The sequence below is a fragment of the Oryza glaberrima genome, chromosome 11 (genome assembly GCF_000147395.1).
Source record: "Oryza glaberrima chromosome 11, OglaRS2, whole genome shotgun sequence".
Taxonomy (NCBI): Eukaryota; Viridiplantae; Streptophyta; class Magnoliopsida; order Poales; family Poaceae; genus Oryza; species Oryza glaberrima.
The window spans coordinates 20,635,006-20,703,452 of record NC_068336.1 but is presented as its reverse complement, the minus strand read 5'-3'; the positions used below and the strand labels follow the sequence as shown (position 1 = coordinate 20,703,452).

The 68,447-nt window shown below is 42.5% G+C and overlaps 10 protein-coding genes and 1 long non-coding RNA gene across 17 annotated transcripts; 5 read left to right on the top strand and 6 right to left on the bottom strand.

The window, feature by feature from the left end:
* Positions 1 to 2,068: 2,068 nt before the first annotated feature.
* Positions 2,069 to 3,887, bottom strand: LOC127755524 (uncharacterized). Its single transcript, XM_052281204.1, has one exon. The coding sequence runs from the start codon at positions 3,426 to 3,428 to the stop codon at positions 2,232 to 2,234; it is 1,197 nt and encodes a 398-aa protein (XP_052137164.1). The 5' UTR covers positions 3,429 to 3,887; the 3' UTR covers positions 2,069 to 2,231.
* A 180-nt stretch (positions 3,888 to 4,067) lies between these two features.
* On the bottom strand, positions 4,068 to 8,668 carry LOC127753961 (pentatricopeptide repeat-containing protein At4g14850). 5 transcript variants are annotated; one of them, XM_052279409.1, is made up of 4 exons: positions 7,050 to 8,668; positions 5,474 to 6,014; positions 4,583 to 4,926; positions 4,069 to 4,482 (listed from the first exon to the last, which is right to left on the bottom strand). In XM_052279409.1, the coding sequence occupies exons 1-2, from the start codon at positions 8,666 to 8,668 to the stop codon at positions 5,549 to 5,551; spliced, it is 2,085 nt and encodes a 694-aa protein (XP_052135369.1). In that variant the 3' UTR covers positions 4,069 to 4,482; positions 4,583 to 4,926; positions 5,474 to 5,548. The 5 variants fall into 5 exon arrangements, with proteins under 5 accessions (XP_052135368.1, XP_052135369.1, XP_052135370.1 ...); XM_052279410.1 differs by having other exon boundaries at positions 4,605 to 4,926; XM_052279411.1 differs by having other exon boundaries at positions 4,654 to 4,926.
* Positions 8,669 to 10,055: 1,387 nt separating this feature from the next.
* On the top strand, positions 10,056 to 10,900 carry LOC127755795 (non-specific lipid transfer protein GPI-anchored 19-like). Its single transcript, XM_052281439.1, has 2 exons — positions 10,056 to 10,416; positions 10,535 to 10,900. Exons 1-2 carry the CDS (start codon positions 10,056 to 10,058, stop codon positions 10,819 to 10,821), a joined length of 648 nt encoding a protein of 215 aa, XP_052137399.1. The 3' UTR covers positions 10,822 to 10,900.
* A 5,990-nt stretch (positions 10,901 to 16,890) lies between these two features.
* On the top strand, positions 16,891 to 18,887 carry LOC127755002 (uncharacterized). The gene is made up of 3 exons (XR_008012934.1): positions 16,891 to 17,141; positions 18,303 to 18,443; positions 18,532 to 18,887. It is a non-coding gene; the product is annotated as an uncharacterized LOC127755002 (long non-coding RNA).
* Positions 18,888 to 19,060: 173 nt separating this feature from the next.
* On the bottom strand, positions 19,061 to 23,096 carry LOC127755000 (uncharacterized). Of its 3 annotated transcripts, none has more exons than XM_052280625.1 (5): positions 22,783 to 23,096; positions 20,666 to 22,660; positions 20,453 to 20,579; positions 20,280 to 20,353; positions 19,061 to 19,913 (listed from the first exon to the last, which is right to left on the bottom strand). In XM_052280625.1, the coding sequence occupies exon 2, from the start codon at positions 22,588 to 22,590 to the stop codon at positions 21,112 to 21,114; it is 1,479 nt and encodes a 492-aa protein (XP_052136585.1). In that variant the 5' UTR covers positions 22,591 to 22,660; positions 22,783 to 23,096; the 3' UTR covers positions 19,061 to 19,913; positions 20,280 to 20,353; positions 20,453 to 20,579; positions 20,666 to 21,111. The 3 variants fall into 3 exon arrangements, with proteins under 3 accessions (XP_052136585.1, XP_052136583.1, XP_052136584.1); XM_052280623.1 differs by having other exon boundaries at positions 20,453 to 20,566; XM_052280624.1 differs by lacking the exon at positions 20,280 to 20,353 and having other exon boundaries at positions 20,453 to 20,566.
* Positions 23,097 to 27,581: 4,485 nt separating this feature from the next.
* Positions 27,582 to 29,126, bottom strand: LOC127754259 (non-specific lipid-transfer protein C6). Its single transcript, XM_052279741.1, has 3 exons — positions 28,693 to 29,126; positions 28,050 to 28,094; positions 27,582 to 27,893 (listed from the first exon to the last, which is right to left on the bottom strand). The coding sequence occupies exons 1-2, from the start codon at positions 29,045 to 29,047 to the stop codon at positions 28,051 to 28,053; spliced, it is 399 nt and encodes a 132-aa protein (XP_052135701.1). The 5' UTR covers positions 29,048 to 29,126; the 3' UTR covers positions 27,582 to 27,893; position 28,050.
* A 3,261-nt stretch (positions 29,127 to 32,387) lies between these two features.
* Positions 32,388 to 33,575, top strand: LOC127753636 (antimicrobial peptides-like). Its single transcript, XM_052279047.1, has one exon. It carries the CDS (start codon positions 32,388 to 32,390, stop codon positions 33,573 to 33,575), a length of 1,188 nt encoding a protein of 395 aa, XP_052135007.1.
* A 1,896-nt stretch (positions 33,576 to 35,471) lies between these two features.
* LOC127755405 (protein ROOT HAIR DEFECTIVE 3 homolog 2) lies at positions 35,472 to 42,628 on the bottom strand. The gene is made up of 22 exons (XM_052281080.1): positions 42,312 to 42,628; positions 41,927 to 41,993; positions 41,679 to 41,781; positions 40,954 to 41,024; positions 40,771 to 40,834; positions 40,621 to 40,686; positions 40,463 to 40,510; positions 40,320 to 40,382; positions 40,190 to 40,246; positions 39,884 to 40,042; positions 39,682 to 39,750; positions 39,512 to 39,603; positions 39,066 to 39,144; positions 38,528 to 38,693; positions 37,976 to 38,100; positions 37,575 to 37,837; positions 37,358 to 37,454; positions 37,107 to 37,268; positions 36,920 to 37,024; positions 36,506 to 36,600; positions 36,284 to 36,380; positions 35,472 to 35,994 (listed from the first exon to the last, which is right to left on the bottom strand). Exons 1-22 carry the CDS (start codon positions 42,487 to 42,489, stop codon positions 35,749 to 35,751), a joined length of 2,472 nt encoding a protein of 823 aa, XP_052137040.1. The 5' UTR covers positions 42,490 to 42,628; the 3' UTR covers positions 35,472 to 35,748.
* An 8,885-nt stretch (positions 42,629 to 51,513) lies between these two features.
* On the top strand, positions 51,514 to 53,812 carry LOC127753661 (probable E3 ubiquitin-protein ligase RHY1A). The gene is made up of 2 exons (XM_052279076.1): positions 51,514 to 51,911; positions 53,320 to 53,812. The coding sequence occupies exons 1-2, from the start codon at positions 51,655 to 51,657 to the stop codon at positions 53,678 to 53,680; spliced, it is 618 nt and encodes a 205-aa protein (XP_052135036.1). The 5' UTR covers positions 51,514 to 51,654; the 3' UTR covers positions 53,681 to 53,812.
* Positions 53,813 to 55,126: 1,314 nt separating this feature from the next.
* LOC127755907 (uncharacterized) lies at positions 55,127 to 59,441 on the top strand. Its single transcript, XM_052281518.1, has 5 exons — positions 55,127 to 55,445; positions 55,580 to 55,741; positions 58,157 to 58,270; positions 58,414 to 58,542; positions 58,903 to 59,441. The coding sequence occupies exons 1-5, from the start codon at positions 55,358 to 55,360 to the stop codon at positions 59,094 to 59,096; spliced, it is 687 nt and encodes a 228-aa protein (XP_052137478.1). The 5' UTR covers positions 55,127 to 55,357; the 3' UTR covers positions 59,097 to 59,441.
* Positions 59,442 to 59,560: 119 nt separating this feature from the next.
* On the bottom strand, positions 59,561 to 63,575 carry LOC127755906 (protein LIFEGUARD 1-like). Its single transcript, XM_052281517.1, has 4 exons — positions 63,181 to 63,575; positions 62,960 to 63,073; positions 60,119 to 60,276; positions 59,561 to 60,026 (listed from the first exon to the last, which is right to left on the bottom strand). The coding sequence occupies exons 1-4, from the start codon at positions 63,488 to 63,490 to the stop codon at positions 59,832 to 59,834; spliced, it is 777 nt and encodes a 258-aa protein (XP_052137477.1). The 5' UTR covers positions 63,491 to 63,575; the 3' UTR covers positions 59,561 to 59,831.
* Positions 63,576 to 68,447: the final 4,872 nt, after the last annotated feature.

Here is a 68,447-nt window from a genome sequence, read left to right as displayed (position 1 = left end):
CGATTTCAAGAAAAATCGGGCGCTGACGTCATGCTGACATCAGCGCCCGATTTACATGCAAAACTATTTTAAACTGATTTTTCTCCTAAATTACCCATCCAAATCATTATCCGATTGCACCATTAAATTCGTTACAATTAAATCTTCAAAACAAGACCACACATGAATAAATTCGGACGAAAAAAATAGCTTATTATTTAATTATTTTTAAATGTTGCACGATGTTCCACCAGGCATATCGGAATTGTTTTACTAAGTAGATCGAAAATGTTTTACTCGTTTAAATTGGGTGTTGTTTCACCTTATATAAAAATAATGTTTCAACAAATAGCGAAAGAATGTTTCAGTTCACTACAACATTAGATCTATACATAGTGAAACATTGTGAGTACACTAGGTGAAACATTTTTTGGTGGAAAAAAAATAAACCAAATTCCCTTAATAGGGGGTTTCCAAAATATGTGGGTTTTTTGTTGCAATGGAATGTTTCGTTCACTGCAACATTAGATCTATGCATAGTGAAACATTGTGAGTACACTAGGTGAAACATTTTTCGGTGAAACAAAAAATAAACCAAATTCCCTTAATAGGGGGTTTCCAAAATATGTGGGTTTTTTGTTACAATAGATTATTTCAGTTCACTGCAACATTAGATCTATACATAGTGAAACATTACAAGTACACTTGGTGAAACATCTTTTGTGGAAAAGGAGAGGGATAAGTGGGTGGACCCATATGGGGAGAGGGGAGCGCGCGCATCGGGGGAGGGGAAGCGACCGATTTTTCCCACCTCCCCCCGGTCGCTCGATTATAATCAATTTCCGGCACATTCGGGTGGAGTTGCTTCCCTTGGGCAATGATTTTGCAGCAGCTGGCTAGCGGAGGAAGAGAATAGGAGTAAGTTGGCCAGCGTAACAGGGTGCCGACCGGCTGTACATTTAAAAGTTAACCCAGAGGTGCCTTGCTGCGCACAAACATATACTCTCTTCGTAAAAAGAATAAATCAAACTTTAGCTATGAATCCGACATGTGCTTATTCAGATTCATTTCTATAGTTTGATTTTTTTTTAAGACTGAGAGTGTAGATGTGGATGCTTCCACCATTGATGGGGAAGTGTGGAATCAGGAAACCAATTTAGCACATCTCTCGTTTTTCGCGTGCACGCTTTTCAAATTGCTAAACAGTGTGTTTTTTTACAAAAAGTTTCTATACAAAGGTTGCTTAAAAAAAATCATATTGATCTATTTTTGAAAAAAAAAAGCAAATACTTAATTAATCATGCGCTAATGTGGACCGCTTTGTTTTCCGTGCGAACAGCTTGGGTTGGGAACCCTGTGTTCTGAACACAGCCTTGTATTTGGTTCAATCTGACAAACAATACTTTCCAACGACTCTAGGAGGGTTGGAAAAAAAGGGGGCCTCTCATACTTGCTCGGATTTTGCCTAGTCCACCCACTCTTAGTATTCCCACTTAGGCTTATCGTGAGGTTGGTACCTAATCTCTCGTGAACGTAAAACAAAGTGACTTATTAGCACATGATTAATTAAGTATTAGCTTTTTTTTTCAAAAATGGATTAATATGATTTTAAGCAACTTTTCCATAGAAAACTTTTACAAAAAGAAAAACATACCGTTAAGCACTTTAAAAGCATGTGCGCGAAAAACGATAGAGATAAGTTAGGAAAGTTGGCTGCCGAACAAAGCCTTAGAATTGATTGATCAATTTAAGATATGTTTGATCATTCGTATTATTAATAAATTATATAATTATTATTTATTTTATTGCGACTTGATTTATCGTCAAATATTCTTTAAGCATGATTTTAATTTTTTATATTTACAAAACAAATTTAAATAAGACGAATGATCAAAATATTGTAAAAAAAAAAGTCAACGGCGTAGCATTATAAAAAATGGAGGTAGAATATTGTATCTTCGAGAGTATGCTTTAGGCAGCGAGGAAATGAAAAACGAAAAAGAAATAGGTAGATGAGTTGATACAATCACATAGTGAAGTGATCATGAGCAGTCAATTCTTTTCCTGGTTAAAACTGCCCAACTAGACACAGAGGTTACAAAATAGGCCATCGCTACTTAACTCTTTTTATGGCTTAAACTAACCACTGAAACCAGAGCAAACAATACTGTTCCTGGGCTTCCAAACTGAAAGAAATCACTAACGTCAAATCCACAACAAAGCTAACAGCAGCAGCAGCAGCGCGAGTGAGTTCATGGCAATGGATCAAAGTTGATACCACCGCGAGGAGTGTAGAAGCTCGTGTAAGGGAAGATGGTGTGGATGTCTTCCCTCCTGTACACCTTCTTGCCTCGTCGAGAGCTCACCTCAATGGTGAAGACGTCGCCATCGATCTCGGCGAAGATGACGCCGACGCCGTCGGCGAAGCCGACCAGATTAGGCGTGACGGAGTGGTGCTCACGTGGTCTCCGGATCAGCACGGTGAGCAGCGGCTCCAGGTTGATGCCTCGGAGCGGCGACCATGCCATGGCGCCGTCGCCGGTGGGCTCCCTCGACCAGAGGTGGAGCATGGACCGCCGCGCGAAAGCGAACCCCAGCCCGCCGCCGCCGCCGCTCTCCGCCGTCATGAGGAGGCCGTTGTCCGGCCATCCCCGGCCGGCCGCCGGCGAGTCGAACATCGCCAGCGTGTGGCCGCTCATGTCGCACTCGAGGATTTGGGCGCTCCGGACGCAGGGGAAGTAGATCGCGTTCCCCACTTGGACGCCGGGCTTCCCGACCTTGACGGCATCATCGGGATCGGGGTGCTCGCGCTCGAGCGCGATCGCGTCGCCCCAGGCGCCGGTCTCCGAGGAGTAGATGGCCGCGGAGGTGTTGCAGTAGCGGCCGGTGGACACGACCGCGACGAGGAAGGGGGCGCCGTGGCAGTGGCGGTGGTCGCAGCCGTCGGCGGCGCAGAGCACCGACGCGGACCAGTTGAAGTCCTCGAGGTAGCCCGGGAAGTCGAGCCGCCACCGGCGCCCCGTCATGGGGTCCCAGACGACGAGCTCGTGCTCCGCCGCGTCGCGCGAGAGCATGGTGCTGAAGAGGACGAGGCCGTGGCGGGCGTCGAGCGCGTACCAGTCGCAGTGGTGGGGGTGGGGGAGGCGGCGGAGGGACGAGGTGGGGGCGAACCAGGCGACGCCGGGATCTTCCCCGAGCTGGTTGAAGAGGAAGCCGAGGAGGGGGCGAGGCGTCCGGCGGCGGAGGTGGAACTCGCGGTGGCGGCGGAGGAAGACGGGGTCGGAGGAGAGGAGCCGCCGCCATGGCTTGCAGACGAGGGAGCAGCGGACGAGCAGCGCGGGGTCGCCAGGTGGGAGGCGGAGGAGGATCTCGCCGATGACGTCGTCGTTCAGCTCCGGCGGCAGCGAACAGCAGCGGCGGCGGCGCTTCGCCGCCGGCGGAGTCGTCATGCCGACGAGACGCGAGCGAGATGAGGACGAACGAGACGTGACCAATTTAATTTGAGTCTTGAGATGGCTCACTGACGTGTGGGCCCCGGTCCAGTGGGGTATGAAGATTCGAATTCAACCTGTATAAGATTTCCGTTAGTACAGCGTCTTTCTATCTGAATAATCCGAATGAACAAGCTCAGATCATATACCTCTGCAACTAAACAAGTTGATGCATCGCTCTTACAATCTTTTGAACAAGTATACAAATCTACTGAAGGACTTCATGTGGTACGAGACAAATCTTTTTAATCCTCGATGCAGATCACAATCACAAGTCACTATTGACTGCATTTTCCTCCGTAGTTTTTACTCGAGCCTTGTTTGAAGTTATATTCATTTAACTCGCTGTATGATCAATCTAAGCCTACAAGGAAAATAAACTGAACAGAGAATGGAATCATTTCATTTCCATGTATATGCCTGAAAATTCTGAAGCAACCTTGCTCAAAGACTGAAAACTGAAACTGAAAGTGTGTTTAATGTTTTAACTAAGATAAGCTTAGAAGAAAAAATGAAACATATGGTTCGGAAAATTATGATCACAAACAAATGGATGGGAAGAGCCCCAGTTGGAAAGGCTATTTTACTCTTTTGCTAACTAAAGTGCCCAACAGAAACAAAACACCGGTTTTCTTTGTAATACGCGTGAACTATATTCTGTAGTATATATAATAAATCATCTCTTCATTTACAGTAACACCTAAAAATCAAAGCAGGAAATGGCACCAAGTAATTAAGGTCAGCTAGCAAACAAAAAGGAAAACCAAAATGAGAACTGGATTATACCACGTCTAATCTACCAAACCCATGACAAGTATCCTCTCAACGTATAAGAATAACCAAAACCTACTTAACCAAATGGCAAAATTGGGATGCATCGCTTCCGTGCAGATTTCTGCATTCGTCGCTTTAAGTAATTCACCAACACCTCCAAGCTGAATACGAGACACTTCAGGCCTGCAAACATTAGCGCTTCAGGGTAGAAACAGTAATAGGCTCAATCTAGCATGACCTGAAAATCAAGATATAGAAAAAGTTAAAATCGTTTTACTGCTTAATATTTACCACGATTTTGAGACAGTGGAATTGTCCCTACTACCAAGAAATAGTACCAATAAGAAATATTATTCACACCCCCAAAAAAGGATAGCAGGAATTTAGATCCTTGAGCCAGCATCACAACCTACGTGCACGGTGCACCCAGCAATCATATATTGATATCCCTGAGCTTCTCTTGAATAGTACATATTCTGCCCTTGATGCCCCTAAATCCAGGCTATGTGCAACCTGAGCTAACATGGGTGGCACATCAAACAGGCAGTGTATGCTTCTGCTCATCAACCCCAAATTTTGTTCCAGCTGGTCTCTTCTTTTGATTTATCAGTATGCCTTCTTCAGTAATGGAGCAAGGTAATTAGGTAAACCAGGACATATGTTCCATGTTTAATGCCAAATCCTGTACAGACAGAAGCCAAAATAAATAAAAGGAAAGTAAAGGTGTAAAACATTAGGAAAGATATCCTTACAAACAACTGTCAGAAAAAAATATATTTGTGTCTAAACAAAAGAAATAATGATTTCCAACACACTCATTTCCCATTTAGCCATTTCTGTAACTGTTACCATTATGAGGGAGCTTGTTCTGACCCACCATGAATTCAATCCCTAGGATGACATAGTGTGTCTCATTTGTTTAGAATATGCACATGCATGTGTGTTCAACGGACAAGTTGGACCTTGGTTTCTTGGATGTCTGAGTTTCTCTGGAGTTTGTAGTAAAAGATGCATGTGTGTGCTGTGAGTGGGTGCGTGATTTGGTAGCTTCTAATTTCTACTGTAGAAATCAGATAACACAGTTATCATATTACTAACAAGACTTATACTCATTTGGAAGCTTATCAAAAGTTTCAAACTTTCAAGTTTCAACTAATACAGCAACTAAAGAAATCACATAAGAGAAAATATGCTGATATAACTATTGCACAGGAACAAAAATTGCATACCTTTTCCTTTTGGCTTTGAAGAAGTGTTTTTTTTTTCTTTTAGATAATATTCATCAATAGGCACATGGATAGAAGTCACCAATAATCTCCACATGAGCATTGGTATTGTTTGAAGTGATGAAACCTATTATTGTCCCTCACAATTATCTCTCTACCAACGATACCAGATATGAACTTGAATGCGCGATGACAATCCACACATATTCTCAGGTTCTTCATGATTCTTATAGGTACACCAGGTGGTATGCAAATAAGTCCAAAGGCCAGAGCAAGCTTCTCACTGTGTTGGAACACCTCTGATTCTTTCTCTTCTTCCTCAAGATCATAAAGGGAATATTGTGTGTCTGGCATGTATCCAGCAGCTTGCATTTGCTTTCTGAGCTTGCTTAGTAACGCCTGGATCTCATTATACATTTCATGTTTGGTGTCCTTTGCTCGGAAAACATGAACAACATTTTTCCAGGTAACCCAGCTGCAACCCGGGTCCTTCTTTATTCCAACATTCTTCATCTCCTTCCTTATATCTGTTGCTTCTGCCCACCTGGACAAGTTTGAAAGATACATTAAGTAAATAACAAAAGAGTAAAGTGTACGGGTGGTCCATAAACTTGTATTGGTGTGTCACCTAGGTCCCTGAACTATCAAAATGCATTTTTGGGTCCCTCAACTTGTCTCGGGTGTCATATAAGTCCAAACGGGCTCTAAACCGCTCCGTGTACTAACGTGGCATGCCATGGTGGTGCCTACGTGTCAGTAGAACCCATATGTCAGTCACATATAGAAAAAAATTAAGAACATATTTTTTTCTCCTCTCCTTTTTATTTATTTTTCAAAATTAAAAACTTCCTTTTCTCCTCAATCTCCCTTCTTTTTAAATTTTATTTTTTCAATGTGAGTGACATGTGGATCCCACGGACACATAAGCATTAGCGTGGCATGCCACGTCATCTCACAAAGCGGGTTAGAACTCGTTTGGACCTATATGACACCCGAGACAAGTTGAGGGACCTAAAAATGCAATTTGAGAGTTCAGGGACTTAAGTGACACACTTGCACAAGTTTAGGGACCGCCGGTGCACTTCACTCATAACAAAAATTATGAGCAACAAGTTTCAGGAATCAGCATTAGTCTACTTCAAGTTCTCAACAAGCACCTTCGAGATTATATTTTCACAGCTGATTGGAAGTATATGGATTATGGCATACAAATGCTCATCTAATCTGCATTGAATTCTGGCAGATATGCTGACAAATGTACCTTACAATTCTGCAATATAGTGCTTCAACTTAGCCTTTTATATTAGTTTACCGCTTGTCCATCAATGATGGAGATTATTTATAATCATTAAAAACTCAGGGACATTCCACATTCAGAAGAAGCCAAGAGACATCAAAATATACTTCGCTATGTCCTAGAGCTAAGTTCAATCAAATGACATCAGGAGTATGAAATTTACTGAGAAATCACCGGGAGTGGCTTTTTGTTTGTTTGTGTGTGTGTATCTGTGTTTGGACCTGAGATAGCCTGGAACCTGGAACTTTAACGTAAACATCAAAGTGAATAAGGTAATTTTACCTGCCAGCTGAAGCAAACATATTTGAGAGCAGTACATGATTGCCAGAGTCCTGGGGGTCAAGTTCAAACAACTTCTCAGCTGCAATCCTTCCCAATTCTGTCTTCCCATGCATTTTGCACGCCCCAAGTAGAGCTCCCCATACAGAAATGGAAGGTCTCATAGGCATCCCCTGTATGACCTCGTAAGCCTGTTCTTCCATTCCTGCACGACCAAGCAAGTCAACCACACAAGCATAATGCTCAGTCCGTGGCTCTATCCCGAACCTCTCCCTCATTGTCTCAAACAATTCATAGCCGTCCTTTGTTAAACCTCCTCTGCTGCATGAAGTGATCACATTGACAAGGGTGATGTAATTAGGTGCTGTCTCCCCACTCCTTATCATATCATCAAATACCAGAAGTGCATTCTGAGCATCACCAATGTGAGCATAACCACCGATCATTGCATTCCAAGTGACAAGATTCCTCTGTGGTGTCTCATAAAAAATCTGTTCGGCATCTTCAACACAGCCACACTTCCCATACATGTCAACCAATGCACTCGCAACAAAAATGTTTGCATCAATACAAGAACGGACAGCAACCGCATGCAGAGCGCGTCCAAGGTGAAGGCCTAGCAGCCCTGCACATGTAGTGAGCGCACTGGAAACCATGAAATCCGTTGGCTCTTCCCCAGAACGCCTTGCACCCAGGTATGCTGCAAAAGCCTCCTCTTCTGCGCCGTTCTGAGCATATGCAGCAACCATTGAACACCAGGACACGCTATTCCTAACTCCCATGCCATCAAATACCGCCCTTGCCTTCCCTGCACATCGGCACTTCCCATAGAAATCAACCATTGAATTCAACACAGAGACATCCATCTCAAACCCACACTTCACAACGAAGCCATGGAACTGCTCCCCGAGTGACAAGTACATCGCCCCAGCACACGCGTTGAAGAATGCACAGACCGAGACCACATTCGGAAGCCCACCAGCCTCCCGGAGCCCAAAATAAGCCTCAATTGTCTCCAGGGGCCTCCCGTCGAGCACAGCATTCGTCATGACAGCGTTCCACGCAACCACGTTCCTGTTCGGCATTTCACCAAACAGGTGGCGGGCCAGCTTGAGGCGTCCGGTCTTGAAGTACATGTCCAGCGCCGCGCAGGACACGAAGGGGTCGACGGGGAGGTAACCAAACCTGATGGCGAGGGAGTGTACCTGGGGCCCGATGGTGGAGCGCAGAGGCGCGGAAGCGGCGGCCTTGAAGGCCGACGGGAAGGTGAAGTCGTTGGGGCGCAGGCCGAGGCGGAGCATGCCGGCGAACGCGGAGAGCGCCGGGAGAGGGCGGCCGTGCTGCGCCGCGCCGGATATGAAAGCGGTGTACGAAACCACGGTGGGGTGTGGGTCGGAGGCGAGAGCCGCCGCCGCCGCCGCGGGGAGGTCGAGCTTGGAGTAGAGGTTGACGAGGTGCGCGCAGATGAAGGGCGGGAGTGCCGGGGCGATCAGCCTCAGCGCTCGCGCGTGCGCGGCCCGGCCGAGGCGCGGCGAGCGCGACGCGATGGCCGACTCGAACGCCGCCGCCAGCAGCTGCGGGTCGGCGGGCGCCACCGCCGCGGCGGCGGCGGCTCGGCGCATTTGGGGTTTGCAAATTCTTTTTGGCGCGTACTCCTATAGGCCTACTGGGCCCAAAGCCTCATATATTTTTAGAGACACGGACCAAATTAGTTGGCCACGTGTTCCGGTTTTCTTTTTCGCTTCACTGAAATTCTCCCAAATGTAGCAATGTTTTCATTTGTTTTGTCAATAGGACAATTTGGTTACATAATAAAAACTTGTGTAATAAAGTTTGTTCGCTACGTATTCCAGTCTTTTTTTTTTCTCTTCACTGAAAATTTCTCCCAAATGTTCCACTATTTTCATTTGTTTTGTCAATAGGACAATTTGGTTACACCAAAACTGTGTAATGAAGTTAGTTGGCCACGTGTTTATTCTCTTCAATGAAATTTTCTCCCAAATGTTGCAGTATTTTAACTTTTTTTTGTCAATAGGATAATTTGGAAACAGAAAAAACTTGTGTGATCAAGTACAAGTTCTGGGACCAATATTTTTTCTTTTAAAAAAAGAAACTAAATAAAACTCATACAGATACAGGAGTGGATGACAAAATTATTACATCGTTCTACGACCTGGTTATCTTCTAACGTGTCAACTTGTAACTTTCTCCCATTAAGATTCTTTAGCTGGATAACAATTCAAAGCATTGGGAGAATAGCTACTTTAGTCACTAAACTTTCTCTGTAGGATCAGTTTAGTCCCTAACATTTTAAATGGTCCAAAGAAATCCTTAACCTTTGTCATAAGGCCTAGAATAGTCCTTGGGTCCACCAAAATCATCCTATGGATATGCCATGTCATCATTCATGCAAAATCTATGATGAATTGTCCAATTTAGCCTTACGTATATCATAGAAAAATAAATATAAAGATGAATTAGACATAACCATAGGAAAAAAGTACTTCTTTTTTCACCCTTTTGAGGTATATTTTTGCTCTTACATATACCATATATTTTTTTTAACTTTTTTCTTTTATTTTTTATTTTCCTATGCATAAGGGTAAATTGGACAAATCATAAAGATTTTGCATAGGAATGTGACATGGCATGTCCATGTGGCGATTTTGGTGGGACCAAGGACTATATTAGCCTACATGACAAATTTAAAGGACTTGTTTGGACAATATGAAAGATTAAGGACTAAAATGACTCAGGAGCGAAACTTTAGGGACCATATTAGCTATTCTCCCCAAAGCGCTTAAGCTATGCGTTTTTGTGCCGCGTGGACTTCGATCAGTATTTGAGTTCGGATAAAATTCCTCCAAAAAGATGAGAAAACCTCTCATGCACGATCCAATGTCGCGTTCTCTTAAATTTCTCAAACTCTGGCGCTATAAATACACGTCGCGGACCATGCAAAAATCCAATCCAATTAATCAATCGATCGATCCCAGTATATATCCCACCATGGCGCGTTCCAAGCTTCCTCTCCTCCTCGTCCTCGCCGTGGTCACCGCGGCGGTGTCGTCGGCGTGGCTCCCGTCGCGGGCCTCGGCGGCCAGCGATGCCGCCGCCGGCGGCGAGTACTGCCGCGACTCCCTGAGCGGGCTGCTCGCGTGCAGGGACTTCATGTTCGGCGGCGCGGCGGTCGCGTCGCCGGCGTGCTGCGCGGCGTACAGCGCGGCGTTCGACGCCGACCCGTTCTGCCTCTGCTACATCGCCGACGGCGTCTACGGCCGCTCCACCGGCTACGACGTCAACGTCACCCACGCCCTCGAGATCCCCGTCAGCTGCGGCCTCGCCACGCCGCCCATCGAGCTCTGCAACAGTAAGCATACACCTCACCTCGCCGCCGGCGACCGGCGTGCCGGCGCCGGCGCGTCGCCGGATCGTGTCACTGACACTGACTGACTCTGCCGTTTAATTTAATTTCTTGGATCTTGCAGTGCAAGGTCTGGTGCTTCCTCCCTACGAGCCGTCGTCGCCGCAGCAGCCTCCATCAGCGGGGAAGCTAGCAGAGTCTCCGGCGGCCACGCCGGCGCAATCTCCAACGGCGGCGCCTTCGCTGCCACAGGCGCCCAAGCCGTCGTCCCCGCCGCCGTTCACTTCGCCGTCGCCACTGCCGCCACCGCCGCCGCCACCGACCTCTCATGGAGCGCGTGGTGCGACAATGGGGATCGGTACGGTGGCTGCTGCGGTGGCCATGACGACCTTGCTGGCCTTACTATCTTAGGAGATGTTTACTAATAGTAGTAGTATAAATTAGAGTGGTAGATGTTTACTAATAGTAATAGTAAACTACTACCTCCGTTTTTTAAGAGATGACACCGTTGACTTTTTCTCACATGTTTGACCATTCGTCTTATTCAAAAATTTTATGTAAATATATAAGATATAAATCACACTTAAAGTACTATGAGTGATAAAACAACTCATAACAAAATAAATTATAATTACGTAAATTTTTTGAATAAGACGAATGGTCAAACATGTGAGAAAAAGTTAACGGCGTCATCTATTAAAAAACGGAGGGAGTATAAATTAGAGTGGTAGATTAGTATGATCAATGTCGGTGAATTTTTAGTTAAATTAGACTATCAATGGGATATTAACAGATTGATTGTATATAATTAATCTAGTCAGATTTTATTAATGCAACTATGTTATTCCACCTTAATTTTCCATCCATTTTTTACGCATATATATGCAATTATGTTCTTATTTATTTATACCTTAATTTTTCATGTTTATATATACGGAGTATTGAGGGTTCTGGATTTTTCCATTGTCCTCCGCCAAATCAGCGTTAGAGCAAATCTTATCTTCCATGACATCGGCCGATGCTGCCGTTGCCCCCCCCCCCCCCCCCTCCAAACATTTTTTATCATAGACTCCTTCTGTTCCATTTTAAATACAGCCATGATTTTCTGTGTACAAATTTAACTGTCTGTCTTATTTAAAAAAATTAAAAAATATAAGTCACATATAAAGTACTATTTATAATTTATCATCTCATAACAATAAAAATTAAAAAATTTTCAAATAAGATGAACGATTAAAGTTGGACACCGAAACTTCCGGTTACGCTTAAAATGGGATGGAGGGAGTATCTTGAAAATCTACATGTACTAACTCATGCCAAAACCACTCAAAAACTATAATGGACGAGGGTTGTTTGTCTAGTGTGAAAAATTAAGGATGCCAAATGTTTAGAATTGTAGTTCATGACAGTAATTTGGACTGCACCAATAGTTTAGGGGTAGTTTAGAGGGAAAGTACAGAGGGTGGAGGTATATAGATAAAATAAATATAACTCTCTATTGTGTTAAAACAATAGAAAAAATCACTAAACTTGAAAGATTTTAGTAAACCATTTGACAAAGTAAAAAAAGATCATGAATATAAATATAACTTTGTATTGAGTTGAAAGGCATATTCAATTTCAAAAATATAAATATATACATATAAATGCAACTCTCTATTGAGTTCAAAAAAAATTCAAAATACTCTAGACCTGAGAGAATTGAGTGGAAAAGAAATACATGAATACGAGAAAGGGCTTAGAGCAGATACAATAGCGCTATTAAGCCTGCTCCAAAACTTGTTAATCAACTTAATCTGAGATTAAGGAAAGAAAATTATAGAGAAAGAAAAAGAAACAAGCGGGCGATTGTTTTGACGCCAGCGCTTGCACAGCTCCCAAACCGTAAGGCCTGCGTGCAGCCAGAAGAGGCGATAAAAATACGTTTATGTGGGTCTCACACAGAACCCTCTCCGATGTATCCATACAAGTATTTAATGATTTAATGTATGTATGCTTTAACCAAGATAGCTTATAGCTAACTTGTAGTTAGCTTATTATATGAGTTGACTTTTAAGTTACCACTACTTGACATGATAAAATTTTGGAACTTGCTGTTAGCTGCACTATTGGCCTTGCTATTAGGACCAGAAGGTTCGGTACTACGGCGTAGGCTCAGATATATGTAGCTTGATGTATTGATTCACACTGTAATAATGTTGACGAAGAGAGTTTTGCAGTATAAAATACTGTGGGAAGTTGATCGAGTAAAAATATACCCCCTCTATTTCATAATACAAGGTACAACTAATTTTCTTAAATGTTCCATAATATAAGGCATGCATGCAAGCATGTAATTAACTATGACATCTTCTCCATTAAATTATTATTATTTTAAATTCTCCACTCATGTTATCTAATCCTATTGGATGCATGCATTATCTTTATTAGGATGATCCAAACTACAAGATGATAATAATTATTTCTTAGTCTTTGAGTTAAAGGTGGTTGTGCCTTATAATATTTTGGAATGGAGGGAGTACTATTTTTTAATCAGTTGGCGTATAAATTTTAGTCGGTAGTCTATAATTAATTCATACCTAGAATTAATAATGAGTAAAGTGCACGGGCGGTCCTTAAACTTGTAGAGGTGTGCCATATATGTCCTTAATCTCTCAAAATACATATCCAGATCCCAAAACTTGTCATAGTGTGCCATCTATATCCCAAATCGCCACAACCCCTTTAGGATCCTACGTGGCGCTGATGTGGCATGTGACACAGATATAACATGGCGTAATTTTAACTGACAAATGGGACCCATTTAAAAATATTCTTTTTTCCTTCTATTGTATTTTCCTTTCTTCTCCTTGAGAAGAAAATGGAAAAGAAAAAGAAAAGAAAAAAAAAGACACGTCACGTCCATGTGGCAGGTTACATCAGCGCCACGTAGAATCTAAGTGGGGATGTGTTGATTTGGGATCTAGATGATACACTTTGACAAGTCCTGGGACCTAGATATGCATTTTGAGAGTTTGGGGACCTATATGACACACCGCTACAAGTTTAAGGACCACCCGTGCACTTTACTCATTAATAATTATCATTGAAATTCATTCGATAATTACGTACATTTCTTTATAATATATTGTTTTCTTAATAGGTTGACATCTAAATTTTAATTGGCCTGCATGAATAACAAATAAATCAATGTAACATTGTAGACCAGAAAAGTGATGTGTATAATTTTACCGGTCTATATTAAACAAGCTAGCTAATGGTTACAAGAGTCTCAGTAGCATCTTAGGTCCTGGGTTCGACTCTCCATGGGAGCGTATTTTTCAGGATTTAACGGCTTTTTACTTTCAGTGATAGGCGACGTATCCGTGGACAGCGAAGCGCCTATGGTGACTTCGTCAATCTCCAAGATGGATTTGCCGGCCCAGTTTTTAAAGATGCTCGTAGGGGTAGGGTTTGCGTACGTGCATTATGAGTGTCTACGTTGTACTGTGTAATTCTAAAAAAACATTGTAGAAAAAATAAAAAGAATGGGAGAGAGAGAACACACACTAAACAATAATAAGTGTAATTCTAAAAAAAAACATTGTAGAAAAAAAAGTCATGGGTTTGACTTTCTATGGGAGTGTATCTTGCGTATTTTTCAGGATTTACAGCTTTGTACTTTCAGTGGTAGGCGACGTATCCGTTGACAGTGAAGCGCCTGTGATGACTTCGTCAATCTCCAAGATGGATTTGCTGGTCCAGTCCTTGAAGATGCTCATAGGGGTAGGGTTTGCGTGCGTGCGTTATGAGTATCTGCGTTGTACTATGTAATTAAAAAAACATTGTAAAAAAATAAAAAAGAATGTGAGAAAGAGAACACACACTAAACAATAATAAGTGTAATTCTGAAAAAAAAATTGTAGAAAAAAAATAAAAAAGAATGGGAGAGAGAGAACTGTAGAAAAAATAAAAAAGAATGTGAGAGAGAGAACACACACTAAACAATAATAAGTGTAATTCTTAAAAAAAACATTGTAGAATAAAAATAAAAAAAGAATGGGAGAAGAATGTGAGAGAGAGAACACACACTAAACAATAATAAGTGTAATTCTTAAAAAAAGTATTGTAGAATAAAAATAAAAAAAGAATGGGAGAGAGAGAACACAGAGTGAACAAAAATAAGTCTTTAGACCAATGAAACTTCAATACTCAAATGCCTGATATCACTTGCAAACAAAAAACACGGTTCAATTTATAAGCAGTGCTGCTGTGGTTTGGTTAGCGAGGTGGGATTAAACACCGCACTCTTTGGGCCTTGAAAGTTGAAATGCAAGTGATAGGCCCACGTCTCATACATGCGCCCACAGCCCATCTGCTTCTGCTAAGATGTCACCGGCGCCGTGAGCTGCCATGGCGCTCGTGCACGCCGGCGGCGATACGCTCGCCAAGCCGGTGCGAGCCACGCTCGCCACCAAAACGGAGCCACCGGAGAAGAAGTATTGCGTTCCAGCCGCAAGAACGCTTCGAGAAGCTTCGAGCTTGCAGAGCTCGCCATCGAACACATGACGGCGCCGGAGAAGACGATGGCCTTCCGGGATGGTCGGTGGAAGGATCGAGACGATTCTTCCTCGATAAATACCACAACATTTCCTTCTCCATCTCCCCTCTCTCCCCATTCCCTCTTAAACAACCAAGAAATCGCCGTCATAATCATCTTCTTGCTCCACCTTCTCGCCAAGAATTCCCCAAATCACGCCCCCTCGTCGCCGCCAAGAACTCGCCGTCAAAATCATCTTCTCCCTCCACCACCATCTCGCCAGTAACTCCCGCAATTCCGCTCTCTTCTTGCCACCAAAAACTCGCGCTTCCATCTTCTTCCTCCACCAAGAACTCGCCAAGAACTCCGCCGCCAACACAGGAACCCGCCGCGGCGCCTCCGCTGTTTCTGCCTCGACGCGGCAAGAAGCAAGAAACGCCCGTGGGTTCCTCTCGCGGCTCGGCTGGTTCCTGCGCCGGCGACCGCGGGTCCACGCGCGCCCACCTTTCCCGCGGGCGACACGTGCGACGCCCGGAGCTCGGCTGAGCCAAGAACCGTCGGGGAAGACGACGCCGCCTCTGCCACCGGGAGCTCCCCTGGCCAAGAACCCGCCGGCGATCGCGGGTGCGCGCGTGCGCGCCAGCGCCAACCATCCCCGCGGGCTGACACCTCCGCCGCCGGGGCCCAGGAGCTTCGCCGGGAACGACACCGCTTCTGCCGCACCAAGAACTGTCGCGCCGGGCGACAAGCCCACCGGCGGACGCAGGTCCACGCGTGCCACCATCCCAGCGAGCGACACCTGCCGACCTGCGTCGCCGGGAGCTCCGCCGGGGACGACACCGCCTCTGCCGCCGGGAATTCCGCCACGCTCCGCCGCCGACCACCACCACCCGTGTTTCCCTTGTCGGCGAGGCAAGAACGCGTGCGCTGGGCGACGAGCCAAGAAATCGCTCCGCCCACCGCCGTCGTCAGCTCGCCGACCGGAGAGGAACCATGGGCAGAAGGAGGCGGCAGCGCGCGAGCCCGGACCAGCGCCGCGAGCGCTCGCCGGAGACCACCCAAGCAGCCCATGGCGAGGTCGCAGGCAAGGGCGCCAGAACTGGTCGAACATGCAACCAAGCCTGGATGCTCCAATCTGTTTGACGAAAGAAGGATGCCACTGCGTCTTCCACGTCTTCTGCGTCTTCTGCGATGCGTACACCAACATCCGGTGAACATAACACCAGTTCGCCTCAACCTCGCCGGCGAGCAGTGGTACATACAACACCCTCACCTCTTCTTCTTTCCCTTAACGGAATTGCTAAAAAAACTTTCTTTTATCCTTGAATTGTCTCTTGGGGCCGTTTTGGATTAAAGGCAAAACGTGCCATACCAAAATTTTGGTAGCTTAAATAGAAAATGTGCTAGTTTAGGTTGATGCCAAATAATTGGTAGTGTACATGTTCAATTTGGCTATATTCTAGAATCTTCTTCACCATCCTACTAAAATTTGGCTTTACATTGGTACCAAACCAAACATAGCTAGCTAACTTTGCTCTACCAAAAAAATTGGTAGTACCAAAATTTACTTAGATTTTAGCACTACCAATTAATTGGTAGGGTAGAGAATTAAATAGGCCCTTGATTCTTTTTTCCATTGCCAAGGAGTCGAACTCCTGATCATACAGTAAAAAGCTCAAAGCATTTAAATTTAGGGACAATTGCGTTCTTACCCTCACTTTCAATTCTAATTGTGATTTTACCTCTATTTTTGAGGGTTTGTGATTTTACCCTAGCTTTTTTAAACAAATCAGCCGTTTGCCCCTACTTTGGATGGCAGTTAGGTGGCCCATAATTATTGAGTAAAAATATAGAAAAGAGAGCAGAAAAAATTATTTATGAAATATGAAATGTCCTTCCTACCCCTGAGAAGTAATCATCTGGAGTCTGGCTAGCCGTCCGGCCCGTCCCAACTATTCCCCATCCCCAAACCTACGGGAGGCGAGCAGGCGGCGGCGGCGGCTGCCTGTAGCGACCGGAGGCGACGACGCTTATTGCGAGCGGAAGAGGTGCGACGCGAGCAGGCGACGACGACGCAGTGAGCTGGGAGGCAGCGACAAGCCGACGACTGCAGCAGGCGGAGGCGTCGGAGGCTCGGAGCGTCACGGTGATGCAAGCAGCCGGTGGCGGCTGAAGCGAGCGAAGGCGGCGTGGCCGCTTCAACGAGCAGCTGGTAACTGTGGTGTCCCCTGCCATGATTACTTCGTTAAACCAGTGGCAAATTTCCTCGTATAAATAAGTTCAGAGCAGATTATTCCCCCCCCCCCCCCCCCCCCCCCCGCTTCCTGTACACGGGGTCTTTTTGGTGAGTATTTTATCAATTGTGCATGTGAGCTTGGGTCCAAATGTCTAATGTAATTCCGTCAGTTTCGAGGATGATGTGATAGCGTTATTTCTTTGCTCCAATGATAAACAAATGTAGAGTTTCAGAAGCACAATTCTATATCGTGATTCGTAAAGATATCCAGATTTCCTTTGCAATGGTGATTGTTTGTGATGTTTGCTACAAATTATTGTTGAAATTTTGTCGAAATCCTGTCAATTTTTTTTTCTGAAATTCTATCGGAATTCTGTAAAAGTCATGGCTGAAGTCATGTCATATTTGTCAAACTTTCTGAAAGTTCGTAAAAAATTTAGGACGGATTTGAAATAAGCAAAATTCCATTTTGAAACATGTCCAGAGTCTATGCAAGCATGGCCCGTGTCGTAAAAGTAGTAGGCGCATATATGCAAGGGTATACTTGTCTTCTTATCACATATTTAACACCGTTAACCGAAGCTAACAGAACAGGGGCAATCGATTGGTTCATTTCAAAAAAGTAGGGGTAAAATCGCAAACCCTAAAAAATAAGGGTAAAATCACTATTAGAACTGAAAGTAGGGGTAAGAATGCAATTGCCCCTTAAATTTATGACCGTTGGATTGCATCAAGATTCGTATGAGGAGAGGGAAAAAAACTCAAAATTTTTAAATTTGTGACCCTTGGATTGCATCCAGATTCGTGTGAGGAAAATTTTTTTTGCACAGAGATGCACTAGTGGGGAATAGAACTCCCGATCACGTAGTCAAAAGCTAATGATGCTAGTCAATTAAACACAAATATATTTTTACACAATTGTATATGGGTAGTAGTTACAATATAATTACACTCCTTTTTTTTTTCGGGGACAATGTAATTACACTCCAACTATTATTGTAGTCACATTTGAAAGTTTCTCGCCCAAAAAACTTGTGGCAATTTTTAGGTAGTCCCATTTCTTAAACAGCATGCTCACTTTTCATTTGCACAATATATCATTGCATGAGATTCTAATCTAAATTACATGCATTTTAGATGGTTGGAGGTGAGCTGGTTTCTGCATTCTTAGTCGATCTGCACGCGGACTACTGCGAGAAATCAAGTTTGAGTGGCCAATTAGTTTGCCACTACTGCTACTTTCAAAATTATGTCACAAAAAATCTGTCTGCTAGAGAGGTATGGTGGTGCTTAAATTTTCCTTTAACATTACATTGCCGCATTTGTTTTCGGAAGAACTAATTATGCTTGCTGATTTGCATTTCAGATGTTGCTCCACTGGCATAGGAAGCACCCTAAAGCAGATCGGATCCCATGTAATCAGAGGAATTGCGGGGTGATAGTAAGCTCTCCCCGTGAGTTAGAGCTACACGTCCACTTCTCCCACGTCCAGCCTGCGGGTTGGTGGGTATTGTGATCAACTGAAAGTTCGGCATGTTTTTGGATTGGTTCCTTGCTAACTATTGGATTAGTTCCTTGCTTACTATTCTTATGTTAACACCGATATCTGTAACCCCTTAATCATAATATCATAATTTGATTTGATTGCGTACTCTAAATGTGTTGAATGACATGCGCGTGTGACTAAAGTGATTACTGATTAGTATCTCAGCATAAATATGTTTGCACATTCCAGTAGTAGCCTTAATATCTGTATGGGAATGGGATCCTCTGTCGTGAAGTCAGAGGACGTGGCGACTGACATGTGGGCCCCACTGCTCACAGGCCCACCTGTCAGTGACCGCGTCACGTGGCAGTTCACGTTTGAGGAACCGCCTCCATCTGTATGAGAAATAAAGCACCAACTAAGCATCATTTGGCAACAACCAAGATTGTAGCAACATGGCTGAATGGAAGTCACAGAACAGAATATAGAATATACACAATGTGTATATTACACACCATCAGAATTTATTTGAGTTTGAGTACCCCCGCCACGCCCTGCTTGTTCTGCTTGTTCAGAATTTTGGAGTTGGAGATGATAGGGCACACCCGCCCAGCTTGTTCTGTTCTGCCCTGGCACACAAGATCTTTTTTCTTTTGGACGACCATCGCATCAAATGCACGCAAGTAGCACTCGTCATGAATCGACTGTGTTGATCATTTTTCAGCATGGTGGGTTTCAATTGGCAAGGCAATTAACCTGTATTTTGTACAAATTCCATAGACTTCACGGAAGAATCTCAGCCCTCAAACACCCTTCTAGTCTTTGCAGTTGAAGCAAAACTTTCTCAACTGACCAGTCTAAATGAAAGGGGCAAGCTTCCCAATGAACAGCAGACGCCAGACAGCTTCTCTGATATTTTCCTTACACAAAACAAATCAGCCGAAGCATTGGTAACCTTAGGAGCATAGTCAAACACCTTTATTTTTGCAATTATCTCATCAAGCTTCAGAAGGATGCTATCATTTCCTGAATGTTTTCCACCTCCAGCTGCAAAATGGTGAACACTGCCATTCAGCTCCATCCAACTGCATCCTTTCTCCTTCAACGTCCCCTGGACTTACATTACTCTCCTCACCTCCTTAAGACCTTAACATAATTCTAGTTGCCATATTTGATAAGAGCACATGCGCTCTGCCACGATGAAACAAGAGCAAAATCATGCTTGATGAAACAAGCTAAGATGGTCCATCCTTAACTCCTTTCTGCAAAAAAGGACTTTCGCTCAGAGAACAGGAGAATAATCTGGGATGTGTTATTTAAACTGATAAACATGGAACAATGGGTGCACAATAACTGAAGTTATAAGCTGTTGCTGGTTCAATTTTAGCCAATACAGTGTAATGTGCATAAAACTTGTTTAGAAGTTTAGAAAATTACCTATGAAAACTGAAGCTTGAGCATAAGGTTTAGCCAATGGATAATATCTTATGCAGGCCCTAATTCTCAGTTAAGGAATGGGTCCATCTACAGTTAGCAAGGGCACACACTAGCACAAGCAGATATGATGCGTAGCACTAAACTAATACATCGATTGCATATGTGTACATGAGATGAGTTAGTGTTTGCACCTGAACATCATTGCAAGTAAATCGGAAGTGTATTAGTGCTAGGAAACAAAACTAGCCCCATTACAGATTTTTGCCTGTTAGCAGCATGTAAAGTTAAAACGTAATTTAGTCAAGATCAAATGGTGAAAAGAACACAAACTGGATCATGACGTGGAAAGACTATGAGAACCTACCTCCTTGAGGACTAGTGAATCTTAAAGATCACGAAACAACTTCTGTTCAAGCTTTTTTGTTTTCTCACTGTCCGCAAGCTCCAATTCCTTCTCATAATCCTTCCTAGACAGACCCTGCGATGGTTCTCTAGAATGAATTAAGTACGTTAACAGAAGGCTTGGTCTCTCATAATTCAAAATAAAAATAGATGGCAGCTAGAACACAGTCCATACCTCTCAATCTTCTATCCCTGTAGTTGTAAAATATGAAGTACATGGTGTCCTTCAAGATAGTAAAAAACATGCTTCCACAAGGCTTCTCCAAATTAGCCCAGGCATCCTGCCGATTGCAGTCAGAGTCTCAGAGTTAAGTTATTTTAGACTCTAAGAAGCACTTACAGCTTTGCCATTTTCTAATAACATTGGTCACATTAGCCTTGTATATTCCACTAATTCCCTAGAAAGTGGCTATCACACAAGACCTGCTGTTTGCTCTTAAGACGGTAGAAATTTAAATAAACATAAGAAAGGTCGGTACAAATAAACAAATATGGAGCAACCTAACCTTCTCATTCACCTTTCAGTTCTCCAATCATAATTTTACATATAAATTGTACAGAACAAGAAGAAATATACACAACTATTATATCCATAAACAAGAAAACTTAAAAGTGCTTCTTCTAGGCGAAGTTCAACTTTGTGAAACTAGGTGTAATCCAAACAGGAGCGGGAAAGTTGGACCAAAGCTGAGGAGACACGAGTTCCTCTCTGCTGTTATGTTTCAAATCAAATAATCCAATATCACGACGCTTATTCTTGAATCCAAATAACCAAGCTTCGTCATCATCAGTAAAATAGGTATAATTTTCCTTGAGATGAGGATATTGTTCCGTGCTGAGACAAAGTGATTGGTTATGACCAAGAAACAACACATGACCATCCAGGTTATTGATCTCTACATGTTTTTTCCCCATAGTATCAACACTATATATTTTAATTTCCCTAGTATACCGCACAAATGTTGCATGGTCAGCAGGCAAGTCAGCCTCGTAATCCTCCTCAATGTCCTCAACTGACCTCCAAACTAGCAGAAGACCACCCCATGGAGCTTGCACAATGTACCTACTGTAAGACAAACTTCCAATTATCGTCTTCATCGTGATCGTGGGGCCACTGAGATCAAGTGTATGGATTTCTCCCTGTGCAGTCAGTGCATACAGTAGACCATCCATGTAGATGCAGTCAGAATAGTGAGAGTGTGATGGATGCCATGTCCACTTATCATCCCCAACCCTTGCAAATGAAATTTGACCAGCTGGCTCGTGGATCAGAACCACGATGCATCCCCCTGTGAAAGTATCAGTAAACACAAAAGCCTTACTATATATGTAATCCCGGAGCTCGCCAAGGGCAAAAATTGATGGCTCTGCATAACTAACCCTCGTTGCAGTGTGCAGTGAGAACTCATACTTGTGGAGAGCACCAGACTCATTGAAGATGGGATTCACATGCTCCATTGTGGTAACAGAAGGGAGAGCTATCTGTTCCCCTGTGATCGGATTGACCAGGTGCATCTCGGATAAGTCATCAGCTGTAATCAACCAACCAAGTGAGGACCCAATCAGAAACCTACTGCGTATGGGTGGCTCCGGGAGAGTAATCATGTACTCCCTCTTCTCGACAAGACTATAGAGACACACGACGCTATCGCCAGCAGATTCAGAGGTGTATAGCAGGCACGGCGTCTGGGACAGTTTATAGATACCTAGGCTGCGCAATTCGTTGTAGGCCGAGCGCCAGGAGTTACAGACCGATCCTGCACGCACGAGGTCAGGGATCTCCAGGAGGGCAAATATCTCCATTAAGATGTCCTGAGACAGCTCTGGTAAATTTGCCACAACACTCTCTGCCATTGATGGCTGATCACCATCATCTTTTTGCACTTCCTTCAGTAAACTACTGTGAAGGGGCGCTAGGAGCTTGGATTGTACTACTCTGAAGAGTAGGTTGCACAAATTCTTGGGACATCTCGCTAGATCCCCTAAGTTCATAATCCTGGCTATAGTACTACAGGGCGCCATTGGATAATTGGAGCAGATCGAGCCCCTCTTGCAAGGTGAAATTCGTCGCCTGCTTGAATACTTGCAGAGTTGGAACATGTGATGAAGCAAGAGACGCAAGGTATATACCTGAAGTTACCCAAGGAAAACTGAAACGGAATTTTTTGTCCTGAAAAGAGAAATCCGACTCCGGATCAGACTTGTTCCCGGGAATCCACTCTGAATCATACTGGCTCACACGGATCCATATTCCGAATCGAGGTCAGCAAGGAAAACATGTGGAGAACTCACCGTCAAGCGCTGCCGCCGTGCATGGTGGGGGGCGGGAGTGGATTTGTGCGCGGAGGAGAAGCAGCCACCGCCAGGCCGCCGTGCGGTGGAGCACAGGAAATCCGGCGGTCGATTTTGGCCGCCGTAGCACAGCCACCGGGGGCCGCCACGCGCTGCCGTATCTCCGAGGACAGGACGGCCGGCGGTTGAAGCGGCGACGACTCCGGGCCAGCGTGCTCGTCGGCGGAGAGGATGCGGCTTCGCGCCGCCGTTGTCGGCGACGGCGGCGGGTGGGCAGCCACGCGAGTGTTTCCTTCTTTCTTTTTTTCTCAGGTTTTCTATTTTGCAAGCGCCTGCAAAATTTTAACAATTTTGCTATATATTTGGCGATAAATTTTCTCCAAAAAATTGACATATGTAAATTAAAGTATAATCGTAGTGTAATTATAATATAACTTGCATGTAACTTTTAAATATCTCTTCATAATCTCCGTAATATGTTATTTCGGTAAAATAAAGGTCATGGGAACAAATTCTCTCACATATATCTACTGTAATTTTTTTCTTTCTTACCAGAACAAATCTTGTAATAGATCTAACGATTCAAAATTACGTGAAACTTACATACAAGTTACACGGTACTTACATTTAAGTTATAATATAATTACACTACGATTATATTATAATTATATCTATTAAATTTTTAGGAGAAAATTTATCGATAAATATACAGGTGATCCCAATTTTAATCCATCAGTCGATTTTGTCAGCCGTTGGATTTGCTTGGCTGGTGGATGCACATTCTGGTAACTTGGTTGTATTTTGGCAGGCCCGTTAACCCGTGGGCTTGCATTGCTCCACATTTTGCCTTCTGTTAAAATGTGTGTATTCAGATGCAATTCGGCATAGGCTTCCTTGCCGAATCGTAGTTAGTCTGTCTGTCTTCTCATGTACTTGTATTACATATGGAGTGTTAGGACGCTAATAAAAAAATAATTACAGAATCCGTCAGTAAACCGTGAGATAAATTTATTAAGCCTAATTAATCCATCATTAGCAAATGTTTACTGTAGCACCATATTGTCAAATCAGGAGCAATTAGGCTTAAAAGATTCGTCTCGTAAATTAGTCGCAATCTGTGCAATTAGTTATTTTTTAACCTATATTTAATACTTCATGCATGTGTTCAAACATTCGATGTGACAGGGTGAAAAATTTTAGAATGAGATCTAAAAAGAGTCTAGGTTACCCTTATATTAGAACAGAAAGAGTGATGTATAGTTAGGGGTGGCCATCGCGATTCGCGAAAGAGGTGGACGGGGAGCTCGTCGAGTTGGCTGGAGAAGGCACTCTTGAATGTTTCCTAGCCAAACAGGTCGAGTGGTTGTATGTATGGTGTAGTTGAGCGATCTAAGCCGTCCAATCAGTTTTGAACGGTCCAGAATCGAGAATAATTCAAAGTTGTTTGATCAGTTTTTTTCAAGTACAAACACGGCTCTTCGGTGGCATCCAAATGCATTTGTTTCCAAAAATGAATCGGAAAAATTATAGGGGGCCTAAGATCTTGATATGCATGGGGTGGTCCGATCTTTCGGTGAGTTGAGATAACTACGATATGGGAGAAATGTTGACGATCTGACTACAACCGTACGAGAAGTTGTTGTGTTGCGCCTTAGCGATCAATACACCTCTCCGAGAGTTTGTTGATCTTGCTGGTGCAGATCAACCCTGTTCCTGCAAGCAATCGAGAACAAGCAAAAACAAGATAGAAAGCAACTGAATTGCTAGATAGACAAGACGCACAAAGATGAATTGATATACGATAAAGTGGGGTTCCGAACAAGCAGACGGACGGTCTAGCCGACACACGTGCTGCAAGCGAAGTAGCAATAGCTAAACTTACAATTAATCAAAACCCAACTAACCCTGAAGGGGTTACTAGCTATTTAAAGGATGGAGGAGGTCAGAAGGGCGTCCTCCCTCTGTTTGGGGCGCAACCCCTCTTGGACCAGGGTCCCAGACGAAGTTACAGACCCATAGGCCCATTACAGACAATGCAGCCCCTTGTTTTTTCAATTGCCGATAACTCAGATGGAATTTGACAATGAGGTTGGATTCGTTGGAAAGAGGATTCCGAGAGCTTTTCATAAAGTACTCGTGGGCCCAAAACGTAGGCCATATGGAGATTTGGCGACCGTTTGAATTCAGCACTATCTCAGGAGGCTGAATTGGATTCCAGAACGCGGCGGACTTCATCTCCATCTCTGCATGCACCATGGCCATCGTGTTTATCTTCCATATGTAGCCCCAAATAAGTGGATTGGTCATGAACATATAAACGCATACATTATGAGGTAGTGTCGTATTCTTGATTAGATTAATTTGGCACTTGTTATGAAACGAGACCACCTGTGGGTATATGACATGATCAATGGTTGTATCCGTCGTAGGCATGGTCACATTAGATCTTCAATATGCTGAGTTGATAGAAGGGAATCTAGTATGATAATTATGGATTGCTTCTTATATGAAATACAGATAAAACTTGATGAATGGATCAATCAGTTTGTTAGATAATAGAATAAAATCCTGACATTTAGTTTATAAGGAAGAATTAAATTTTTATATATTACTAGCATAAATGCCCGTGCGTTGCAACGGGTGAAAACAATTTTAATTGTGCATATTAAATGGTCCGTTTTTAAAGTTTTGTGCCCGTCAAAGAATTAAACAGCTAGTAAACACATAATAAAACAGGACCGACAAAAGATACTTTGGCAAATACGTACTGTCAACACAGATGAGTAGTAAGATATATTGGGTTCCATGCATGAGCTATATATTATATTATCAACAACTAATTAAGTTGGAAAGTCATGAAGTAATAAAGCTTCGCAAGCTCTTGGATCCAACCCATATATCGCATTTTTCTGTGACTAAACAGAAACAAATAATGTTTTATGCTGAAAGTTAATACAGAATCACGAGGATGTAACATGGATTGTTCGTATATAACCGCAAAAAGATAACTGTGAAACAAATCCTTCACATACTGCAATGGTATAAATACTAAAAAAAGGACGGTATAAGATCAGAAAGCGGCCGTCTCCTAGTTTCAGATCACAGATGCACAAAAGCATGAGAAGGCAAAAATATTTCTTAATCAAGCAATGAAATAAAAATTGATATATGGTTGGTAAAGGTCGATAAATACAATTGATATATGGTTGTAGACTAACGCACGCGGCCCCATGCTGGACCTGCAGCCGGAGCTTGGCGATCGAGGCCTGGCCCTAACATAACATGCGGAAGTTGAGCAGGAAAATAGATGATGTATAGCTAAAAAATTTTTTTGACCGGGTTCCTGGGCACCCCCAGTAAGATGATATATAGCTAAAAAATTTTGAAACAAGCGCGCGGACGTAGATATATCATACTCCCTCCGTTTTAAAATGTTTGACACCGTTGACTTTCTAGCACATGTTTGACCGTTTGTCTTATTAAAAAATTATAAAATATGTAAAACTATATGTGTACATGAAAGTATATTTAACAAATTTAACAATAAATAAAATGATATAAAAAGAATAAATAATTACTTAAATTTTTTGAATAAGACGAATGGCCAAACACATATGCGGCCTGCGGGACAGCGGGAGTTGAAGCAGCGCGCGCGGACGTGAAGGAGAGAGGTCGATCATCAAACCGCTCCAGCGGGTCGTCGAAGCCGTACTCGTTTGGCGCATGGAAAGCATCTCCGTCGTGTTCGCTGGCCCCCGCCACCGTATAGTGGTCGTCGTACGATGTGGCCTGGGTGACATCGATCGAGGACGGACGGCGATGATGACGTATGAGGCGTGTCGATCGGTCGCGTCGCGTCGCACCGGCACTGGCTGTGATGACGCGCTCGACTACCTTAATTTTGATCGATGCCGCTAGCCCACAGCCATTGTCTCTACCCACCAGATGCTAGCCTTCATATATATACACACACACACACACTAGGGGGTGCCCAAGAACCCGGTCAAGAAAATTTTTTAGCTATACATTATCTATTTTCACCATGTATGTACCCCCTCAATACAAACTTAGGCACCTGCATCAGCTCAAATTTGATCTAGAGTAGAATAATTTAAGTAAGTGGCACCACCATCCATTTCGTCCTAGCTCCGCCCCTGTTAATATATGCCATCGCAACCACAGAGCGTCAGCGTACATCCTACCACGCCTTCACCGACATGAACACCATCACCATCCACCAGCCATCGCTGCCGTTGCCTTCTTACCACACCCATCATGACCTTAATTCTCTCTGCTTCTCGATCTATATAGATCTATTCGTGGCAGCGGGTGCATACGTACGTACATACAGAGGAGATATTGTTGGTGGAGGTGGAGTTGGAAGAAAAAACGATCTGTGTTGGCTCGTCCTAGAATCACAACCGATGTGTGAGAGCGCGTGGCTCGCGGGAAATCGGGAACCGCTGCTCGTATCGGCTGTAAGCCTCACCTATACAGGCTGATGAAAGAAAGGGGAGAACGCGACCAAGTGGGCTTAGGGTCTGACGTGATTTATTCCGATAGATGAAAAAAAATTAAACTATATCGGCAAATTTGCGATTTTTGTGTCCGACACGATCTCGCGGTGACATACGAAAAGCCTCGGCAAAAACATCTTAAATTTTTATAATAGTAGAGATAAATAAGTGTTGTAAAAAATACTGACATAGCAACTTTTTTTTAGAGAAATTGTAATTATTTAAAAGTGTGGTAGGAATAATCCGCAATCTCCGCCCGATAATATTAGAATACAATATGGCTTTAATGCTTAATACCACAATGTAAAATATTTTATTTCTATTGACAGCGCATAGCACGACAGTAGCACGAGCTAGTACACGTTCCGTGTTACATAGTACTGCATTTGACAATGTGTATGTCCATGCATGTTGCAGAATATACATATACTAATATTAGCATGGATATATCAGTATATGCCAATAATCCAATATCTACTTGTCCTTTAACAACGTGATATATATGTTGGTCTTGTATACCAAAGTTACTCCATCTTGACTTTTAGATATGTTGAAATCCCTCCTTTGGTAACATTTATTCTTTTCTCATATATACTGCATGAATTAAAAAGCACTTGTCATTATAAACAAAACAGCTCCCCTAAAAAAAATATAAACAAAACAGCTGAATTATATGAGTAGTTACTGTAGAAATTTAACATGGTTATAGGCTCTTTTGTGGAAATAATTTTGTGGTTGACGACGGTTTACCTCAGGCAGATGGAGCCGGGCAAGAGTAGAGAGGCGGCACACCACCTACACACAAGTCAATCATGATATGTACATTAGTTAATTAGCACTACTCAACGTTGCACTTTTAAAACATATAAATCTATAAATAAACAAAGTCCTAGTTAGAACTGAGATTTTAAACTTGATCATTTGGACATTCGTTTGGCCCCGGGCTTTGTACTTCCAAAATGGACAAAAAAAAATCGGGTGTATCAAAATTCAGAAATTTCTCGAACGAAACATTTTGAAATTTAAACACATTTTGACTGAATTCAACTAATTTTAACCAGATTCATAAATATTTTTAAAAATCTAAAAATTTTGGATGAAATAGTTGCATGAGAGGGGAGGATCCTAAATTCCCAAATTTTGGAATTTTCGGAAGTTTTGGACCGAAATTTAAAACCCTGGATTGGGCCTATGCCTATCTCTTGGATTTTAAACAAGAGAGGGAGCCCAGCGCGCGGCAAAACAAAAATTCAGAAATTGAGAATTTAATTTACGGAGACGAGTGTTATATTATTACAGACGTAGAGTCAACTTAGATGATTCGAAAACCGTCTGCATTGGACTTCTGCACACGCCACGCCACGCCACGGCGCGGCGCGTTGATTGATTTTACCTTTCTCGTTGGCGCAGGTGGAGATGATGTCCGCCGGCGGCGAGAGGCGGCAGACGTCGCGGAGGAGGGCGAAGGCGCGGTCGACGGGGATGTCGACGCCGATGGCGCGCTCCAGGGTGTGGTTCACGATGTGGCACAGGCACACCGCCTCCCCCTTCACGATGGACGACAGCCCCGCGCAGCACCCCTCCGGCGCCGCCGTCGCCGCCTTGTCCTTGAAGAACGGCAGGCACGGGCTCAGCTCCAGCAGCGACGCCACGCACGTCGTCGCCGCCGCCTCTGCGCCGCCGCCCGCCGCCGCGACGAGCAGGACGAGGAGGACGCCGGCGGCGGCTGTGGACTTGGACGGCGCCATTCTAGCTAAATGTGGATTAGAGCTTGAGCTAGCTTAATTAGCTTTGGTTAATTGGAGTGATGGGAGTGTGTGTAGATGAGGCTAATTGCTTGTGTCTATTTATAATGGCTGTGATTAGGACTTTTGCTAGCTAAGAGTGTTCTAAGCTGTTGTAGTGAAGTTTGAGCTGGATCAAACATGAAAATGGTGTGAATGATCAGAAAAGTTTGTAATTAGCAATGCTTAATTTCCACTGTTTTTGTTTTGCTGTTATGTCTTCCTGTTTTTTTTCTGTGCCTGCCCTGACCAAATTTATTAAGATTGAGAGAAGGTAAAACATTTTCAACAAACATACTCCCTCCGTTTCTAAATATTTAATACCATTGACTTTTTAGTACATGTTTAACCGTTCGTCATATTCAAAAACTTTTGTGAAATATGTAAAACTATATGTATACATATAAGTATATTTAACAATAAATCAAATGATAGAAAAATAATTGATAATTACTTAAATTTTTTTAAATAAGACGAACATTCAAACATATTTAAAAAAAGTCAATGGCGTCAAATATTTAGAAACGGATGGAGTAGTTATTAATATTACATCTCTTCCTATGGATAAACAGCACTTTACATCGAACAAATGGAAGCATACACGCCGGGTTGGCTGCCGGCATTGCAATTAAAGTTATTTCTTCAGTTTGAGATATTTGTAAATGTTAATTTGCAGGAACTAATTAAATAAGTTTGTTGGAGCTTCTAGAATGTAGATTTATTGTGGCTATGTGATCGAAATATTCTCTACGAAATCGATCTAAAATGTGGTGCATGCATTGTGCGTGTGTGCTGATTTAAGGGATTGTATCGTGGGAGCACAAAACAAATGCCGTTCGTTGGTTTCGCTACAACCCAACTTAATTTGCATCTATTAAGATAGTGACCAACCTAAACTGATTAACTGCCATCATTGTTTTTATATGATACCTTTATTGTGGATTTTTATTTTTGCCGCGCCGGGACAAAGATGCAAGCGGAATTTTGTAAAAAGAAATTTGAACTGAACCAAGGCGGCACAACAATTATAATGTTATCGAAAGATGTATGTTCCCTCCGTTACAAAATAAGCTAACCTTGTACAGTGTAGGTAACATTAAAGATGTATTCACACTGTACGAGTTTGGTTTATTTTTGGACAAAGAGACGAGTAGGTAACAACATTTTAGAAATTTTAGTGACTGACCCGTAGTGTCACTCAGTGTATTTGGAACTCATTTGTGTGGCAAAAACATTTCCGAATGATTCAGGGTTTTAACCCTTGTGACCACTTTTCAATCCAAGTGTAAAGACAATAGAAAGGTGGCTGGTATGGGTGTACCTATTCAGTGATCGTCTGTCACCTTTATTTCTAGTGGACGACCCTTTCATTGGATGCCATGTGTCATGGCTAAAATATTGAACTGTCATTTAAATTATTAAGTATTAAACTTCCGTTAATTGGAAATATACTGAGGCCCCGTTTGGCTAATGGGAAAGGGAAATCATTTTCCACCCACTAAAAGACATATTTAAATCTTAACCATTTATTCTCCCTCTTCCATTTAATCCTAACCCTTCATTCATTTTCCAATCCCAATCTCACCCCACATTTCCCATTATCCAAATACAACCTGAGGGTTTTAACCAGAATTCACTTTGAACTGTGTAAAAAAAGAATTCACTTTGAACTTTGAGATTGTCAATCTCAACTTTTCAACTTGGAAATGAATCAAATGATTCGCGTTTCTACTCAAAATTGCAAACTTGACTTTTCAACTCAGAAAATGCTTCAACTTCCTACTCGAAATTGCAACCTTAACCTCAAAGCCCAGATGTGTCCAACGTGAAAACCCAACCATATTATTCTCAACACAAAAACCAAAAAATAGAACACCTAATCCAAGGGCCGACTCATCGTTGATAATCGTAATAAGTATACTTAAGGTTCCTCATCTTTCCATCAAGTTTAAATATCATATCCCTACACATAATACTAAAATCCTGACCCCAACTTACGAAACTGGACTAAATTAGGTCCCATGACACTATAGGTGGTTGGTTTTACTGACGTAGCATCCTAGTTAGCAAAATAAATAAAAAACCATGGGGCCCACGTGGCAATGCCTGCTTCATTCTTCTCTCTTGGTGATGGGGAGGCGGTCGGGAAGAAGCGCAAGACGTAGGGAGAGCGCATTCACGGAGGCGGGGACAGATGAGGCGGTCAAGGTGCGGGCTGTCGCCCTGAGGGGTGGCTGAGGAAGTCGGAGGCGGGAGAGGAATGGAGAGGTGGTCGGCGAGCCCATCCAAGCTCAAGCTCGCCCGGCCTCCATGCGAGGGAGGTGGACGGAGGAGCGTGAGAGGTAGTCGAGGCGCGAGCTACTACCGCGCTAGGCTGCCATAGAGGGTAGTCGAGGGAGGGGAAGGCGGTCAGCAAGCTCGTCTGAGCTCGTGCTAGCTTGGCCTCCGTGCAAGAGAGGTGGAAACGAGCAAGAGAGGGGGTTGCGCTTGCGCGGTTAAGGAGTGATCGGACGATGGAGGTATTGTGCCAGCGTGCATCCTGACCACGGCAACCGGTTGGGTCCCCGTCGGCTCTGCGCCCCCCCCCCCCCCCCCCTCTTCTCCCCTCCTCCTATCTCGAATCGACCGAGCCTATGACAATGTCGCCGGCTATCTCCCACATGGCGAAGATGAGGGAACGGAAGAGAAGAGAAGAGGAGAGGTGAAGTAGAAGACGGCGTGTCCACTTCAAGTTACCAGCCCTGATCCAACGGAGCACGTCGAAGCCCAGCGCAGCACACCAGATCAGTTACCAGCCAACAAATAAGGTCCATTTTGACCCAAGAAATAAAGCCCAATTTTGCCCGGCCCATGCATGCACCCCCAGCTTCCACGTAGACCCATGGCTGCCACCACACCCATATCCACGTGCATATATGCTTGCCAGCTCGTCCCTTCCCCGGCATCCAAATCCTCGTACACGCCATCCCCTCGCCATGGATGGCATGGCCAAGAAACCGACGAGCTCCACCTACTCCCCCCCGACCCGATCGGCGTCGCGCCCGCCGCTAGCAGTTGCACCGCGCGCCGCCACTACCCGCCAACTCACACCTACCACCCTCCCCCCTCCCCCGCGCGCGACGTGGGCTCGCTGCATGCGCCCATGGCGGACACGTCGCCTCGCCACCTCCCCCCCGCCGCCGCCCTCCGCCGAGCTTAAATGCACCCCCGCTTCCGCCTCCTCCAACGCCATTCCCCACCACCACCGGTCGACGGCGTACGACTACTATCTCGGTGCTTTGTTGCTAGCTTCTTCCAGCTAGCCATGGGTGTGAAGTGGAAAGGTGGTGGCGCGCTCCTCCTGCTCGCCGCCGGGCTGCTCCTGGTGGCCGTGGCGGCGGCGGCGGAGGAGGGCCGGCGGGACCCGAAGGAGGAGCTCCGGTGGTGCAAGAAGCAGTGCCGGTGGGAGGCCGGGCAGGACCAGCGGCAGCTGAGGGAGTGCGAGGAGCAGTGTCGCCAGCGGCAGCAGGAGGAGGAGGACGACGACGAGAACACGCACGGCGGCGGCGGCAAGGAGTGCCGCCGCGAGTGCCGTGGCTACCGCGACGAGCCGTGGCGGAAGCAGGAGTGCATGAGGCAGTGCGAGTGGCGCCGCCACGAGCAGCACCACCACGGCGGCGGCGGCGGCGGCGGCGGCCATGGCGGATCCAGGCCGGACTGCCGTGAGCAGTGCGAGCACCAGCAGGACTGGTGGGAGAAGCAGCGCTGCCTCATGGACTGCCGCCACCGGCGACAGGAGGTCGACGCCGACGACGACAACCACCATGGCAGAGACCCCTGCTACAAGCAGTGCCGCCACCACCACGACCAGTGGAAGAAGCAACAATGCATGGAGGAATGCAGATACCACCAGCGCCAACAAGACGCCGCCGTCGACGTCGACGAGGAAGACGACAACCACGGCGGCGATCGCTGCCGCAAGCAGTGCCAGCACCACCATGACCAGTGGAAGAAGCAGCAGTGCATCCAAGATTGCAGGTACCATCACCGCCAAGAAGACGACGTCGTCGAGGAAGAAGACGGCCATGGCGATCAGCAATGCCGCAAGCAGTGCCAACACCACCATGACCAATGGAAGAAGCAACAATGCATGCAAGACTGCAGGCAGCGGCGGCGCCAGGAGGAGGAAGAGGCCGCCGTCGACGAGGAAGAAGACCACAACTACGGCGGCGAGAGAGAGCAACACTGCCGCAAGCGATGCCAGCACCACCACGACCAATGGAAGAGGCAGCAATGCATGCAGGACTGCAGGTACAGGCGCCAGGAGGAAGACGACGTCGTCGACGATGACAACCACCACGGCGGCGGCGGCGGCCATGGCGGCGACCACTGCCGGAGGCAATGCCAGCACCACCGCGAGTGGCACGAGAGGCAGCGGTGCATGCGAGACTGCCACGAGCGCCGCCATGGATGGGCCACGGTGGCCGCCGAAGCCATCCTCCAGGCAGTGTAATTAAAGGTAACGTAATTAAGCTACTGCTTCGCCGGGTGTAGGGTAGCTAGCTAGGGTTTCCATGGTCGATCGACCTAGAGCTAGTGCTTTGCTGCTCGTGCGCGTGCACACACGAATGTGTACGCGAGGGAGGGGAGAGGAATAAATTGAGCAGGAGATAGATGGCCATGGCTCTCCGATAGGAGAGCTTCTATATATCTGGGGGAGACTTGGAAGCTATATATACTAGCTAGTGTCTACTATGTCTATGTATCCGGTTGTTGCAGTACACTTGTGCTTGGAAGAGGCTATGTAATGTTTATGTATGAGATAAATAAAGTGGCGTTCGCGAAAAAGAAGAGATAAATAAAGTGAGAGCCCTTTGAGTAAGGTATTTGTTTGATTTAGATTAGAAAGTGGATTTTGATCCCTAGAGTGGATATACTCTCGTTGTTTGTATGTCACTTAAATGGTTATGAAAAACAATTGAAAAAATTCGAGAAGATGTATTAACATGTAACATATCACTCCATAAACATGCAAGTAAAAATTCAACTTTCACATCTCGCAACGAAAAAAACAAATTTGACTCTGAATATACGTTAACTAGCTGCGGTTCAATTTGTTTTTTTCATTACGAAATGTAGAAGTTAAATTTGAACGAGGGGATATCCTCTCGAGAGATTAAAATAGTTTCCCTTTAGATTATTGAGCGAATTATTTTCGTAAATTATTACATATTTTGAAAATAACATATAGCTAAAAAAGAGTGGTCTAAGTGATGCGGTGGAATAAAGTAGTTTTAAAAAAGGGTTTGTTGGAATTATGCCACCCTAATATGTACTTTTTTTATACCGTGTAAAGCAAATAATTTGTTTTAAGAAAATGGTAGATAAGCTGTATAAAAATGATAGGGCTATGTGTAAGCTAGCGCTGGAGAGATGACGGAATGAATCTGGAATTTCCAATGTTGTGAGAAATTACTTTTACTCTGCTTGAGAAAATGCATTGCTTTGTTCTCCGCCAAGTTCCTGTTAATCCTGAATTATGATCATTCCAGAAGTCCAGATCAAGCTAGCGTGACAACATCACTGTACAGTATTATTAATTGGGGCTAGCAGCAGACATAAGATGTTGCATGATCTCTGTTGATTCTGATAATTTCCTGTCCTGCAAGGCTGCAACATGCTGAAACTGACGGCAATTTTACAGTAACTGCAACGGCACACATGTCCATGTAACCAGGAAAACGAAATTGTACAGGTAGATAATTAGTAGTATTAGAGTACTAATTAACTCGTCTGCTAACTAGAAGGCATCTCAAGTCAGCAATTTATCTTGGGAAAGCTCTATGCCTCTGTTAATGTTAACATAGAACAGAACAATACATTTGAAAGGTTTGTCAGTGTCAGTTTCAGGCCATATGATGCGGTAGTTTCTTACTGCTTAATGCAAAGAAATTAAATTACAGTAACTTTGGGTAAAGTGAGACATTTCATAGAACATATTTAGCCAATGTATCTATATTAATTAGAGGGGTGCTTGGAAGGGTTGACTTCTGCAGCAGCTGCAGCAGAATTTGTGCTGCTGGTGCATAGCTGCAGGCACAAGCGAGCAAGTTTATAACTCTATCCAGTTCTGTTACTGTATCAATCCGTTTAACACACCAGTAAAGATCCTTGCATGCATCAGTAATTCAGTATAACAGTAGTGAAGTTTTCTCCTATCAAACTGAACTGACTGAATGATGTAGGGATGCAGCATTGCATGTGGTGGAAGAAGATGCTCCTGTGAATCGAGTTAGTTTGGTTCTATGGAGTCATTGTGATGTATATGCAGGTCATGGCATGGACAGACATTTTTATTTTCAGAAAGAGAATGCATGAACTCAGAGACAAACCCAAGGCTGTAATAAAGTAACCAGTAAGAAGAAATTTACTATTACTCCGGTATTTAGTTCGACATCTAGTTCATTTCCATCCATCATCTCTACACATACTGACATACAGTTGGTTTATCCAGGAACTTATGCTGCTCAGCTAATCAGCTATCACCAACTCTGCTCACAGCTATGCACACAGTGTATGTAGTACATTACACATCAAGTTTTCTTCTTTTTTTTTTCCTTTTTCTTTTATACAACGTCCTTCCTGGAGACTGGAACGTGTCTTCTACAGGGATGTTTTATGAGGCTTCAGGATTCGTCATCGCTGTTGGAGCCCACCGAAGAGGATGATGACAGTGAACTTGGAGCCTGATACTGCACCTGAGCCTGAGACTGTTGCTGCGCCTGGTTCCTGAAGCTTTGAGGATGAAGCGGGGGACGATGTCGAGGCGGGTGCGAGGAGCTCTTCTGGTTGTGACTCATGTTGATGACTGCTGTTATGATGTCCATTATTGTGGGGAGAAACCCAGATGTAATAGTCAGAAGACCTGAGAGCTGCATATGAAAGAACATCCTTGAGATTTAGTTTGAATACATGCCGTGTAATTCAGTTGAACTGAAATGCACTAGATAGAAATTTAAGAGCAGTTTGGCTCTGTATATCCACTTGTGGATATAGAGGCCGGATTTTTATCCATTATCTAAAATAAAAATTAAGAGCAGAATTCTGCCTGATGAAACCAGCTAAGGTGATCCAGCCCCTTTACTCCTTTCTAGCAACAGCGACTTTGATAAAAAAGCACTGGGATGTAATTTATGCGAAACACGTTCTGTAGCATATTACCGTGCCATGGCGAAAATAGGCTGTGATGTCATATTGCAACCATGCAGCATAGGATACTACGAAGGCAACGAAGAGCCCCAGCAGATATAAAGGGTTCCTGTCCAAGAGTTCATAAACAGAGAGAAGATGCTGGTTAGTGGTTACATATGTTAACCGTCAAGTTCGGATTTCTCAGTTTATGCGTTTATAAGGATAAGAAAGCTACTTCATTGAGATGATTACCTTAGAAGGAATATAAATTCGTTGTAACCTAAAATTGCGAGAAGCAAAACAGTCCATGCAGGTGGCAGCCAATTATTGCTACGTCTGTGTGCTTCCTGGTGGAAGAAAATTTGGTAAGCACAGAGCACCAACAATCAGATAGAAATATCATAAATGGAGTTTCACATAATGGACAAAAAGAACATATTTCATGAAAAGCTTATCACTTCTTTTAGTATTTTTTTAAGGGCATTGAAGACCCGCCTCTGAAATTAGCAGGCCAGGGTTCATGGTTCACTCTTCATAATAAGAAAACAACAAATTCAGTTATGTTTTACCTATCCATTTGATAAAATAAATCAGTGTTATGCAATATACTGGATAAGCACTTGAGCAGAAATGGCCCACTTGAACAGAAATGGCCCAGAAATATACCTGCATAGAAATTGCTTGTGCAACAGCATACTCTGTCTCTGCATTGAATTGCCTCCAGATGGATTTACACTGCACTGGTGTGATCAGCGTATTCTTTTGTGACACCTGTACAGACTTAAAAATGTTACGACTTATTCATCACATTTGCCCTTCTAAATCATAAATTTCTAAATCTAAGTGTCAGCACCTCCTCCCATGTGCTTGAAGCAAGAGGATCAGATGTGAATTCAATACTCCTTTTCTGTGAAAGCGGTCCTCCATCTAAAAGAGCAGTCGTTAGAGCCCGATCTATTTTATCTGGTTTATCGTCCAAACGTACAGCTGCCATTACCGACATAAGTCTTAAAGCCTGCAGTGGGAAGGTGATACATAGATCATGTTTCTACAGCATAGATCAGGATAAATGAGTGCAATATTGATCAACAGGAAAGAATATACCGCTAAGCGTGCTTCTCTAGTGATTGCACGTATATCTTCATTTCCTTTCCATGTCCTAGGCATGGAATCCTTATCACGGCTCAACACAGTGGAAAACCTAGAGTCCAATTAAACAGGTAGAGATAAGATAAATGTTCCAAAAATGGTAAGTGTGATCCCTGAAAAGTCAAGATATGTTTGCTAAGTTTTCCTCCAAAAATAATAGTAGCGATTCTACCTTTCTTTCATACGCATCAGAACGTTCCCAGCTTCTTCTCTAGCTTTCTCTTCTACTATACTTCTTGCATGTTCTCTTAATTCCATGACCATCTTACGGATAGTTGTCTGGTCTAGTTCAAACTCGGAGAGGGAAGCTGAGAATGCCAAAATAGCACTTTCAGTCGCATGCCTGTAAAGTCTTCTAATACATGCCCAAGAGTCCTTTTCACCAGTTTCCAAGATTGACTGTACAGGTCCAGCAAGTGTATCCAAGAGTTTTTTCTGAACATTGCGGCAACAAAAGGTCCAAGCATGAGGATGGTTTTTTTAAAAATCCACCGTAAGAACTCATGAAATGGGGAATTCTAGGAACATGCTGAAATTGCAATAATAAACCGTGCACTGAGTATGAAAAATAACCTCATAATTAGCCTTTAGTTCAGCCAGTTTTGTACCCCGAACAGATGTTGCATGAGCTTCTATATGCTGCTCCAGTTTGCTCCTAACTTTTGTAGTGTCCCACTCTGCATGCTTAACCAAAGCATCTGCATGACAATGGAGGGACTTGATGTCATGTATCGTAAACCAAAGATTTAAGGAATGATGAGTTTCAAATCACATTACTTCAAACTACTAGGAATTTACTTATGTTGAACATTGCCGTATTTCTAGTATAATCTGAATGAATAAACTATTATTTGAAAAACATACACAATATGGTTGGCAGGAGCAAGCACAAGAGGCTTAAAACAAGATGAAGAAGCAAAGGCTCATAGTACTAGTCGACGTATGGTTTAGACATTCATTGACAATAAAACTATCAAATGAGCACCAAACTATGGAGATTTGGCTTTTGCAGCATTGGATTTGCAGGACAAAAAAATGACAGCAGAAAGAGGTCAGCATGCATGTCACATTTGACAAATGGCTAAATATTTTAGTCCCAATAAATCTTAGTCGTGGTTTGTTTACCTCTCAATCCAGCATCAAATTCCGCCATTGATGACTGCACACAATAACGAGCTGATGCTGCAAATCCCTCACCGCTCCTTAATGATTGTTCTAGATCACTTTTGAATTTGTTCAGAACCACATGATGCAGGTGTTCTAACATTTTCTTGAAAGCATCATATGTGTGCTGCAAAACCCAAGATTTATGAGACCAGTTGATCAAATAAGGACAAATAAAACAGTCGATTTACATTTTTCTGACAGATGTCATCCTCTCTAATTAGTAAGAGCCAATTTTTTATATTATAATAGTCATATATGCAATTATCACTGTAATTATCCAGAGTGCCTAAAATATTTATAGGACCTTTCTTCGAATGTATGTGTGCATATTAGCAATCCATTATTTGAAATGTCATGAACAAGCAAGAATTATTAAGAAAAACAAACATTTTCCTACATTGACTAGTGTAATCTTCATAACCAAACACCATCATCTGGTTAAACTACTTTCTCTAAGCCATAACTGGAATTAGTAACATAGAAATGAGTAACTCACTTTTAGGATTTCAGATTCTAACTGTTGGCGTTTAGCGGTTCTCACATCCTCATCAAAGTACATGGCTTCTGTGTCATACCTGCAGGAAAATGTTAAGTTAAGACTGTCAGAACTCCGAATAAAAATAAATGAACATTTGTTACATGTGCAATCTAAGAACTCTATATTTTTACTTTGTGGCATCCATGACCCCAAACATAGTCTATTTACTAGAAAAAGAAAACTCCAAAACCATTGGAAGAAGAAACATAAATAAGAACAACAAAGGAATATCCATTCTTTCAGATTACCATTAAAATATACATTGTCAATGGACATGCTGCAGATAGGATAATTAGTCATAGATAGCAGAAAATAAAACTAACAGGTCAATGGACATGTTAAGCAAGAACAGAAACACTTTAATACTTGAAAACATTGTAAGGATAATTAGTCATATCACTCACTCAGATAGATAAAAATCAAGAATAGCATTAAGCTTCTTTCCAAAGCCTGGTACTAGACCAGAATTTGCAGCTGTTTCTAGCTCCAACCAGCCCTGCAGAGATGAACAGTTAATTCTCATGGTACCAATTAAATAAAATAATGTATAGATACAACAATGAGAACACGCTACCTTATCAGATATGAAACTTTTGAGCTTTTCATCCGCAATCTCTTCACACCGAACAGTAGCAACCATGATCTACAGAATATATGGAACAGATAAAATATAATATATGATTTGCAACTAAGTTCATGGAGTGGTGAATTGGTAATGATTATAATGCAAGTATTTAGTTGTTCACAATCAAAAGCACCAAAAAGGCACAAAAAACCTTGTGAGCGGGAAGGTTGAGATCCTTGTTTTCCCGTATTACTTTCCAGATCTGGAGTGCACTAAGACAAAAACCTGAAGCAGGAATCACACCTCTTCTATCAGCTGCTAGACCACCTGGAGCGATTGAATGAATAAATCTCTGCCTGAGTTGCCCAACCTGTAGCAATAGAAGTAAGTAACAATACAATATGTCTCCATTGAAGTGACTCGCTTGCAAGTTGTAAGTTTCATTCTGCGGTGAATGCGATTATGCAATTAGTAGAAAGAACATTCTGTGGTACAGGATAAAAAATAAGTATTTTACCTGCTCCTTAAATAGATTTTCTTTCTCTTCGTAACTTGACAGAGCAGTAACCTCCACCTTTATATAACAATATATATATATAAATCAGTTTATATATGCAACTTCCACTTCAGAAAACCTAAGCACTGACATTGAAGAATTCACTTAGTGCAGCTTCCTTGTAAACTTCTGGTTTGCGAACAGCATTCCATATCTGTAAGAACAGAAGAAGTGGTAAAACCTTTAGTGTGGCAATGAGGAAAGGCAGCTGAGCAAAACATAAGACATAAACACCTTCTGGATATCCTCCTTCAGAGCTTGGGTTAGATACTCTAGTGGAGTCTGCAGAGACAATAAAAAAAAAAACTCATACCAGTTAAGGATGTCTGCCCAAGAAATGGGAGGAACATATTTTGTAAATTTTATTTGGTTTTCTCTGAGACTGTCCAAACCTTGGTTTTATCGCGAATAACAAGTAGCAACGTTGTTTTGCGTGGGCTGAATAAACGCATCAATACCTCAAATAGAAAGAGAAAAACGAATAGATTAAAATATGTAACTGAGACAAAAGTCATGATTAGTGTCACTGAGACGGATGCTACCTCAAATATTGTTTTCAACAGAGGCCTATTAGCTGCATGTTCTCGTCCTATATCATGACACCACCTATAAAAGGCATATTCACCAAGCCACATAAGAAGGTTGAGAAAAGCAAAATGAAGTTCTCCCGACTCATTAACGTTACATTCGCCAATAATGAAGTATCAAACGATATAGAAACTTACAAATTTATCATAACAATATCTGACACTGCCAGAGCAAAAAGGGCACTCTGCTTCTCGAAGGCTGTATCATCCTGCAAGCATAACAGATGGAATTTGGATGAGGACCGAATGCGATGTAGCTTCACAAATGAACGGTTCACAGAGATTGATAGACTGAAAGTGAAAGATATAGAGCATCACTTTAACAAAAGAGATGTCACAATTTACTGTAAAAATGACAGCGGCAGATATTCAGAGTTGATGCTAGAAATCACAGCTAAAAGTATTGAACAGGAATGCGTAGAGAATTAGTATGAATGCATGACTTCCTTGCATTTCTAATAGATGCTCCCATGAATCAGCTGTACAGGGTGATTAAGTAATTGTACTACAACAACAATAACAGCATTTACAGCTCATTGCAGGCCGAGTTCTAATGACACCCACTACATGGCAACTATTTTGGAAATAAGGCCCTAAGGTCCTAGCAAAAAACTTATTAAGGGAGACAACGCCACATGTGGATAAAGCAAGTACTAGAAAAGCAACCTTTTGTTTTCCACAGCCTAAATACTCAGGTACACAGGACTACTGCTACTAATTACCACAAGATAAAACATCAAATATTTTACGCAGTTAGAAATGGCATGGAAGAGTTGTACTCAGAATCTTACAAAAGGAAACATGGTATGGAAGGTTTTTTATTCGTATAAACATTATTATAATAAAAGCACATAACACTCAACCTCTCCTCTTTCCCTGCCGTCCGTGCCCTCCAAATCCATTACAACAGTAAACGGCTCAATGCCTACAGCCTTGGCAATCCAAATTCCCTTGGTAGTCTGGCTCCTGACAACAACCAAACAAACAAAACAGGAACAGAATCCATCATCTTAGCTCCAAATGTGAGACAACCGATTGAATGCAATCGAAGAGCAAACAAGAAAAGCAGCGCGCATGCATTTCGGTGGGCAGCAGCAATGTAAATGTTTACCTCCCTTTCAAGGCATCCATCTCCGTGAAGCTTGTCCCGAAGAGTTGGTTGAGCAGGGTGCTTTTCCCTAGCCAGAGTAACAAGGCAAAGCATCAGCATCAGAGATGTTCCCGACATCAATTTCAACTACCATATTATTATCCAAATCACCAAAACAAACATGTCCAGTAAAAAATCGGTGCAAAAAAAAAATAAAAACACTTCCGCAACAGAATATGCTACTAGCGTCATCCAATCTCGATATCCCATCAACCACACAACAAGCATCAAGTATTAACAGACTACTCTGCTCTCTACATGGAGATGGAGGGGTGGTGAACTGGTGATCGTGGGAGGAGGAGGAGGAGGAGGAGGAGGAGGGAGGGAGGGGGTAAGGTTCTCTCACCGCTGCCCTGGGGCCCGACGATGGAGACGACGGCGTAGGAGAGGCCACGGCCCAGGAGCCCCGCCCCCGCCGCGAACCGCGCCATCGCCTCCCCGTCCATCTCCCCGTCCGCCCCCACCACCTGCGCCGCGTGGCAGAACCTCTCCCCTCCGCCGCCGCCAGAGATGGGGACCTCCATGGCCACAGCCGCCGCGGGCGCGAGGAGGGAAGCCGACAGCTCGCGACGAACGCCTCCGCCGCGCGGCGAAGAGAGAGAGAGGAGGGAGAGCGATACGTGGCAGCGCGAGGGGGAGAGGGGGGGTTTTGTACGTGGGGGAGGAAGAAGCGAAGCGAAGCGAAGGGGGAGGAAAAGGATGGCGTGTCGAGGACGAGGTAACGGCTGGCGGAGTCGCGAGGGGGTTCCGTTCCAATCCAACGGTGGATCCACACGTGAGAGGGTTCTGTTTTTTTTTTTTTTTTTTTTTTTTTTTTTTTTTTTTTTTGTTGGCGAGGTGGCAAACCAACGGGGAAAGAAAATTGGTGAAGGTGACAAGAGAAATAAGATATTGCAGTTTTTTTTCCTTTCTTCAAGCGTTTCTTAGTCCAACTGTTTTAGGGTTTGTTTAGTAGAGCTCTAACTCCTAACTTTAGCTTTAGAAATTAGGTCTGTAGTGAAGTTATGGAGTTATCTAAATCCACCTTCACATCTCTCTAGTTTATTTTGTGAGAGAGCTTCACTCAGCTCCGCTTCCATTTTAGGTGGAGCTGAAACTGTTTAGCTGAGCTCCAGCTATGTGCTAAACAGGTCCTTAGCTCTACCTGAAATGAGGGAGGAGTTGGGTGGATCTCTCTCACAAAATGAACTAGAGAGGTGAAGCTGGATTTATGTTGCTCCACAACTCCACTCTAGTCCCAACTCTTGAACCTAAATTTAGGAGTTCAATCTCCACCAAACATTCCCTTCCTAAGGTATTGCGGTTTTGAGTGTGCTATTTATGTCTCCTCGTGGATGGTTGAGAGGGTTTTGGGTATTTTACTAGTTTAACTTTAAATGTTAATTGTGTTATATGCTTGAGAGGAGATAAAAGGAGAAAATTGACCAGTTAGGTAAAACAATGTGATCCATGAGCGCACATAATTAATTAAGTATTAATCATATTGAACTTAAAATATGGATTATATGATTGTTTAAAAAATGCTATATAAAAACCTTTTTACAAAAAACACACATTATTTATTAGATTAGAAAGCATCAATCTGCTATTGCCCCTTTTATCTAATAAGTTTAACGTGTAAGTGAAATAGGTGACCACATATACTTGGTTTATTTTGTATACTTGGATTAATTTTTTAAAGATTTAGGGGGTGTAAATACTACTCCCTCCGTCCTGGTCTATCCAAATTCGTTGTCTAGGATATATCACATCCACCCAAAATCTCTTATATTATAAGACGGAGGGAGTAAATAAGGAATGGTGCTACTGACTTACCGCACCACACATTTGTCCCCAAAACTATTGATCGAAAAACAATTATAGAGAGGACACTTAATTTCTTGGATACGATACCAATCAATTTTGAAATCTATGAGTTTTGCAACAACCTTATAGTATTTTAATTTATACTAAAATCATATTGCAATCCTACAAGGAAATACATGGACATGTTTTCGTTTTCGTGTTTCGTGGAGCACGAGCACATATAGGCTGTTTTCTTACCTAGGTTTTCCAACTCATCTAGCTCGTTTTTCACCCGTACGCTTTTCAAACTGCTAAACGATGTGTTTTTTTTACAAAAAGTTTCTGTACAAAAGTTCCTTAAAAAAATTATATTGATCCATTCTTAAAAAAAATTAGCTAATACTTAATTAATCACGCGCTGCTAATGAACCGTTCCGTTTTCCGTGCGCATTGTTCTAGTTGGGAACATGCTACAGCGAACACAGCCATAATCCTCCACATAACACACACATATGCGTGGACTACACAAGGAATAAACCAAATAACATATTTGCAAACGAAACATAATTTGTAAATAAAACATTCATATACGTGTTTTTAGCGACCTAAAAGCAAAGGCTGAAAAATAAACTTCGATGAAAAAAATCAAAATCAGCTCCAAATTTAATGTTAAAAATTTAAATTTTAGCTAATAAGCATAAGCATAAGTGAAAAGATGAGGCGCTTGTCACCATGATCTAAACATCGGAGGTCAACATTTAATTTTCCGTTTTAAGTTTTGGTAAGCATTCTTTATTTCCTTAATTTCTTCAGTGATGAAGTGTACGTAGGTACGGTATTGAAGAGAGGGAATTAGCATATCGCCATTTAAAATTACGGCCCATTACTAATTTTGGGCTCTGACAGACGGCCTGCGATCGTGCCATATATATGGGCTGTTATACGGATCGCCATAATTAAGGAGGTCTCGCCAATTTCTACTCTCTAATTAATATAATAAAACCCCTAATTACACAATGAAGTGCATGTTTAATCAGCGTAAATGATCTTTTCAGCGGTATGTAAATTAAATGACAATCAAGTCGATATCAGTACGTACTCTTATCTGTGTGACTGTGTGCACTGTGCACCGTGTTTAATGAATTAATTCTTGGTTTAACAGTAAATCATACTATACCTCCATCTCAAAAATATAATGAGTTTTGATCGTATATCTTATGTCCAAAATCATAACTAAAGTTGTTATATTAATTTTGAGAAAGAGGTAGTACAATTTTAACTTCTGTCCAAAATTTTCATGTGCTTTTGTACTGACTTGCATTGTCTACGCATAGATTCATTTCATATTGATGTGGTGGCCTAATAGGCCAAGTAAACATTTAATTTTGAGACTCTGAATGAATCAGCTCGGCCATTATATCTTAGATAATCTATTGCTCAAAACCTTGAAGCTTTCACATCGATCCATCGAGAGTTTACACGGAAGTTCACATATCTCAGCATCATAAATCCATAAGATGCCAATTAGATATGAGACAGTGACATGGCGATGGAGACCCAATGGTCCATGGTTAGGACAAATAACGAAACCACCGAGTAATTAACTGCAGTTAGCCTATACCACTAGTACAAGAGCCATGATAGATGCCGGTTGGGAACCGCCTATAGGTGCCGGTTTTCCAACCGACACCTATTGGTCGGCACGAATAAAAACAACCGGCACCTATACTAAAATAGAGCCGGCACCTATAGGTTTGCACGAGCCAAAAAAAAAGAGCTGGCTCGAATCAAGCCGGAACTCACAATCGTAGTCATTGCGCCATCCCCAAACCCTCACAAATCACAGATCGAAACATATTCAGAAACAAAATCATCCACAGATCACAAAAACACCTAAAAGAACTACAAAATCATCCAAAAATCCATCGGGTGCTACTGGCGCCACCGCCTCCGCCGGACCGCCGCCCGACCGTCCCCGACGTCCATCGCCTCCCTTCCATCCGGATCCAGCGGAGGGGAGGGCGCGGCCGCCGCCAGCCACTGCTGCCGCCTCCGCTGAGCTCCGCTGCCAGCCGCTGTGCCGCCTCCGTCGCCTCCTCTCCGGCTGGATCTAGCGGAGGGGAGGGCGCGGCCACCGCCACCGCCTCCACCGGACCGCCGCCCGGCCGTCCCCAAGGTCCACCACCTCCCCTCCGACCGGATCCAGCGGAGGGGAGGGCGCGCCGCCGCCAGCCACCGCCGCGCTTACCTCGATGGGGCTGCCGCCTCCCCCGGGCCACCGCCGTGCCTACCTCGACGGGCCACCGCCATTGCTGCCTCCATCGGGCCGCCGGTGCCACACACACAGAGAGAGAGAGAGAGAGAGCGATGGAGGGAGGCGAGAGAGCAAGAGCGAGAGAGAGACGGGAGCGACCGAGCGACTAATAAAAGGACAGGCGGATGGATAAGGCCGGCTCGCCGGCTCGGCTCGGCTCCATATAGGTGCCGGTTTTTTATACAAAACCGCCATCTATAATAAATTCTAGGTGGCGGTTTTGAATAAAAAACCGATACCTATAATATAGGTGTTGGTTTTTCTTTAAAACCGACACCTATAATTACCTCAAGGTGTCGGTTTTATCTGTTTTTAGCCTGTAGGGAAGGGAAAAGCATTATAGGTGCCGGTTTTAACTGCTCCGGCACCTATAGTGCCGATCTCTATGAGCTTTTTTTTAGTGTACTCACTCAGTCTTAAAAAATAAATTGTTTCTTTTTTATTTTTATGTATGAAAGTTGATATGTCCATGTTCGTGCATAAGAGTTACTACCGAAGTAATTTATTTTAGGATAGAGGCACATAGAGTGATAGATATATCAGATTGAGTATAGGGTCAACTGCAAATGGATGAAGAAAAAAAAATATTCCCTTCATCTCAAAATATAGCAACCTATGATCATATTAGATATATTAGATTGAGTCATTGAGTGATCTAAAATTTTAGAGACCATTTGAGCTTGTCAAATTTATTTTAGAGGCCATTTGAATTTGGCTCTAAGGAGTGGAATGTCTTTTTTTTAAGAACTCATTATATTATATTATATTATATTATATTATATTACTCCTTCCGTCCCATAATATAGCAACCTAGGATGGGATGAGACCTATCCTAGTACTACGAATCTGGACATGAGGTCCCATCCTAGGTTGCTATATTATGGGACGGAGGGAGTATAGATGAAAGACAGGGTTCAGAGGATATGAAATCCCCGATACAACGTCTACAACCAAAGATGTTAGGGTGCGTTTGGTTGCAAGGATGGGATGGGATGAGATGGGACGAACCCACTTTTGGGGTTGTTTGGTTGAGGGGTGAGTGGGATGGGTTGGTCCCTGGAGAGGAATATCCCTCTCAGATCCAGGACCAACCGATCCGGGAAAATCTGGCGGACGAACTCGTCCCAGTTGGGACGAACGAACGGCGTGACGACGCGTTGCTCGAGCTCAGGGCCGGCCTGCGCGCTCGCCCTACTCGCCCTCAGGAGCAGCGGCAGACACCGGCGGGCTCAGCGACGGCGACCGTGGCAGGCTCAGCGACGGCGACCACGACTGCGGCCACGGGGGCTCGGCGACGGCGGCCGCGGGGGGCTCGTCGACGACGACAGCGGGAGGCTCAACGACGGCGACCGTGGGGGGCTCAGCGACGGCGGGGAACTCGGCAACGGCGGATTTAGTGGTGGGGATGGCAGTGGAGGCGGATCCGCGTCCTCTGCCTGCTCGCCGCCATCTTGCTCCTTCGCCCGCGCGACAGCCGTCGCGCTCCTCCGCCTGCTTGGCCATCGTCGTGCTCCTCCAACTGCACCCCTGCTCGCCCATCCGTGCTCCTCCTCTGTCTGTCCGCCAGCTCGCAATCTTGCGCCGCTCCTTCTCGCTGCCAGCCATCGTCGCACTCATCCGCCCACCCGCCGAGCTCCCACAAGGCTGTCGTCACACATCTCTGCTCACTCTCCTCTTTCTCGCTGATGGTGATAGCAAACGGCGCCCATCCCATCTCTCGCTCATCCCTTCAACCAAACAAAAAATTAGAATTATCCTATCCTACAAACCAAACAAGTAAATGGAATCATCCCAACCCCAAAATCAGGGATGGTTTTATCCCATCCCACCTAGTCCTGAAAACAAACACATGCTTACAGAACAAAACCATCCCTTTAGAAGAAAGTAAGGGTGGTAGAACTAAGAAAACAATCCTGCAAATGAAATCATACAACATTAATGGATGAGATCGATGGCATTGCCACAACGACAACATCCACATGGCTCTACTACTGACGTGCACGCCGCTTGACATACCAGTAACCCCTTCGACTGTCTCCATGGGAATGACACTGTGCCTCCACGGGAATGACACTATACTGGCTGTACAACATCATAAATCTATTATTAACATCAATTCATCAAAATTTCATGCGAAATAATAATATTTGAAAACGATGGTAGTAATGAGAGAAACACTTAATCCAAAAACATATATATGTGTTACTTAATAGTTAAACACTTAAACATAATTCAAATCGACTAAAGCCATATTCGGTAGAAGGATCACTTATTGTAGAACAACAAGTCGTATACCGGTATGTCAATTTCGATCTCACTCCGGTCAGTACCGGCCCAATATATGGCATAGACAAAAATAACTTCGTAGCTAAACATAGTTAAGGAATTGATTAAACCATAGTTCTAAAAAACTGATTAAACCAAATTCGACGGACGGAATCCTATCTTACTATAAAGTTATCCCCCACTAACTCCTTAAGCTTAACATGTAAAGATGCTACATCATCATCCACTAACAAGATGCCACATCATCATCCACTAACAATCATCACATTTAAACATCATGCAAACATGCTATATCTTTATAGTTTTTATAATTTAAGAGCTTTTCAAATATAAACATGTTAAATTATCATCCAATATAATTCACATAATGTTTCAATGTATATCTTTATTATGTTTTATGATATCCTATATATTTATATAGTTCATCCTCACTTAGTTAGTGCTTAAATAATTAATCTATGGTCCAAATTATCTTTATCCTTTTTTCCTCTAATTAAGTCATATCACATTAATTGTTTTTAGCCTTTAGATGATTAATCTACGGTCCAAACTATCTCACTACTTTTCTTCTTTCATAAAGTCATACCACCTTACTTTTTACGTTTGAATCACCATTCTACATACTATTTAAATTTAAATTATCATAAACCACATTAATTTACTTAATCTGATGTTATCTAGCTATTTTACACGTTATTTTTTTATTGCTATCATACTAAATTTCCGCAGCAATACGCGGGGTTTCACCTGGTTGGTTAGAACAATGGTACCAGATCGATCAAGTGACATCAATTTCAGCCATTCCGGTCAATAGACTTGATTGGAACAACCGAAATTAATCGGGAACCAGCCGATACCATACATAAGTAAGAAGAGTCTCACCGGTTACCTGTATTCCCTAATAAGTACTCCCTCCGCTTTAAAATATTTGGCACCGTTGACTTTTTAAGTACGTGTGTTTGACCATTCGTCTTATTCAAAAAATTTAAGTAATTATTTATTATTTTCATATCATTTGATTCATTGTTAAATATACTTTTATATACACATATAATTTTACATATTTCACAAATTTTTTTAATAAGACGAACAGCCAAACATATGCTAAAAAGTTAACGGTGTCAAATATTTTGAAACGGAGAGAGTACAATTTATAGGTAAAACTTTTATGTATTTGTTCGTAACAACTCAAAAGTTAATGTTAAAAAAAATTACGTTAAAAATTTCTTAGAATCAACATTCAAATTTTTTTATACTTTTACTTTAACTAGTTATGCCAACCGAGAAGGCCCCCTTGATTTAACGGAAAATCATAGGAATTTTAGAGAATTTCATTTCTATAGAATTTTTTTTACATAACCCTTTGAATCAAAGGAATGAAACCTATGAAATTCTTATGGAATGTCTCTTCCCGGCTTCTTCATGCAAGTTGTCCCCAAATAGTACCCCCGGCGGCTACACACTAACATAAGTTAGAACCTCATGAAAATAATTATTTGAAAATCTTTATCTCTCCTCAAATCCTTTTGTTTTTCTTGTGGTTTAATCAAACAATCATTCCTATATTTTTTTTCTCCTGTGTTTGCAATTATATTACTATACAAATCTTATGTTTCTTTTATTCTTTTTTTTTCTCGTTCCTATTATTCAAAGTCCTGAACCTCTGACTCGGTATTATCAACGTCACGATATCATCGATTGATAAGGCCATGACGATGTCCATCCAATGTGCATATATATCGGTTTCGCCTTTCTTTTTTCTTTTTCTTTTTTTTTTCATGCGCTCTCGGAATTTTCTGGAGAAGCTGCTGCGAAGCATCCGTGACACTATGTGGCTTGACCGTTTTGCCCCTTTGGAAACAGGGTGCCAAGTATCTCGTGATACTTCTAGATGAAAAGAAGCTGGTTTTCTGGAATCCGTTGCTTTAGCTGGGCATATCGGAATCTCTCTTTATTCTTTTCCTTTTTTTGAAACCGAATGTCTTAAACTCTTTATAGTGTTACTCCCGATGTTAGGACCTATTCAAATTATAGCTAAAATAAATTTTAACAAATAATTTTGGTGTAGCCAAAATTTTGACAATTTAACGGTATCACCAAGCTTTTGTAGGATTTCTTATGTATTTATTAGAGTTCGGTGAGGAACTAAATAGATGCATATATTTGACAACTTCACCAAAAATGGTATGGTTTAAAATGGCATTAATCCGAACAACCCCTTAGATGTTGGTTGACATCTTAGATAAAATTTTGAAGGTATGGTGTTAAGATATGCTCTGAGAAACGTAGATACATAACTTATCGACTCATATAAATACAATATAAGACATGTTTTGAAGGGTTTCTTAAGGTAAACTAATTAATACAAAGACGATTCTTCACTCACAATGGAAATGAGGGTACAATTATTAGTACACCAGAAGCATAAACGATCTCCGTATCTAGTGAGATTTGATAGCTTGTGGTTAATTCTATTATGTGAACTGCGAAGACTTCTCAACATATTTTTTTCATTTATTTTCAGTCATAAGAAACTTGTCTCTTTAACCAAGAAAGCTAGCCCTGATTTATCTACCTTCTTCAATAGTTGTTACTTGCAAGTAATGACACTACTACAACCTGTTTCAACTAGAGGGAAACTTATCTACTATATGGCTCGACGCAAACGGTTCTATTTTCATGACGTCATCGTTTCAAAAGAAAAAAAACTCTAAATATGTTCACTTATTTAATCACTCAAACGACCGCTTAGATCTATACCGCTATGCAACGGTTTTGTCCTACATACATTCAATATTGGCGGAAAAAGCAACTTTGCACGCAACTACCGTACCCCTACAGTTTTCCGTTAACTACTCTATTTGTATGCGCTGATACGTCAAGTTAACCAGCTAGCCAATCCAAAACCCGTTCTCGTCACCGGATATAATTTATATCACCCAATCATCCATACCAACAAAAACACCATCTCACCTAAGACACCAAACATAGATTCAAAATATTAAAAAAAAAAACATGTATAAGCTACTAGCAACAAACCTATGCATGGATGGATAATCATGGAGGATATATCATGCCAAGGGCGAAAAGGTAATTTCACCACCCCAACCTCAAGGTCCCCAAGTAACCCTGCTGCTTCCTAGCAGCTTCCAAGACCCCACGTCACGTCGTCGTCGTCTTTCTCGTCGCCGTCGCGGAATTTCCTCCGCCATCGCGCGCCCTCGGTATAAATCGCCGGGAGAAATTTCTCCGAGCTCTCTCCCACCCACCAACCCCCCATCGAGGAGACGACGACGAGGAGGAGATGCTTCCGGGGGTGGAGCTGGCGAGGCGGCGGCGGGTGCACTACCACGGCGACGGGGCGGCGGCGGGGGCGGGGTTTGGGGAGCACCACCACGGGCACTACAACTACTTCCACCAGCAGCACCACCGTCAGGCGGTGGCGAGCGCGGAGGCGGGGGCGGGCGCAGGGGGCGAGGTGAGCCCCGCGGTGGCGGCGCGCATCCGGCTCGAGGAGAAGCTGCGGGGCGCCGCGGCCGCGCCCTCGTCGTCTCTCTCGAGGTGAATGAATCCTCCTCATCCGTGCCCTCTTTTCCCTGTTCATTTCTGTTCCCCTTTTCTTTGTGTTGAGATCCAGTCATGGACTCGTGGAAAAAAAGATCGCGTTCTACATGGCTAATATATTTTACTTCTGCTCGAATTGGGGGAGAGGATCGGTTGGTTCTTGAATTCGATGGCAAGAAGGGAGCCAAGATCTGATTGTTTCATCAACCAGTTTCTTGGATTCAACTAGAAGCTATATATTATCACATAGGAGTAATTCCATATGAACAGTGTATCAGGCTTTGCTTAATTTCAGCATTCAGCTATTCCACAATACTTCAGACATAGAATACTTTTAATTCCATGTGTACTAGCAAAATTCAGACATAGAATACTTTTAGTTCCTTAAAAAAAAGATATAGGAACACCTTTGTTTTTTTTTTTCCCAAGACAAGATACGAGGCTATTGAGAATCACCTAGTTTTTTTAAGCTTCCTGCAAACCCACTGATAACGACGTCTTTTATGATTAATCCATGTGGGTGATCTTATTTTGTATAGCCATAAGCCAAACTAGTTGGATGGCAGCATCTGATGTCTCTGCTTTCTGAAAACTACCACATGTTAGATCAAGCCACACAATGATATGCGCAGGGAATTTGCCGATGTATGCCTTACGCCATCACTGTTTCAGTTTGATTGTTTTGGGTACTATCCAGAAATTAGGCCAACGGCTGCACACGCATGCGAAAGGCGTGTGCCCTTTTTCCCGCGTATTTGTGATTTAGACGTCACAGCGTCTGCATGGGTTCTGGATTGTTCAGTAAATAGAATCATCCTTCAGTACATCATGGCTTCTTGCTTGTGCAGCTTGGCTTAAAATTGACAAAACTACCAGTGAAAGATCCGACATGGTCTTCATTAACCAAACAACCAATTATGGGTATAGTCACAAATTATAGTAATCAATTCAGCATATAAAATGTAGTAACTATCTTGTTACTAGTTTTTGGGATTACCACTGGCATGAATGGTAAACCTGTCACAAGTGATTGGTTTTGGTTAATTGATTTGGGTAGCTTTTGTTATCAGATGTTTGAAATTGAAAATGCATATAGAATAATATAGCTGTTATCAGATTTGGGTAGCATTGGTTCTCAATTGATTTGGTTAATTCCGCATATACTTTTTACCTAAATAAGAACACTAACCAGACATCTCCATTTTCCAGAGGAGGGTTCAGGGATTTTTTTGCAATACCCTTTTTTTTACTACTTGCCTGAATTCTTTTTGAAAGATTTGGCATTTTCTCATCCATCATCAATGTGTTCTCTTCATAAACATCTTCCTGCTTCGATATGGAGTAGCAAAACGACAAAAACTGAATATCGATATTCCTGTGAGCTAACAATCAGTTACGTACGCAGGTGGGGCAGGCGATTTCACGAACGAGATGGGAGCACAACCTCCAGACAACAGAACAACCAGCAAGAGCAGCAGATTCAGCTGCCCACTGAACCCAGGCCTACTCCCAAACCTTCGATGACCATGCTGGAGGCGCCATCAACAAGAAAAGCCCCCCGCCGCGAGATGAGGAGGACACTTTCCAAGGCCGATCTCTGCGCTGTGTGCCTCGACGAAGTGCGGGAGCGACACCAGCGGGTCACCAGGCTACCCTGCTCCCACAAGTACCACTCGGAGTGCGTCCTCCCCTGGCTGGCCATCCAACCAGACTGCCCCTGCTGCAGGACGCAGGTCCCTTCGGTGGACTCCCTCTTTGTAGCTTGATCAGTTTGCTGGAAGATTTGGCATCTTCTTCCTCTGCACAGTTCCGAAAGAAAGGAACAAAAAGAAAGGGTTTTCATTGTCTTCAGCAGAACATGAACTGACATAGACACCATGACAAAGTTTTGTTCTTCAGTTTTCTCTTCTTTTAGGTTCTGTGATATTGTGTGTTTTATCCCGGTTTGTTTATATGGGCTGCGGGAGCTGAAATATGTTGGGAAGTTTGTTGTAGGGGATTGGTGATAAAATGCAATTGCAAATGATATGGTTTTGAAAAAAAAAAGGTATTGTTTCTTTTTTCCAACTTTAAGGGAAAGATGGGTCCGGACAACTGACACATCTGAATGTATTTTTTTGGTGTACTTGAGACTATGCAGCCTGGGCTTGGTCTGTAGTTGGTCATCTGGTTATGGCTTGGTCTGTAGTCACACTTGTGGCAACTGACAAGATTCCTTGTTCATCATGCAAGTCTTTATTAATTTTGTTAGCCAAATTTTAGACAAGTTTAGAACATAATAACTACACCCAAATGTTCTGTTCGGTACCCTACACACAGCCGAGGCCGACATGTGAGAAAGAGAATCTAAGGAATTTATTTATTTTAAAAAAACTACTAAACCTTACTATTTCCCGATCTAAATCTTTTACTCCCTCCGTTCCACAATGGGATTTTCAGTTTTTGTTTATAATGTTTGACCACTCGTCTTATTCAAATTTTTTTTTGCAAATCTAAAAAACAAAAAGTTGTACTTAAAATAATGTAGATAATAAAGTAAGTCACAAATAAAATAATTAATAATTTCAAAAAAAATTGAATCAGACGAGTGATCAAACGTTGCAAGCAAAAATTAAAATATTTCAAAAAAGAGTTTAGATTTTGGAATTAGGTTTTGAAGGGTTTGTTTTCAAAATAAAAATTAAAATATTTCAAAAATAAATAAAAATTCGAAGCTAAGCCTCGGTGAAAAGCCCAACACTGAAAATACTGTTTTATCATATACTCGTACAATCATAATACGGAAAAAAAGATTTAAAGTTTTTTTTAGACATGATTTAGTAGGTGCATGAAAAAGTCCCTACACAAAGGTTGACTCTAAGCTTCAAGCCGTTCAACCTTCGAGAAGCAAAGAACACACGCCACATCATTGCACCAGCAACAGCATCAACAGCCGCCAGGTATTATATTTCAGCAAGCACCAAGCCACCAAATGTTGGTCCATTCAATGAACCAGAAAAAGAAAAGTTAAGTTATCTGTATTTCTCGGTCATTATTTCCACACGGAAGAAAGAAATTCCAGGCCGGCACTGGCCTGGAGTGAATGCAAAACTAGAGCAATTAATAATTAATCAAGTATGGACATCAATTGACCTAAGACAGTTTCATCCATACATTTCACACAGATTATTGCTCCTACGTCTCCATGTTCTGGAAGAAACAAGCAAGGAGAGGACGCATATGTTGCCCAATTAATTAGGGTGATGACCATTTTTTTTCTCTGTCAAATCTGACGGTATAACTTGAGGTGCAGTCTTAGTCTTAATTTAGTTCCAAGCGCCATTGCGATCGACATCACGCCAAAAATATATAAGTCGCCACTACATCCTCCTATCTTCCTGCAAACAAAGCTTACCTTCCTTCTCTCTCTCTCTCTCTCTCTGAACTCTCTGAAATTAGAGACGATGAAGTGCAGCAGAGTCAGATTAGTTCTTGTGATGGTTTCTCTGCAGGCCATGATCGCCATGCTGCCAGATGGAGCAGGAGCACAAAGTGAGCAGCTGAATGCCTGATCGATGGGTGCAAGCTAGCTAATTGAGTGCATGATCGATGGGTGTTCCTCTCTCCTTTTCTTGTCTGAATTTTTTGGTGGTTGAATTGCTGCTTGGTTGCATGGTTGGTTGCAGATGGAGATGGGAGTAGGTGCAGCAAGGTGAGGTGCGGGATGGGGAGCTGCAGCGAGTCGAGCGACTACGTGTTCGGGTTCGCGTGCAGGTGCAACCCCGGGTGGAGCCGCTACCACCTCGGCAACCTGCAGTTCCCCTTCCTCCCCTGTGTCATACCCAACTGTAATTTCATTTCATCTCTTCTCAAGATTTACTTACCTATGTTTGTTTATTTCCCAATTAATCTCTTTGATGATTTGTTTGTGCGATGGTGTTGGGCTGAAAAAAAGTTTCTTTTATTTTTTTTCCGAAACGACCCGCACCATAGTGCGAAGTTTTATATCAGGGGAAAAATGTTATAACACTGAAGATTATAACCAGGAAAATATTTGGTTAATTAACTGAATTTCGTGGTAACGGTTGGTTCGGGATTTAGGTCATATTTGAATAGTTAACCACGTGAACATCGATTGTGCAGAGGTGTTCTCTTAGGTTTAATGCAAACACCACGGCCATCGGCTACTAAAAACTGTCCATATAATACTAGGTTTTGTCAAGTTACATTTTGTTTGGACGTAGAGGTCACGTGGTTTTAATTAATCCATTATCTGAAATTAATAAAAACCTACTGATAGCTAATAAAAGCTCATCATAGCTTAACGTTGTCATTAGCTTCTCCACCATCGACTATCCTAGCTTTACAATTAACGCTCCTTTTATAGGCATCGATGTTTCAGACATAGCACCTTTTTATGTCCCAAGTGACAGAATAGAATGTACCTAATTTTTTTAAAGTAAATTGCACTTACGGTTCTTAAACTTGTAAGCAGGTTTCATTTAGATCCACAAACTTACAAAGCATGTATCGAGGTCCCTAAACTTGATTTATTATATCATCCCGGTCCAAAGTCTCATTTGACCGTGGTCTTGTCCATGTGACATGACATGTAGATGGCGACATGGCACATTATTATTATTATTCCTTTTTTTTCTCCCTTCTTCCTCTTTCATTTCTCTCTTCTTCGGCCTCTTCGGCGCGGGAGAGCTCGAGGTAGCTCTAGTGGAGGAAGAAGATAAAAGAATAGGAGGAAAAAGAAAAGGAGAAAGAAAAAAAACACCATGTCATCGTCCACGTGGCGTGCCACGTAGGTAAGACCACTGTCAAACGACGCTTTGGATCGAAATGATACAATAAACCAAGTTTAGAGATCTCGATGTGCGCTTTACAAGTTTGTGGATCTAAGTGAAACCTCATATCAAGTTTAAGGATCGCCATTTTACTCTCTGTTTTTTTTTTCATAAACACTAGTTTGAGCACTCGATCCATAGGAGATGGTCTAATGGTGTTTCCAAACCGAGATGTTGGGAGATTCCTCTAACAGAGTCAAACCATCTTGCTAACTTAATTAATTGATGAATACTCCTACTTGTTCAATGGTTATTTTTGCCAAATCCCCGTGTTGGAATGGTTATTTTTGCATAAGCGCACCACTCTAATTGTTTCGGCTTATATAATTTGTAATTTGATAGTTTTAAGCCTCAAGTTCAATGGTGTAGTTCTACGTGTACTTCAAATAGGAAATAATAAGATGCTTAAACTTTTAGCTTAAATGTGTATGATTAACTTATGGCTTTTAAAAAACAAATATAAAAATGTTAGCTTGCTAAGTACTAGGAGTATGTGGGAAGATTCCTCTAACATACGGCTTGTTTAGTTGGCGAAAATAAAATTTATGTGTGTCACATCAGACGTTTGACCGAATGTCGGAAGGGGTTGCAGACACGAATGAAAAAACTAGTTTCATAACTCGTCTGGAAACCACGAGATAAATTTATTAAGCCTAATTAATCCGTCATTAGCAAATGTAAGTTACCGTATCACTTATGGCTAATCATGAACTAATTAGGTTTAAAAGATTCGTCTCACGATTTCCTTTCAAACTTGCAATTAATTTTTTTAATTTATATTTAATGTTCTATGCATGTGTTTAAAGATTCGATTTGATGTTTTTGGGAAAAATATTTTGGGAAGTAAACGAGGCCATAGTCAAACCCATTGAATGGACACTTCAACTTGTGTTGTTATTGGTCAAACGGCGTGCAACAAAGGTCCAAACTGCATCTGTGGACTTTCCCACCACATGTTTGGATTAAGTTGCTCATGAAACATGAGTTAAATTTCACCTTTTTTCTTGAAAGAACAAACGAGTTACTCCCTCCGTTTCACAATGTAAGTCATTCTAGCATTGTCTATATTTATATTGATATTAATGAATCTAGATATGGATTTATTAACATTAATATGAATGTGACTAATACTAGAATAACTTACATCGTGTAACGGAGGAAGTAGTAAGTTGTAACGTTATTATAGTACGTGCCTACGCTAATCTTATCGTGTCAACAAGTCCAAATTCCAGAAGCAGAGTACAAGCTGTTAATTGCTTTACTGCTCGGTTAACCCCAAAGTCAAAGTGAAAGTCACAAAGAGTTGCCACGTGTACATAGTTACGCACGCTGGACTGACTTGTAGTGCCACGTAGGGAGAACAGTGATTACCCAGAGAAGAGTTTGACCGTTGACTCTTCCTCCTCGCAGGCACCATCAACTACTCGTGCCAGAACGGGTCGTCGTCGCCGTCGCCGTCGCCGCCACCGCCACCGCCTCCGCCGCCGGCGATGCCGTCGCTGACGAACCTCTCCATCTACGACCGTAATAATCTCTCAACTACTGCACTCAAAACCCACAATATTAATCACCACCATCATGTCGTCAAATTAAACTGTTCTTAGCTTTAGCTGATCATGGCGTTAATTAATTCTCGCCGTCGTTGATTGTTGCCTGAATGAATGCAGCTTGCCTCCTCCAGTACTGCGGCGACGGCGGCAGCTGCGAGAGGTCGTCGGAGTTCGGCCACCGCTGCGCCTGCCACGACGGCTTCCAGAACCTTCTCAACGACACCTCCTACCCTTGCTACCAGCAGTGTAAGCATCAGCTTTAATTTGCAATACTTCCTTCGTTTTGGGAGTAGATGATATATATTTTTGACTCACGTTTCATCGTTCATCTTATTTTAAGAAAATGATGTAAATGTATAAGATATAAATCATACTTAAAATAATTTTAACAATAAAACATTTCGCAACGAAATAAATGCTAATTGCACAAATCTTTAGTACTCTCTTCGTCTCTAAATATTTAACGCCGTTTACTTTTTAAACATGTTTGATTGTTTGCCTTATTCAAAAACTTTTATAAATCTTATCCTGCGGCCGGCCGGCTGGATGAATGCCGGGCCTAGCTCGTCGCCGGCGACTGATGTTTTTCTTCTTCTCCGGTGGCAGGTTCGCTTGGGTCGGACTGCTCCGGCCTAGGGATCAGCATGTTCAACGGGTCGCAGCCGGGGACGGCGCCGCCGGCGCCGTTCTCGTTCACCGTCAAGAAGTCCGGCGCCGCCGCCTCCTCCCTTCTGCCGGCCGGCGGCGGCGTGCTGCTCCACCTCCTCCTCGTGCTGGTCTCCTCCTTCATGATAGGATGAACAGCAGAGCACAGCTAGTAGCAATAATACAGAGACAGGCAGAGATTTCTTTTCCCATATTGAGGAGACGTTTTCTTTTTCCTATTTACACCCCTTTTTCAGTAGGAATTTTGTTTCATTCATGTGATCATCAGTGTATGTTAATAATTTCATAGAAATAAAATATTTAGCAGTAGAAGATCTTGTGCACATCAGTAGATAATAATGCTGCGCTAACTATCACACCAGGCACCAGCCATACTCTTCAAAAGATCTGACCACCATCAGCAGCAGCAAGCCAGTAACAGCTTCAGAAGTTCTGTCCACAGACCACAGTGATGCATCATGCAAAGACTGATTGGCAAGATGCAAGAGCAACAAGCACACCAACAAAACATGATAGATGCTTGCTTGATCATGGCCCAGATTAAATCAAGTGATTTGTGAGAAATTAACATCTCCATTGAAGTTTTTCGCTCCACTGATTAGATCTAAACCGATGTAGTGCAGATCACTGCAAACATGTCTCAAAGGTACCAGAATATATCTATCGTGCTATCAGCGCAACGACAGTGCAACATAGCTAGAGATGATTAAGTAATTACAGGTCCAGAGTCTCCAGCTCTGCAAGACTTCTCGCTGCATATGTAGTAGTGTAGGATATGGTAGGTAAGGTAAATGTAACTAAGTTTCTTCAGCTGTAAGAACCACCATGTACTGGACAACCGTTGAAGGGCGTAAGAACAGGCGTGCCACTTAGATGGAGAACGAGAGCTGAGCCATGAAGAGGTTGATGACGTCGAGGTACAGCGAGATGGCGGCGATGACGTACTCGTTGTAGGTGTGGCGCTTGATCAGCTGATTGGTGTCGAAGACGATGAAGGCGGAGAACAGCACGGTGGCGAGGCAGCCGTAGATCGTCATGCCAGCCCTCCCCAGAGGGAAACAGATCTGCCGGGTCACGGTGAATTGCACAATGAGTTAGACAGCACTTGAGAAGAAAAGAAAAACGGAGCAGGTTGAGCAGGGAAGAAGAAGATAACCTGAATGATGAGGTATGCCAGAAGCACCAGAAGGCTGGCGGCCAGGAAGGGATACATGAAGGTGAAATCATGGCCCCTGTGGGCTGCCCAGAATGTGAAAATGGTGAGGCCGATGACAGAAGCCGCCGTTAGGATTGCTGCTTGCAGAACCACTTTACCTGTTAGCATTGAGCAAAGAAATGTGAACTTCAATTGAGGATACACAAATCATTCTGAAGGAGTATTTGAATCTTGTTTGCAAGTAACAGGAAGTAACAAGAAACTCTCTGAGGTGTCAAGGAAATCATCCATGTAATCTAGCTCAGATCTAAAGAACAAGTTCTGTGTTTTGGGGGTTGCAGTCTTTGAAATCTACAATCACTCAAAATGAGAAGCCATGTGTTGTGCCCAGGGTTTACATTACCGTCGGTAACTGCGTGGTTACCGGCCTTACCGCGGGGGTACGGTAATAGAAAAACCGCGGTAACCTCCTTAAATTTAAAAAATAATTTGATTTTTTGATAAATTTTGCACGGTTTCGTAAGGTTTTTCACGGTTACCGCGCGGTAACCGTGCTTACCGCCCAGGGCGCAGTAACCTCGGCCCCGGCGGTTTGGGAAACCCTGGTTGTGCCATAACAAAAATGGTGTTCAATTGCCAATAAAGACAGAAGATAGAAAAGGTTGGCAGTTCAATCTCAATAGATGATATAAAACATAGAGACCAAGTACTCAACGCAGTGAAGCCCAGCGGAGGTTTCTGCAAGTAGATCTGGAGGAGCCACTTGCTCCATCACAAACACAGAGTAAAAAAAAAAAACAGAGATGATGCAAAAGGGGTCAGGGGACTTAATCTTGACAAAGGAAACTTAGCATCCTACTAGTGCTACCACAACAAATTTGTTGACTGAATAGTAGCACACTAATTAGCCAGAATTTTCAAGGCATGGAAGCATTTAAACAGGGAAGGGTATACAGACCATCCTTTAATAATATAGTATGAATATGAAACATGTGATGGCTAAATGATACAACAGACAAGAAAGAAAACAGTAATTGAAAATAAATTCAGCACACAATATGTAGTTCCAACAGTTACATGCAAAACTTGTAGAGGTTGTCCAAAAAAAAAAACAAAATTGAGAATTCCGCTTAACAAACACTTTTGTATGGTATTTTGGAGGGAAAAAGCATCTTGTATGGTGTTGGCACATCAGGGTTTGTTTTTTATCCCAAAAAAAGCTGACCCTAAGATCATCCCCACCACCGCCAACACTATCATTATCTAATCAGGACCTCGGTCAGTCAGTCACAGCAACCAAAATATGCAACATAGTTAAGATTCCTGACACCTAACAGCAACATAGTCATATATCATAATCTCCCAGGTAATAGGAACTAGGAAGTGGTCCAGGTCATAATGGTCCTACCCATACAACAATATGCAACACTACAACCAATATATACTCCACATCAGAATAACCTCAAAAGTCAAATGTTTCCTTCCCACCAGAAAACACAACACAAATCTGCTTTGTTCAATAATGTACTACCAACTACTCCCTCCGTCCCAAAATAAGCGCAGCTATAAGTTTCCGTGTCCAACTTTAATCGTTCGTCTTATTTGAATTTGTTTGAAAAAACTAAAAAACATAAGTCACGCGTAAAGTACTTTTCATGTTTTATAACCTAATAACAATAAAAATACTAATCATAAAATAATTTCAAATAAGACGGACGGTCAAAATTGGACACGGAAACTCATGGTTGCGCTTATTTTGGGACGGAGGAAGTACATCCCCTGCAAGGCTGCAACCATGCAAGAGAGAGAGCAACAAATTTGTTGACTGAACAGTAGTACACTGATTAGCCAGAATCTAAGAAATGGAAGTGTATAAACTGGTTAGTGCATACAGAATTACAGACTAACCTTTAATAATACATAGTGTGTATGAAAATGTGATGGTTAAGTGATACAGCAGACAAGAAAGAAAACAGTAATTGAAAATGTACTTAGAATTCAACAGGTAGTTGCAAGCAGTTAGATGGGCAGCTTGTAGAGGTTGTCCAGAAAAACCAAGATAGAAAATTCTTCTTAACAAACTGAACACTATAGATATCCAAGAATGGTGATCTTGTAAGGTAGTATTTTATATGGGAAAAGGCATCGTGTATGGTGTTTCCAAGCAGTGCGTGCGTTTTATAATAAAGAAAGTTGACCACCAAGATCATCCCCACCCCCACCACTAACCCCACTTATAAAACATGTGTCAAGACTATAAAAATCTAATCAGGGTCTCGATCAGAAACAACCACAATATAATGCACAGCCAACATTCTGGAGTAGTCAACAGCCAACATTCATAATTAAAATTCTGACACCTGATAGCAACAAATATCATAATCTCCCAGGTAATAGGAACAGCAAGTGGTCCAGATCCTGATGGTCCTACCCATACAACAGTACGCAACACTACAACCAAATACACTCCACAGCAGAACAACCTCGAACTTTTCCATCTAATCACAAAACACGACATCTGATCTGTTCAATAATGCACGAGCAGCTACATCCCTGCAACAATGCTACTGAGAGAGAAAAAGAAAGAACAATCGCCAATCCCACCAAAAGTCCAGAACCAAATCACACGGAGACAATCAATTGGCCCAAGAACCAGCCATAAAATTTACCCATCCGAACCCAACTGCATCTCAAATCAGTCAATCACCCACGTTTAGAGCATCACAATTCCCCCCCCCCCCCCCCCAAAAAAAAAAAAAACGGAGACCTTTTTCTTCGGAGAAAGAAAAATGGAGACATTTTGGGGAGTAGAGAAATGGAGAGCGCATTTGGCGTGTATACCGAGGAAGGTCGAGGAGCAGACGGCGATGGTGAGGCTCTCGCAGAGCGTGAAGAGGCCCAGCAGCAGCAGGTTCACGGGGTGCTTCTCCCTGTACTTGAGCATCGGCCACAGCACTGCGCAAACCCCAAAACCCCAATCAGATACCACCATGGAAGAAAGAAAGAGAGATCGAGGAACCAAGCAAGGGAAGGGAGGAGGAGGAGGAGGAGGCCGCAGAGACCGATGAAGGGGCAGAGGAGGATGGCGAGGTAGACGAGCCACGAGGCGAGGGAGCCCGCCGCGAAGAAGCGCGGGATGGGGCGGACGGCCCACGCCACGACGGCGATCGCCGCCGTGACGGCGAACTGCAGCGCCAGGATGCAGTACACCTTCCGCACGAACGCCCACCGCAGCCGCGGGTCCTCCTCCTCCGCCGCTACCTTCCTCCTCGCCGGCGCCTTCTCCGCAACCACCTCCTTCTCCCCCGCGACTCCCATCTCCGGGTCGGGCTTGGCGGCGTCGCCGGCGGCGGCGGCCTCGGCCTTCGACATTCCGGTGACGGCTAGGGTTTTCGTCGTCGCGGGTTTTGGGGGGAAAACGGCGGCGAGAGGTAGACGAAGCAAAAGCAACTGCACAGCGGAAGCCATGGCGCGGATATATCGAGCAAGGCCCAGTCACTGACATGTGGGGCCAATTTGTCAGTGTAATGGAGAGTCTTCGACTGATCGGTTAGAGATTCTCTGGACACGTGTCTAGGGGTGGTTGGAGGATTGTGGCGAGTTGGGCTCACGCTCATTTTTGGGCACGCGGAGTTGGAGTACCTATTTATTTTTCGAAAGATTTTTATAAAAATTTTTATAATTATATTATACAGAGTTTTAATTTTTAAATTAAAATCTAATAAATACAGTAAAATATAAAAAGCAATTATAAAACACCATAATAGACACTAAATTACCATATCTTCAAGAAAAAGACCATATCCAATATAAATTTCAAAACTTACATGCGAAGATTAAAAAATTACACTGTAACTTACAAAAGTTACTGTAACTTACACTGTAACTTACAAGAAAACACACTGTAAATTTGAGTGAGAGATAAGAAAAAATCTTTCGAGTGAGATATAGCAAAATCGTTGGGCATATATGCTGGTTGGTGGCTTTGTAATAATAAACTCAATATAAAATTGTTACTGTGCTGTATGTGTGGGTTAATTTTGTTGATGAAATACCTCTAATAAATATCCTTATACCCTCCTTCTCTGAAATAAAAAAAAATCAACCTTTTAGGATATATCTGAACAAGTGTTTGTCCAAATTCACCTTAGAAATTGTGCTTGTTCAAATTCACTTTACAATCGAAGCAAGACACTGTATTATTATAGAATATATGCCTCGTGGCTAACACGTATTACCAACTACTTATTACTCCACAAGTAAAGTGGATCCGCTACAATAACTTATGTAGTTATTGGAGCGAATCCTCATAGGAAGTACCCTGTATGCTCTCTTGTGAACCGCTCTTACACCTATTTTTAATGCATCTTAAGTTACGATTAGCATGACAAATTTTAGCTCAATTCATCTTATATTTCACATGCTTAGCCAACATTTTAGCCTGGAATTCATTCATCAAGAATTTTAGACCTACAACGCCTCTATTGTTTGGGGAAAGGTAATAATTTGTTCAAGATACCAATAAGTAGTACTAGTACCAGGGAATTTTACAATGTGAGATCAATTACTACTGGTTTATATTTAAGTGATGACATTTCTCTATTTTTTTTTTAAAAAAAATTATACGCGAGAATCATGATTTGTTGGGGTGTTTTTGGAAAAGCTGGGGTCAGCCGATCCCATAGATTAAGCATGAATCCGCCACTGACTAATGCTACTTATATATACTATACTTAGGCCCTCTTTGTTTAGGTTTATAGGTTTGTTGGCTTAAACTTTTAAGTCAGCTTATTGGCTTATATGATTTATGCCGGTGGATTTATTGTCCTAAGTCAAATAAGCCAAAAAAGCTTCTCCAACCTAGCTTTTGGCTTAAAAGTGTTAGATTGGCTTATGGCTTCAAAAAAGCCAAATGAAAAAAGCCACTTGTTTGTTTAGGTCTTAGACTTTTCGGATTATAAGTTGGCTTATAAACCTAAATAAAGAGGGCCTTAATAGAGGAAGTATGTGCAGGTGTAAGAAATAAAACAATAGCAAATTGTGCAGATATTTAGGGTGTGTTTTGAAAGGAGGTGAAAAAGAGAATATTATGAAGATATGCAAGATAAGGTGTAACCATTAGCGGATGATTAATTGATATTAAGCATTCTAAACTTGTAAATGGATCGATATAATTATTTTTAAATTAACATTTCTATGAAAAACGTACGCATAAAAAATGAGCTATATTTATTCTATTGTGCTTCAAACGGACGCATCCTCACTCCTCAGTACTAACAACTTTGTTTTGTGTCATCCTTGTTGTATGCCACATTGCCATGACCTCACCATGCAAGGCCAAAGTGTAGTATTTATGCTTTTTCCTCATTTGCTCAAAGTTTTCCCATCTGCCCACCTCCAATCACCTCTTCTTCAACATCTTCCCCTAGTCTTGAGCTACATGGTTCCTGATTTACGCGGTGAACCCAACTAACCTCTCGCTCTCACCGCTGACTCATATCCAATGATCATTCAACAACCAAAAAAAAAAAAAACTCCGAGATCACACACAAACTTGAAAGGAACTGGTACAAGAAAACAAGAAGGAAAATGAATTAAATTTTCCATAACCCTAAATCTAGGTAGGCAGAGGGTGGTTTAACTTGTTCAAAAATTTTGCCGTGCACATTGCTGTGTAACATTGCACGGAATTTCCCCTGCCGTGTCATGTCACTCCCCCCAAATTTGGGTGCAACAATTTTGCAAACTTTTCTTCCTCTCCGGTGTAACTGCGTGCAATCTCGTTCAACTCGTTTTCCCATTTTTATGGTATAAATATACATGCAGGTGTTGTAACTAGCTTTTGTTCACTTTTTTGCTTTGACCAGGAAAGCTAGCTTGGCCACTTCACACGGCAGCATCCTCTGCCTTTGCAGATCACGTCTTGCCACTTTCATACTCCGGCGCAGGTTCACAGTTCCGACGAAAACCGGTCGAATTTTGTGAAATTTCGACGTTTCGACATGGCTCGGAATTAAGTTTTGATCAAAATTTCGAAGGTTAAACAGTAGATTTAGTTAAAATTTATCAAAAACTATAATACCGATAGGACTCGAAATTTAGTAGTCAACTGGTAATGTAAACCCTCCTCCGGCGACGGCGATGTCACCGGCGATGGTGGACTCCTCCGCTGCAGCCACCGTGCAAGCCAGCCACGTACGTCCCGATGCTGGGCCACGTGGCAAGGGCTTTTCGTGAGGGAGTTCAGAGAAGAAAACAAAAGCCCATGAAGCTCTTTTTATACTCCCTCCGTTTTACAATATAAGTTATTTTAGCATTTCTCATATTCATATTGATGTTAATAAATTTAGACATATATATCTATTTAGATTTATTAACATCAATATAAATGTGAAAAATTTTAGAATGACTTACATTGTGAAACGGAGGAAGTATGTTCTTTTAAAACAGGATAAAATTTTGAACTAAATTCATCTCACCTCTACACGTTGCAAGTTTGGACTAATTTCATCTCACGAAGAACCAACCAAACATTGACACAAAAGAATCAATCGAACACATACTGATACTGAAAAGAGAGCGGATAAATTAAGGAGAAGGAATTGGAATTCAACTTCTCAATTAACGAACCAGATGGTTCTCAAAAAAAAAAAAACAATTAACGAACCAGATGATGATCACACACACTCGTGGCAAGGAGAAGTATGCGGAGGTCGGCGACGTCGTGATCAGAGGCATCTCTACACTGCACAGACGAGAGAAATAATATGGGACTGCCTATTCAATTGTCGGGCCGGCTAGCCCATTCATGTTCGTCTGTTACAAGAAACAGCCCATAGATTGGCCCATTTGACCGTGCAAAAATAAGGACAGTTTTCAGAGGCCTCTCTCCATTTCTGTGATGTAGGCTTGCCTTGCCACTGCAGCTTTAAACTTCTGGCAAATTGTCCAACCAAATATTCAAAACTGAAAGTCGAGAAAGTTAATCTTCGATGTTTCAGACGGGGAGACATATGCCCTTTATTTTACAGAAAATTTAACGATCTGCCACTCCCTAGATCGTCCTTTGCCACCCCATGAGAAATAACACCAAAGATCATTTCAGTTAGTGAGACGTGAGTCAGGATAACAAATTATCACGTCTTTTTTGTTTACCAGAAACTTCAGTCTCCACTCAGTACCATCAGAGATTTGACTGCCAAAATTCACTGTGCATTCACATTCTACTCTCTCCGCTCCAAAATAAATTAACATCTAGAGTTTAAATTTTGTCCTCCAAACTATACTACCTTTTCTATCTATTATTGGTCTGCAGATCGATAAATTTTATGCTTTCAATATCCCCACCTACTCATTCATGAATACAACCTTCCTACTTAAGGGTATTTTATTTATTTTCTTATATACTCATTGTGATGTTATGATTTAATTTTTATTAGGATGGATGGAGCATGTTTATAGGAAACATAAATTTAGCTAGATAACAAAGTTTTTTTCTTACAGATGCGCCATTGACTAATTAACTAGCACCAATAATTTAGATATATAGGATCGAATTGGCGTTCACCGCGTCCGTAGTTTATATGTAAGGATTGGCGACAGATACCAGCTGATGGCACGTGTTGATCGATTGATCTCCATACATGCAAGCAGCCATTGAACTTATTTTTCTTTGAATCCTGGCATTATTTATCACTCGCATGTTCAGGAATTGAGCTAATCTATTGAACCACTCCGTATCGAGCCCTACTCTATTTACATGTTCAGTAGCGCATCTAATTCGGTTAAACGATGGTGGTGACTGAACTGATCAAATAAAATTCAATTAGTTAGCAGTTGAGATCGAACTACTAATTAACCGAATTTTTCGGTTTTGATCTTTTCAGTCTATTTAACCGTTCTTTTCTCATTAAGATACAAACTTTACCTCAATTTTCATTAGCAAGTTTTTCAAACTACTAAACGGTGTGTTTGTACGAAAACTTTTTATATAGAAGTTAGTTTTAGCGTTTGTACGAAAACTTTTTATATAGAAGTTAGTTTAAAATATAAAATATATCCATTTAATCACGTGCTAATAGCTTTCTCGTTTTACGTGCGCAAAAAATCTTTCATCTTCATCAGTTTCATCATGTGCCAAAAAATATGTCTTGATCTTTTAGTTTCAGCCCATTTTGCCTGTTAAATATGTTATCTGAATTTTGGGCCCATAATATATTCGGATTAGTTTTCTAATAGGACTCTGCATTATAGGATTAATTGCCTATTAGTACTGCTAGATTTCTCCGATATATATTTCTTGTAAGCTGCACGAAAAAAGTGCGACAAC

Coding starts and splice junctions, on each gene's coding strand:
- LOC127755524 (XM_052281204.1), bottom strand. CDS start 3,428: ATGACGACTCCGCCGGCGGCGAAGCGCCGCCGCCGCTGCTGTTCGCTG.
- LOC127753961 (XM_052279408.1), bottom strand. CDS start 8,668: ATGCGCCGAGCCGCCGCCGCCGCGGCGGTGGCGCCCGCCGACCCGCAG. Junction 6,015..7,049: donor ATGTTTGCTTCAGCTGGCAG/GTAAAATTACCT, acceptor AAACTTGTCCAG/GTGGGCAGAAGCAACAGATA.
- LOC127755795 (XM_052281439.1), top strand. CDS start 10,056: ATGGCGCGTTCCAAGCTTCCTCTCCTCCTCGTCCTCGCCGTGGTCACC. Junction 10,417..10,534: donor GCCCATCGAGCTCTGCAACA/GTAAGCATACAC, acceptor TGGATCTTGCAG/TGCAAGGTCTGGTGCTTCCT.
- LOC127755000 (XM_052280625.1), bottom strand. CDS start 22,590: ATGTTCCAACTCTGCAAGTATTCAAGCAGGCGACGAATTTCACCTTGC.
- LOC127754259 (XM_052279741.1), bottom strand. CDS start 29,047: ATGGCGCCGTCCAAGTCCACAGCCGCCGCCGGCGTCCTCCTCGTCCTG. Junction 28,095..28,692: donor CACCTGCGCCAACGAGAAAG/GTAAAATCAATC, acceptor ACTTGTGTGTAG/GTGGTGTGCCGCCTCTCTAC.
- LOC127753636 (XM_052279047.1), top strand. CDS start 32,388: ATGGGTGTGAAGTGGAAAGGTGGTGGCGCGCTCCTCCTGCTCGCCGCC.
- LOC127755405 (XM_052281080.1), bottom strand. CDS start 42,489: ATGGAGGTCCCCATCTCTGGCGGCGGCGGAGGGGAGAGGTTCTGCCAC. Junction 41,025..41,678: donor ACGGCAGGGAAAGAGGAGAG/GTTGAGTGTTAT, acceptor TTATGCTTGCAG/GATGATACAGCCTTCGAGAA. Junction 36,381..36,505: donor GAATTTATATTCCTTCTAAG/GTAATCATCTCA, acceptor ACTCTTGGACAG/GAACCCTTTATATCTGCTGG.
- LOC127753661 (XM_052279076.1), top strand. CDS start 51,655: ATGCTTCCGGGGGTGGAGCTGGCGAGGCGGCGGCGGGTGCACTACCAC. Junction 51,912..53,319: donor CCCTCGTCGTCTCTCTCGAG/GTGAATGAATCC, acceptor TTACGTACGCAG/GTGGGGCAGGCGATTTCACG.
- LOC127755907 (XM_052281518.1), top strand. CDS start 55,358: ATGAAGTGCAGCAGAGTCAGATTAGTTCTTGTGATGGTTTCTCTGCAG. Junction 55,742..58,156: donor CCCCTGTGTCATACCCAACT/GTAATTTCATTT, acceptor TCCTCCTCGCAG/GCACCATCAACTACTCGTGC. Junction 58,271..58,413: donor GAACCTCTCCATCTACGACC/GTAATAATCTCT, acceptor GAATGAATGCAG/CTTGCCTCCTCCAGTACTGC.
- LOC127755906 (XM_052281517.1), bottom strand. CDS start 63,490: ATGTCGAAGGCCGAGGCCGCCGCCGCCGGCGACGCCGCCAAGCCCGAC. Junction 63,074..63,180: donor CCTCCTCTGCCCCTTCATCG/GTCTCTGCGGCC, acceptor GGGTTTGCGCAG/TGCTGTGGCCGATGCTCAAG. Junction 60,027..60,118: donor TGGCATACCTCATCATTCAG/GTTATCTTCTTC, acceptor GTGACCCGGCAG/ATCTGTTTCCCTCTGGGGAG.